Below are 70276 nucleotides of genomic sequence, written 5' to 3' on the forward strand. Positions count from 1 at the left end.
TCTTAATCAGGTTCCATGGTGCTGCAGGGTGTCAGCGGCTCTCGATGGTCTTAATCAGGTTCCATGGTGCTGCAGGGTGTCAGCGGCCCTAGATGGTCTTAATCAGGTTCCATGGTGCTGCAGGGTGTCAGCGGCCCTAGATAGTCTTAATCAGGTTCCATGGTGCTCCAGGGTTTCAGCGGCCCTAGATGGTCTTAATCAGGTTCCATGGTGCAGGGTGTCAGCGGCTCTCGATGGTCTTAATCAGGTTCCATGGTGTTGCAGGATTTTAGTGGCCCTAGATGGTCTTAATCAGGTTCCATGGTGCTGCAGGGTGTCAGTGGTCCTAGATGGTCCTTATCATGTTCCATGGTGCTGCAGGGTGTCAGCGGCTCTCGATGGTCTTAATCAGGTTCCATGGTGCTGCAGGGTGTCAGTGGCCCTAGGTGGTCTTAATCAGGTTCCATGGTGCTGCAGGGTGTCAGCGGCCCTAGATGGTCTTAATCAGGTTCCATGGTGCTGCAAGGTTTTAGCGGCTCTAGATGGTCTTAATCAGGTTCCATGGTGCTGCAGGGTGTCAGCGGCCTTTGATGGTCTTAATCAGGTTCCATGGTGCAGCAGGTTGTCAGCGGCCCTAGAGGGTCTTAATCAGGTTCCATGGTGCTTCAGGGTGTCAGCGGCCCTAGATGGTCTAGATGGTCTTAATCAGGTTCCACGGTGCTGCAGGGTGTCAGCGGCCCTAGATGGTCTTAATCAGGTTCCATGGTGCTGCAGGGTGTCAGTGGTCCTAGATGGTCCTTATCATGTTCCATGGTGCTGCAGGGTGTCAGCGGCTCTCGATGGTCTTAATCAGGTTCCATGGTGCTGCAGGGTGTCAGTGGCCCTAGGTGGTCTTAATCAGGTTCCATGGTGCTGCAGGGTGTCAGCGGCCCTAGATGGTCTTAATCAGGTTCCATGGTGCTGCAAGGTTTTAGCGGCTCTAGATGGTCTTAATCAGGTTCCATGGTGCTGCAGGGTGTCAGCGGCCTTTGATGGTCTTAATCAGGTTCCATGGTGCTGCAAGGTTTTAGCGGCTCTAGATGGTCTTAATCAGGTTCCATGGTGCTGCAGGGTGTCAGCGGCCTTTGATGGTCTTAATCAGGTTCCATGGTGCAGCAGGTTGTCAGCGGCCCTAGAGGGTCTTAATCAGGTTCCATGGTGCTTCAGGGTGTCAGCGGCCCTAGATGGTCTAGATGGTCTTAATCAGGTTCCACGGTGCTGCAGGGTGTCAGCGGCCCTAGATGGTCTTAATCAGGTTCCATGGTGCTGCAGGGTGTCAGTGGTCCTAGATGGTCCTTATCATGTTCCATGGTGCTGCAGGGTGTCAGCGGCTCTCGATGGTCTTAATCAGGTTCCATGGTGCTGCAGGGTGTCAGTGGCCCTAGGTGGTCTTAATCAGGTTCCATGGTGCTGCAGGGTGTCAGCGGCCCTAGATGGTCTTAATCAGGTTCCATGGTGCTGCAAGGTTTTAGCGGCTCTAGATGGTCTTAATCAGGTTCCATGGTGCTGCAGGGTGTCAGCGGCCTTTGATGGTCTTAATCAGGTTCCATGGTGCAGCAGGTTGTCAGCGGCCCTAGAGGGTCTTAATCAGGTTCCATGGTGCTTCAGGGTGTCAGCGGCCCTAGATGGTCTTAATCAGGTTCCACGGTGCTGCAGGGTGTCAGCGGCCTTTGATGGTCTTAATCAGGTTCCACGCTGTTGCAGGGTGTCAGCGGCCCTAGATGGTCTTAATCAGGTTCCACGGTGCTGCAGGGTGTCAGCGGCCTTTGATGGTCTTAATCAGGTTCCACGCTGTTGCAGGGTGTCAGCGGCCCTAGATGGTCTTAATCAGGTTCCATGGTGCTGCAGGGTGTCAGCGGCCCTAGATGGTCTTAATCAGGTTCCATGGTGCTGCAGGGTGTTAGCGGCCCTAGTTGGTCTTAATCAGGTTCCATGGTGTTGCAGGGTGTCAGCGGCTCTAGATGGTCTTAATCAGGTTCCATGGTGTTGCAGGGTGTCAGCGGCTCTAGATGGTCTTAATCAGGTTCCATGGTGCTGCAGGGTGTCAATGGCCCTAGATGGTCTTAATCAGGTTCCATGGTGCCGCAGGGTTTCAGCGGCCCTAGATGGTCTTAATCAGGTTCCACAGTGCTGCAGGGTGTCAGTGGCCCGAGATGGTCTTAATCGGGTTTCATGGTGCTGCAGGGTGTCAGCGGCCCTCGATGGTCTTAATCGGGTTCCATCGTGCTGCAGGGTGTCAGCGGCTCTCGATGGTCTTAATCAGGTTCCATGTTGCTGCAGGGTGTCAGCGGCCCTAGATGGTCTTAATCAGGTTCCACGGTGCTGCAGGGTGTCAGCAGACCTGGATGGTCTTAATCAGGTTCCATGGTGCTGCAGGGTGTCAGCGGCCCTAGATGGTCTTAATCAGGTTCCATGGTGCTGCAGGGTGTCAGTGGCCCTAGATGGTCTTAATCAGGTTCCATGGTGCTGCCGGGTGTCAGCGGCCCAATTGGTCTTAATCTGGTTCCATGGTGCTGCAGGGTGTCTGCAGCCCAAGATGGTCTTAATCAGGTTCCATGGTGCTGCAGGGTATCAGTGGCTCTCGATGGTCTTAATCAGGTTCCATGGTGTTGCAGGGTGTCAGCGGCCCTAGATGGTCTTAATCAGGTTCCATGGTGCTGCAGGGTGTCAGCGGCCCTATATGGTCTTAATCAGGTTCCATGGTACTGCAGGGTGTCAGCGGCCCTATATGGTCTTAATCAGGTTCCATGGTGCTGCAGGGTGTCAGCGGCACTGGATGGTCTTAATCACGTTCCATGGTGTTGCAGGGTGTCAGCGGCCTGAGATGGTCTTAATCAGGTTCCATGGTTCTGCAGGGTGTCAGTGGCCCTAGATGGTCTTAATCAGGTTCCATGGTTCTGCAGGGTGTCAGCGGCCCTAGATGGTCTTAATCACGTTCCATGGTGTTGCAGGGTGTCAGCGGCCTGAGATGGTCTTAATCAGGTTCCATGGTTCTGCAGGGTGTCAGTGGCCCTAGATGGTCTTAATCAGGTTCCATGGTTCTGCAGGGTGTCAGCGGCCCTAGATGGTCTTAATCAGGTTCCATGGTGCTGCAGGGTGTCAGCGGCCCTATATGGTCTTAATCAGGTTCCATGGTGCTGCAGGGTGTCAGCGGCCCTATATGGTCTTAATCAGGTTCCATGGTGCTGCAGGGTGTCAGCGGCACTGGATGGTCTTAATCACGTTCCATGGTGTTGCAGGGTGTCAGCGGCCTGAGATGGTCTTAATCAGGTTCCATGGTTCTGCAGGGTGTCAGTGGCCCTAGATGGTCTTAATCAGGTTCCATGGTGCTGCAGGGTGTCAGCGGCCCTAGATGGTCTTAATCAGGTTCCATGCTGTTGCAGAGTGTCAGTGGCCCTAGATGGTCTTAATCAGGTTCCATGGTGCTGCAGGGTATCAGTGGCTCTCGATGGTCTTAATCAGGTTCCATGGTGTTGCAGGGTGTCATCGGCCCTAGATGGTCTTAATCAGGTTCCATGGTGCTGCAGGGTGTCAGCGGCCCTATATGGTCTTAATCAGGTTCCATGGTGCTGCAGGGTGTCAGCGGCCCTATATGGTCTTAATCAGGTTCCATGGTGCTGCAGGGTGTCAGCGGCACTGGATGGTCTTAATCACGTTCCATGGTGTTGCAGGGTGTCAGCGGCCTGAGATGGTCTTAATCAGGTTCCATGGTTCTGCAGGGTGTCCGTGGCCCTAGATGGTCTTAATCAGGTTCCATGGTGCTGCAGGGTGTCAGCGGCCCTAGATGGTCTTAATCAGGTTCCATGGTGCTGCAGGGTGTCAGCGTCCCTAGATGGTCTTAATAAGGTTCCATGGTGCTGCAGGGTGTCAGTGGCCCCAGATGGTCTTAATAAGCTTCCATGGTGCTGCAGGGTGTCAGCGATCAGGTTCCATGATGCTGCAGGGTTTCAGCGGCCCTAGATGGTCTTGCTCAGGTTCCATGCTACTGCAGGGTTTTAGCGGTCCCAGATGGTCTTAAGCAGGTTCCATGGTGCTGCAGGGTGTCAGCGGCCCTAGATGGTCTTAATCAGGTTCCATGGTGCTGCAGGGTGTCAGCGGCCCTAGATGGTCTTAATCAGGTTCCATGGTGCTGCAGGGTTTCAGCGGCCCTAGATGGTCTTAATCAGGTTCCATGGTGCAGGGTGTCAGCGGCTCTCGATTTTCTTAATCAGGTTCCATGGTGTTGCAGGATTTTAGCGGCCCCTGATGGTCTTAATCAGGTTCCATGGTGCTGCAGGGTGTCAACGACCCTAGATGGTCTTAATCAGGTTCCATGGTGCTGCAGAGTGTCAGCGGTCCTAGATGGTCTTAATCAGGTTCCATGGTGCTGTAGGGTGTCAGCGGCCCTAGATGGTCTTAATCAGGTTCCATGGTGCTGCAGGGTGTCAGCGGCCCTAGATGGTCTTAATCAGGTTCCATGGTGCTGCAGGGTGTCAGCGTCCCTAGATGGTCTTAATAAGGTTCCATGGTGCTGCAGGGTGTCAGGGGCCCCAGATGGTCTTAATAAGGTTCTATGGTGCTGCAGGGTGTCAGCGATCAGGTTCCATGATGCTGCAGGGTTTCAGCGGCCCTAGATGGTCTTGATCAGGTTCCATGCTACTGCAGGGTTTTAGCGGTCTCAGATGGTCTTTAGCAGGTTCCATGGTGCTGCAGGGTGTCAGCGGCACTAGATGGTCTTAATCAGGTTCCATGGTGCTGCAGGGTGTCAGCGGCCCTAGATGGTCTTAATCAGGTTCCATGGTGCTGCAGGGTTTCAGCGGCCCTAGATGGTCTTAATCAGGTTCCATGGTGCTGCAGGGTGTCAGCGGCTCTCGATTTTCTTAATCAGGTTCCATGGTGTTGCAGGATTTTAGCGGCCCCTGATGGTCTTAATCAGGTTCCATGGTGCTGCAGGGTGTCAGCGACCCTAGATGGTCTTAATCAGGTTCCATGGTGCTGCAGAGTGTCAGCGGTCCTGGATGGTCTTAATCAGGTTCCATGGTGCTGTAGGGTGTCAGCGGCCCTAGATGGTCTTAATCAGGTTCCATGATGCTGCAAGGTGTCAGCGGCCCTAGATGGTCTTAATCAGGTTCCATGGTGCTGCAGGGTTTCAGCGGCCCTAGATGTTCTTAATCAGGTTCCATGGTGCTGCAGGGTGTCAGCGGCCCTAGATGGTCTTAATCAGGTTCCATGGTGCTTCAGGGTGTCAGCGGCCCTAGATGGTCTAGATGGTCTTAATCAGGTTCCACGGTGCTGCAGGGTGTCAGCGGCCCTAGATGGTCTTAATCAGGTTCCATGGTGCTGCAGGGTGTCAGTGGTCCTAGATGGTCCTTATCATGTTCCATGGTGCTGCAGGGTGTCAGCGGCTCTCGATGGTCTTAATCAGGTTCCATGGTGCTGCAGGGTGTCAGTGGCCCTAGGTGGTCTTAATCAGGTTCCATGGTGCTGCAGGGTGTCAGCGGCCCTAGATGGTCTTAATCAGGTTCCATGGTGCTGCAAGGTTTTAGCGGCTCTAGATGGTCTTAATCAGGTTCCATGGTGCTGCAGGGTGTCAGCGGCCTTTGATGGTCTTAATCAGGTTCCATGGTGCTGCAAGGTTTTAGCGGCTCTAGATGGTCTTAATCAGGTTCCATGGTGCTGCAGGGTGTCAGCGGCCTTTGATGGTCTTAATCAGGTTCCATGGTGCAGCAGGTTGTCAGCGGCCCTAGAGGGTCTTAATCAGGTTCCATGGTGCTTCAGGGTGTCAGCGGCCCTAGATGGTCTAGATGGTCTTAATCAGGTTCCACGGTGCTGCAGGGTGTCAGCGGCCCTAGATGGTCTTAATCAGGTTCCATGGTGCTGCAGGGTGTCAGTGGTCCTAGATGGTCCTTATCATGTTCCATGGTGCTGCAGGGTGTCAGCGGCTCTCGATGGTCTTAATCAGGTTCCATGGTGCTGCAGGGTGTCAGTGGCCCTAGGTGGTCTTAATCAGGTTCCATGGTGCTGCAGGGTGTCAGCGGCCCTAGATGGTCTTAATCAGGTTCCATGGTGCTGCAAGGTTTTAGCGGCTCTAGATGGTCTTAATCAGGTTCCATGGTGCTGCAGGGTGTCAGCGGCCTTTGATGGTCTTAATCAGGTTCCATGGTGCAGCAGGTTGTCAGCGGCCCTAGAGGGTCTTAATCAGGTTCCATGGTGCTTCAGGGTGTCAGCGGCCCTAGATGGTCTTAATCAGGTTCCACGGTGCTGCAGGGTGTCAGCGGCCTTTGATGGTCTTAATCAGGTTCCACGCTGTTGCAGGGTGTCAGCGGCCCTAGATGGTCTTAATCAGGTTCCACGGTGCTGCAGGGTGTCAGCGGCCTTTGATGGTCTTAATCAGGTTCCACGCTGTTGCAGGGTGTCAGCGGCCCTAGATGGTCTTAATCAGGTTCCATGGTGCTGCAGGGTGTCAGCGGCCCTAGATGGTCTTAATCAGGTTCCATGGTGCTGCAGGGTGTTAGCGGCCCTAGTTGGTCTTAATCAGGTTCCATGGTGTTGCAGGGTGTCAGCGGCTCTAGATGGTCTTAATCAGGTTCCATGGTGTTGCAGGGTGTCAGCGGCTCTAGATGGTCTTAATCAGGTTCCATGGTGCTGCAGGGTGTCAATGGCCCTAGATGGTCTTAATCAGGTTCCATGGTGCCGCAGGGTTTCAGCGGCCCTAGATGGTCTTAATCAGGTTCCACAGTGCTGCAGGGTGTCAGTGGCCCGAGATGGTCTTAATCGGGTTTCATGGTGCTGCAGGGTGTCAGCGGCCCTCGATGGTCTTAATCGGGTTCCATCGTGCTGCAGGGTGTCAGCGGCTCTCGATGGTCTTAATCAGGTTCCATGGTGCTGCAGGGTGTCAGCGGCCCTAGATGGTCTTAATCAGGTTCCACGGTGCTGCAGGGTGTCAGCGGCTCTCGATGGTCTTAATCAGGTTCCATGGTGCTGCAGGGTGTCAGCGGCCCTAGATGGTCTTAATCAGGTTCCATGGTGCTGCAGGGTGTCAGTGGCCCTAGATGGTCTTAATCAGGTTCCATGGTGCTGCCGGGTGTCAGCGGCCCTAGATGGTCTTAATCAGGTTCCATGGTGCTGCAGGGTGTCTGCAGCCCAAGATGGTCTTAATCAGGTTCCATGGTGCTGCAGGGTATCAGTGGCTCTCGATGGTCTTAATCAGGTTCCATGGTGTTGCAGGGTGTCAGCGGCCCTAGATGGTCTTAATCAGGTTCCATGGTGCTGCAGGGTGTCAGCGGCCCTATATGGTCTTAATCAGGTTCCATGGTGCTGCAGGGTGTCAGCGGCCCTATATGGTCTTAATCAGGTTCCATGGTGCTGCAGGGTGTCAGCGGCACTGGATGGTCTTAATCACGTTCCATGGTGTTGCAGGGTGTCAGCACCTGAGATGGTCTTAATCAGGTTCCATGGTTCTGCAGGGTGTCAGTGGCCCTAGATGGTCTTAATCAGGTTCCATGGTTCTGCAGGGTGTCAGCGGCCCTAGATGGTCTTAATCACGTTCCATGGTGTTGCAGGGTGTCAGCGGCCTGAGATGGTCTTAATCAGGTTCCATGGTTCTGCAGGGTGTCAGTGGCCCTAGATGGTCTTAATCAGGTTCCATGGTTCTGCAGGGTGTCAGCGGCCCTAGATGGTCTTAATCAGGTTCCATGGTGCTGCAGGGTGTCAGCGGCCTGAGATGGTCTTAATCAGGTTCCATGGTTCTGCAGGGTGTCAGTGGCCCTAGATGGTCTTAATCAGGTTCCATGGTGCTGCAGGGTGTCAGCGGCCCTAGATGGTCTTAATCAGGTTCCATGCTGTTGCAGAGTGTCAGTGGCCCTAGATGGTCTTAATCAGGTTCCATGGTGCTGCAGGGTATCAGTGGCTCTCGATGGTCTTAATCAGGTTCCATGGTGTTGCAGGGTGTCAGCGGCCCTAGATGGTCTTAATCAGGTTCCATGGTGCTGCAGGGTGTCAGCGGCCCTATATGGTCTTAATCAGGTTCCATGGTGCTGCAGGGTGTCAGCGGCCCTATATGGTCTTAATCAGGTTCCATGGTGCTGCAGGGTGTCAGCGGCACTGGATGGTCTTAATCACGTTCCATGGTGTTGCAGGGTGTCAGCGGCCTGAGATGGTCTTAATCAGGTTCCATGGTTCTGCAGGGTGTCCGTGGCCCTAGATGGTCTTAATCAGGTTCCATGGTGCTGCAGGGTGTCAGCGGCCCTAGATGGTCTTAATCAGGTTCCATGGTGCTGCAGGGTGTCAGCGTCCCTAGATGGTCTTAATAAGGTTCCATGGTGCTGCAGGGTGTCAGTGGCCCCAGATGGTCTTAATAAGCTTCCATGGTGCTGCAGGGTGTCAGCGATCAGGTTCCATGATGCTGCAGGGTTTCAGCGGCCCTAGATGGTCTTGATCAGGTTCCATGCTACTGCAGGGTTTTAGCGGTCCCAGATGGTCTTAAGCAGGTTCCATGGTGCTGCAGGGTGTCAGCGGCCCTAGATGGTCTTAATCAGGTTCCATGGTGCTGCAGGGTGTCAGCGGCCCTAGATGGTCTTAATCAGGTTCCATGGTGCTGCAGGGTTTCAGCGGCCCTAGATGGTCTTAATCAGGTTCCATGGTGCAGGGTGTCAGCGGCTCTCGATTTTCTTAATCAGGTTCCATGGTGTTGCAGGATTTTAGCGGCCCCTGATGGTCTTAATCAGGTTCCATGGTGCTGCAGGGTGTCAACGACCCTAGATGGTCTTAATCAGGTTCCATGGTGCTGCAGAGTGTCAGCGGTCCTAGATGGTCTTAATCAGGTTCCATGGTGCTGCAGGGTGTCAACGACCCTAGATGGTCTTAATCAGGTTCCATGATGCTGCAGGGTTTCAGCGGCCCTAGATGGTCTTGATCAGGTTCCATGCTACTGCAGGGTTTTAGCGGTCCCAGATGGTCTTTAGCAGGTTCCATGGTGCTGCAGGGTGTCAGCGGCACTAGATGGTCTTAATCAGGTTCCATGGTGCTGCAGGGTGTCAGCGGCCCTAGATGGCCTTAATCAGGTTCCATGGTGCTGCAGGGTTTCAGCGGCCCTAGATGGTCTTAATCAGGTTCCATGGTGCTGCAGGGTGTCAGCGGCTCTCGATTTTCTTAATCAGGTTCCATGGTGTTGCAGGATTTTAGCGGCCCCTGATGGTCTTAATCAGGTTCCATGGTGCTGCAGGGTGTCAGCGACCCTAGATGGTCTTAATCAGGTTCCATGGTGCTGCAGAGTGTCAGCGGTCCTGGATGGTCTTAATCAGGTTCCATGGTGCTGTAGGGTGTCAGCGGCCCTAGATGGTCTTAATCAGGTTCCATGATGCTGCAAGGTGTCAGCGGCCCTAGATGGTCTTAATCAGGTTCCATGGTGCTGCAGGGTTTCAGCGGCCCTAGATGTTCTTAATCAGGTTCCATGGTGCTGCAGGGTGTCAGCGGCCCTAGATGGTCTTAATCAGATTCCATGGTGCTGCAGGGTGTCAGCGGCCCTAGATAGTCTTAATCAGGTTCCATGGTGCTGCAGGGTGTCAGTGGCCCTAGGTGGTCCTAATCAGGTTCCATGGTGCTGCAGAGTGTCAACTGCCCAATATGGTCTTAATCAGGTTCCATAGTGCTGCAGGGTGTCAACGGCCCTAGATGGTCTTAATCAGGTTCCATGGTGCTGCAGGGTGTCAGTGGCCCTAGATGGTCTTAATCAGGTTCCATGGTGCTGCAAGGTTTTAGCGGCTGTAGATGGTCTTAATCAGGTTCCATGGTGCTGCAGGGTGTCAGCGAATCTCGATGGTCTTAATCAGGTTCCATGGTGTTGCAGGATTTTAGCAGCCCCAGGTGGTCTTAATCAGGTTGCATGGTGCTGCAGGGTGTCAGCAGCTCTAGATGGTCTTAATCAGGTTCCATGGTGTTGCATGGTGTCAGCGGCCCTATATGGTCTTTATCAGGTTCCATGGTGCTGCAGGGTGTCAGCGGCCCTAGATGGTCTTAATCAGGTTCCATGGTGCTGCAGGGTGTCAGCGGCCCTAGATGGTCTTAATCAGGTTCCATGGTACTGCAGGGTGTCAGCGGCCCTAGAGGTTCTTAATCAGCTTCCATGGTGCTGCAGGGTGTCAGCGGCCCTAGATGTTCTTAATCAGGTTCCATGCTGTTGCAGGGTTTCAGCGGCCCTAGATGGTCTTAATCAGGTTCCACGGTGCTGCAGGGTGTCGGTGGCCTGAGATGTCTTAATCAGGTTTCATGGTGCTGCAGGGTGTCAGCGGTCCTAGATGGTCTTAATCAGGTTCCATGGTGCTGCAGGGTGTCAGAGGCCCTAGATGGTCTTAATCAGGTTCCATGGTGCTGCAGGGTGTCAGCGGCCCTAGATAGTCTTAATCAGGTTCCATGGTGCTCCAGGGTTTCAGCGGCCCTAGATGGTCTTAATCAGGTTCCATGGTGCAGGGTGTCAGCGGCTCTCAATGGTCTTAATCAGGTTCCATGGTGTTGCAGGATTTTAGTGGCCCTAGATGGTCTTAATCAGTTTCAATGGTGCTGCAAGGTGTCAGCGGCCCTAGATGGTCTTAATCAGGTTCCATGGTGCTGCAGGGTGTCAGTGGTCCTAGATGGTCCTAATCATGTTCCATGGTGCTGCAGGGTGTCAGCGGCTCTCGATGGTCTTAATCAGGTTCCATGGTGCTGCAGGGTGTCAGTGGCCCTAGATGGTCTTAATCTGGTTCCATGGTGCTGCAGGGTGTCAGCGGCCCTATATGGTCTTAATCAGGTTCCATGGTGCTGCAAGGTTTTAGCGGCTCTAGATGGTCTTAATCAGGTTCCATGGTGCTGCAGGGTGTCAGCGGCCCTAGATGTCTTAATCAGGTTCCATGGTGCTGCAGGGTTTTAGAGGCCCTCGATGGTCTTAATCAGGTTCCATGGTGCTGCAGGGTGTCAGCGGTCCTAGAAGGTCTTAATTAGGTTCCATGGTGCTGCAGGGTGTCAGTGGCCCTAGATGTTCTTAATCAGGTTCCATGCTGTTGCAGGGTTTCAGCGGCCCTAGATGGTCTTAATCAGGTTCCACGGTGCTGCAGGGTGTCAGTGTCCCGAGATGGTCTTAATCAGGTTTCATGATGCTGCAGGGTATCAGCGGCCCTCGATGGTCTTATTCGGGTTCCATGGTGCTGCAGGGTGTCAGCGGCTCTTGGTGGTCTTAATCAGGTTCCATGGTGCTGCAGGGTGTCAGCCACCCTAGATGGTCTTAATCAGGTTCCATGGTGCTGCAGGGTGTCAGCAGCCCTAGATAGTCTTAATCAGGTTCCATGGTGCTGCAGGGTTTCAGCGGCCCTAGATGGTCTTAATCAGGTTCCATGGTGCTGCAGGGTGTCAGCGGCACTCGATGGTCTCAATCAGGTTCCATGGTGTTGCAGGATTTTAGCGGCCCCAGATGGTCTTAATCAGTTTCCATGGTGCTGCAGGGTGTCAGCGTCCCTAGATGGTCTTAATCAGGTTCCATGGTGCTGCAGAGTGTCAGCGGTCCTGCATGGTCTTAATCAGGTTCCATGGTGCTGCAGGGTGTCAGCGGCCCTAGATGGTCTTAATCAGGTTCCATGGTGCTGCAGGGTGTCAGCGGCTCTCGATTGTCTTAATCAGGTTCCATGGTGCTGCAGGGTGTCAGTGGCCCTAGATGGTCTTAATCAGGTTCTATGGTGCTGCAGGGTGTCAGCGGCCCTAGATGGTCTTAATCAGGTTCCATGGTGCTGCAAGGTTTTAGCGGCTCTAGATGGTCTTAATCAGGTTCCATGGTGCTGCAGGTGTCAGCGGCCCTAGATGGTCTTTATCAGGTTCCATGCTGTTGCAGGGTGTCAGCGGCCCTAGATGGTCTTAATCAGGTTCCACAGTGCTGCAGGGTGTCAGTGGCCCGAGATGGTCTTAATCAGGTTTCATGATGCTGCAGGGTGTCAGCGGCCCTCGATGGTCTTATTCGGGTTCCATCGTGCTGCAGGGTGTCAGCGGCTCTCGGTGGTCTTAATCAGGTTCCATGGTGCTGCAGGGTGTCAGCAGCCCTAGATGGTCTTAATCAGGTTCCATGGTGCTGAAGGGTTTCAGCGGCCCGGGATGGTCTTAATCAGGTTCCATGGTGCTGGAGGGTGTCAGCGGCTCTCGATGGTCTCAATCAGGTTCCATGGTGTTGCAGGATTTTAGCGGCCCCAGATGGTCTTAATCAGGTTCCATGGTGCTGCAGGGTGTCAGCTTCCCTAGATGGTCTTAATCAGGTTCCATGGTGCTTCAGAGTGTCAGCGGTCCTGCATGCTCTTAATCAGGTTCCATGGTGCTGCAGGGTGTCAGCGGCCCTAGATGGTCTTAATCAGGTTCCATGGTGCTGCAGGGTGTTAAGCGGCTCTCAATGGTCTTAATCAGGTTCCATGGTGCTGCAAGGTGTCAGTGGCCCTAGATGGTCTTAATCAGGTTCCATGGTGCTGCAAGGTTTTAGCGGCTCTAGATGGTCTTAATCAGGTTCCATGGTGCTGCAGGATGTCAGCGGCCCTAGATGGTCTTTATCAGGTTCCATGCTGTTGCAGGGTGTCAGCGGCCCTAGATGGTCTTAATCAGGTTCCATGGTGCTGCAGGGTGTCAGCGGCCCTAGAGGGTCTTAATCAGGTTCCATGGTGCTGCAGGTTGTCAGCGGCCCTAGTTGGTCTTAATCAGGTTCCATGGTGCAGCAGGGTGTCAGCGGCCCTAGATGGTCTTAATCAGGTTCCATGGTGTTGCAGGGTGTCAGCGGCCCTAGATGGTCTTAATCAGGTTCCATGGTGCTGCAGGGTGTCAGTGACCCTAGAGGGTCTTAATCAGGTTCCATGGTGCTTCAGGGTGTCAGCGGCCCTAGATGGTCTTAATCAGGTTCCACGGTGCTGCAGGGTGTCAGCGGCCTTTGATGGTCTTAATCAGGTTCCACGGTGTTGCAGGGTGTCAGCGGCCCTAGATGGTCTTAATCAGGTTCCATGGTGCTGCAGGGTGTCAGTGGCCCTAGATGGTCTTAATCAGGTTCCATGGTTCAGCAGGTTGTCAGCGGCCCTAGATGGTCTTAATCAGGTTCCATGGTGTTGCAGGGTGTCAGTGGCCCTAGATGGTCTTAATCAGGTTCCATGGTGCTGCAGGGTGTCAGCGGCCCTAGAGGGTCTTAATCAGGTTCCATGGTGCTGCAGGGTGTCAGCGGCCTTTGATGGTCTTAATCAGGTTCCACGCTGTTGCAGGGTGTCAGCGGCCCTAGATGGTCTTAATCAGGTTCCATGGTGCTGCAGGGTGTCAGCGGCTCTAGATGGTCTTAATCAGGTTCCATGGTGTTGCAGGGTGTCAGCGGCTTTAGATGGTCTTAATCAGGTTCCATGGTGCTGCAGGGTGTCAGCGGCCCTAGATGGTCTTAATCAGGTTCCATGGTGCAGCAGGTTGTCAGCGGCCCTAGATGGTCTTAATCAGGTTCCATGGTGTTGCAGGGTGTCAGCGGCCCTAGATGGTCTTAATCAGGTTCCATGGTGCAGCAGGTTGTCAGCGGCCCTAGATGGTCTTAATCAGGTTCCATGGTGTTGCAGGGTGTCAGCGGCCCTAGATGGTCTTAATCAGGTTCCATGGTGCTGCAGGGTGTCAGCGGCCCTAGAGGGTCTTAATCAGGTTCCATGGTGCTTCAGGGTGTCAGCGGCCCTAGATGGTCTTAATCAGGTTCCTTAGTGCTGCAGGGTGTCAGCGGCCTTTGATGGTCTTAATCAGGTTCCACGCTGTTGCAGGGTGTCAGCGGCCATAGATGGTCTTAATCAGGTTCCATGGTGCTGCAGGGTGTCAGCGGCCCTAGATGGTCTTAATCAGGTTCCATGGTGCTGCAGGGTGTCAGCGGCCCTAGATGGTCTTAATCAGGTTCCATGGTGCTGCAGGGTGTCAGCGGCCCTAGATGGTCTTAATCAGGTTCCATGGTGTTGCAGGGTGTCAGCGGCTCTAGATGGTCTTAATCAGGTTCCATGGTGTTGCAGGGTGTCAGCTGCTCTAGATGGTCTTAATCAGGTTCCATGGTGCTTCAGGGTGTCAATGGCCCTAGATTGTCTTAATCAGGTTCCATGGTGCCTCAGGGTTTCAGCGGCCCTAGATGGTCTTAATCAGGTTCCACAGTGCTGCAGGGTGTCAGTGGCCCGAGATGGTCTTATTCGGGTTTCATGGTGCTGCAGGGTGTCAGCGGCCCTCGATGGTCTTAATCGGGTTCGATCGTGCTGCAGGGTGTCAGCGGCTCTCGATGGTCTTAATCAGGTTCCATGGTGCTGCAGGGTGTCAGCGGCCCTAGATGGTCTTAATCAGGTTCCACGGTGCTGCAGGGTGTCAGCGGACCTGGATGGTCTTAATCAGGTTCCATGGTGCTGCAGGGTGTCAGCGGCCCTAGATGGTCTTAATCAGGTTCCATGGTGCTGCAGGGTGTCAGTGGCCCTAGATGATCTTAATCAGGTTCCATGGTGTTGCAGGGTGTCAGCGACCCAATTGGTCTTAATCTGGTTCCATGGTGCTGCAGGGTGTCTGCAGCCCAAGATGGTCTTAATCAGGTTCCATGGTGCTGCTGGGTGTCAGCGGCTCTCGATGGTCTTAATCAGGTTCCATGGTGCTGCAGGGTGTCAGCGGCCCTAGATGGTCTTAATCAGGTTCCATGGTGCTGCAGGGTGTCAGCGGCCCTATATGGTCTTAATCAGGTTCCATGGTGCTGCAGGGTGTCAGCGGCCCTGGATGGTCTTAATCAGGTTCCATGGTGTTGCAGGGTGTCAGCGGCCTGAGATGGTCTTAATCAGGTTCCATGGTTCTGCAGGGTGTCAGTGGCCCTAGATGGTCTTAATCAGGTTCCATGGTGCTGCAGGGTGTCAGCGGCCCTAGATGGTCTTAATCAGGTTCCATGGTGCTGCAGGGTGTCAGCGTCCCTAGATGGTCTTAATAAGGTTCCATGGTGCTGCAGGGTGTCAGTGGCCCCAGATGGTCTTAATAAGGTTCCATGGTGCTGCAGGGTGTCAGCGATCAGGTTCCATGATGCTGCAGGGTTTCAGCGGCCCTAGATGGTCTTGATCAGGTTCCATGCTACTGCAGGGTTTTAGCGGTCCCAGATGGTCTTATGCAGGTTCCATGGTGCTGCAGGGTGTCAGCAGCTCTCGATTTTCTTAATCAGGTTCCATGGTGTTGCAGGATTTTAGCGGCCCCTGATGGTCTTAATCAGGTTCCATGGTGCTGCAGGGTGTCAGCGGCTCTCGGTGGTCTTAATCAGGTTCCATGGTGCTGCAGGGTGTCAGCAGCCCTAGATGGTCTTAATCAGGTTCCATGGTGCTGCAGGGTTTCAGCGGCCCGGGATGGTCTTAATCAGGTTCCATGGTGCTGGAGGGTGTCAGCGGCTCTCGATGGTCTCAATCAGGTTCCATGGTGTTGCAGGATTTTAGCGGCCACAGATGGTCTTAATCAGGTTCCATGGTGCTGCAGGGTGTCAGCTTCCCTAGATGGTCTTAATCAGGTTCCTTGGTGCTTCAGAGTGTCAGCGGTCCTGCATGCTCTTAATCAGGTTCCATGGTGCTGCAGGGTGTCAGCGGCCCTAGATGGTCTTAATCAGGTTCCATGGTGCTGCAGGGTGTTAAGCGGCTCTCAATGGTCTTAATCAGGTTCCATGGTGCTGCAAGGTGTCAGTGGCCCTAGATGGTCTTAATCAGGTTCCATGGTGCTGCAAGGTTTTAGCGGCTCTAGATGGTCTTAATCAGGTTCCATGGTGCTGCAGGATGTCAGTGGCCCTAGATGGTCTTTATCAGGTTCCATGCTGTTGCAGGGTGTCAGCGGCCCTAGATGGTCTTAATCAGGTTCCATGGTGCTGCAGGGTGTCAGCGGCCCTAGAGGGTCTTAATCAGGTTCCATGGTGCTGCAGGTTGTCAGCGGCCCTAGTTGGTCTTAATCAGGTTCCATGGTGCAGCAGGGTGTCAGCGGCCCTAGATGGTCTTAATCAGGTTCCATGGTGTTGCAGGGTGTCAGCGGCCCTAGATGGTCTTAATCAGGTTCCATGGTGCTGCAGGGTGTCAGCGACCCTAGAGGGTCTTAATCAGGTTCCATGGTGCTTCAGGGTGTCAGCGGCCCTAGATGGTCTTAATCAGGTTCCACGGTGCTGCAGGGTGTCAGCGGCCTTTGATGGTCTTAATCAGGTTCCACGGTGTTGCAGGGTGTCAGCGGCCCTAGATGGTCTTAATCAGGTTCCATGGTGCTGCAGGGTGTCAGCGGCCCTAGATGGTCTTAATCAGGTTCCATGGTTCAGCAGGTTGTCAGCGGCCCTAGATGGTCTTAATCAGGTTCCATGGTGTTGCAGGGTGTCAGTGGCCCTGGATGGTCTTAATCAGGTTCCATGGTGTTGCAGGGTGTCAGCGGCCTGAGATGGTCTTAATCAGGTTCCATGGTTCTGCAGGGTGTCAGTGGCCCTAGATGGTCTTAATCAGGTTTCATGGTGCTGCAGGGTGTCAGCGGCCCTAGATGGTCTTAATCAGGTTCCATGGTGCTGCAGGGTGTCAGCGTCCCTAGATGGTCTTAATAAGGTTCCATGGTGCTCCAGGGTGTCAGTGGCCCCAGATGGTCTTAATAAGGTTCCATGGTGCTGCAGGGTGTCAGCGATCAGGTTCCATGATGCTGCAGGGTTTCAGCGGCCCTAGATGGTCTTGATCAGGTTCCATGCTACTGCAGGGTTTTAGCGGTCCCAGATGGTCTTATGCAGGTTCCATGGTGCTGCAGGGTGTCAGCAGCTCTCGATTTTCTTAATCAGGTTCCATGGTGTTGCAGGATTTTAGCGGCCCCTGATGGTCTTAATCAGGTTCCATGGTGCTGCAGGGTGTCAGCGACCCTAGATGGTCTTAATCAGGTTCCATGGTGCTGTAGGGTGTCAGCGGCCCTAGGTGGTCTTAATCAGGTTCCATGGTGCTGCAGGGTGTCAGCGGCCCTAGATGGTCTTAATCAGGTTCCATGGTGCTGCAGGGTGTCAGCGTCCCTAGATGGTCTTAATAAGGTTCCATGGTGCTGCAGGGTGTCAGTGGCCCCAGATGGTCTTAATAAGGTTCCATGGTGCTGCAGGGTGTCAGCGATCAGGTTCCATGATGCTGCAGGGTTTCAGCGGCCCTAGATGGTCTTGATCAGGTTCCATGCTACTGCAGGGTTTTAGCGGTCCCAGATGGTCTTAAGCAGGTTCCATGGTGCTGCAGGGTGTCAGCGGCCCTAGATGGTCTTAATCAGGTTCCATGGTGCTGCAGGGTGTCAGCGGCCCTAGATGGTCTTAATCAGGTTCCATGGTGCTGCAGGTTGTCAGCGGCCCTAGATGGTCTTAATCAGGTTCCATGGTGTTGCAGGGTGTCAGCGGCCCTAGATGGTCTTAATCAGGTTCCATGGTGCAGCAGGTTGTCAGCAGCCCTAGATGGTCTTAATCAGGTTCCATGGTGTTGCAGGGTGTCAGTGGCCCTAGATGGTCTTAATCAGGTTCCATGGTGCTGCAGGGTGTCAGGGGCCCTAGAGGGTCTTAATCAGGTTCCATGGTGCTTCAGGGTGTCAGCGGCCCTAGATGGTCTTAATCAGGTTCCACGGTGCTGCAGGGTGTCAGCGGCCTTTGATGGTCTTAATCAGGTTCCACGCTGTTGCAGGTTGTCAGCGGCCCTAGATGGTCTTAATCAGGTTCCATGGTGTTGCAGGGTGTCAGCGGCCCTAGATGGTCTTAATCAGGTTCCATGGTGCTGCAGGGTGTCAGCGGCCCTAGAGGGTCTTAATCAGGTTCCATGGTGCTTCAGGGTGTCAGCGGCCCTAGATGGTCTTAATCAGGTTCCATAGTGCTGCAGGGTGTCAGCGGCCTTTGATGGTCTTAATCAGGTTCCACGCTGTTGCAGGGTGTCAGCGGCCATAGATGGTCTTAATCAGGTTCCATGGTGCTGCAGGGTGTCAGCGGCCCTAGATGGTCTTAATCAGGTTCCATGGTGCTGCAGGGTGTCAGCGGCCCTAGATGGTCTTAATCAGGTTCCATGGTGCTGCAGGGTGTCAGCGGCCCTAGATGGTCTTAATCAGGTTCCATGGTGTTGCAGGGTGTCAGCGGCTCTAGATGGTCTTAATCAGGTTCCATGGTGTTGCAGGGTGTCAGCTGCTCTAGATGGTCTTAATCAGGTTCCATGGTGCTTCAGGGTGTCAATGGCCCTAGATTGTCTTAATCAGGTTCCATGGTGCCTCAGGGTTTCAGCGGCCCTAGATGGTCTTAATCAGGTTCCACAGTGCTGCAGGGTGTCAGTGGCCCGAGATGGTCTTATTCGGGTTTCATGGTGCTGCAGGGTGTCAGCGGCCCTCGATGGTCTTAATCGGGTTCGATCGTGCTGCAGGGTGTCAGCGGCTCTCGATGGTCTTAATCAGGTTCCATGGTGCTGCAGGGTGTCAGCGGCCCTAGATGGTCTTAATCAGGTTCCACGGTGCTGCAGGGTGTCAGCGGACCTGGATGGTCTTAATCAGGTTCCATGGTGCTGCAGGGTGTCAGCGGCCCTAGATGGTCTTAATCAGGTTCCATGGTGCTGCAGGGTGTCAGTGGCCCTAGATGATCTTAATCAGGTTCCATGGTGTTGCAGGGTGTCAGCGACCCAATTGGTCTTAATCTGGTTCCATGGTGCTGCAGGGTGTCTGCAGCCCAAGATGGTCTTAATCAGGTTCCATGGTGCTGCTGGGTGTCAGCGGCTCTCGATGGTCTTAATCAGGTTCCATGGTGCTGCAGGGTGTCAGCGGCCCTAGATGGTCTTAATCAGGTTCCATGGTGCTGCAGGGTGTCAGCGGCCCTATATGGTCTTAATCAGGTTCCATGGTGCTACAGGGTGTCAGCGGCCCTGGATGGTCTTAATCAGGTTCCATGGTGTTGCAGGGTGTCAGCGGCCTGAGATGGTCTTAATCAGGTTCCATGGTTCTGCAGGGTGTCAGTGGCCCTAGATGGTCTTAATCAGGTTCCATGGTGCTGCAGGGTGTCAGCGGCCCTAGATGGTCTTAATCAGGTTCCATGGTGCTGCAGGGTGTCAGCGTCCCTAGATGGTCTTAATAAGGTTCCATGGTGCTGCAGGGTGTCAGTGGCCCCAGATGGTCTTAATAAGGTTCCATGGTGCTGCAGGGTGTCAGCGATCAGGTTCCATGATGCTGCAGGGTTTCAGCGGCCCTAGATGGTCTTGATCAGGTTCCATGCTACTGCAGGGTTTTAGCGGTCCCAGATGGTCTTATGCAGGTTCCATGGTGCTGCAGGGTGTCAGCAGCTCTCGATTTTCTTAATTAGGTTCCATGGTGTTGCAGGATTTTAGCGGCCCCTGATGGTCTTAATCAGGTTCCATGGTGCTGCAGGGTGTCAGCGACCCTAGATGGTCTTAATCAGGTTCCATGGTGCTGTAGGGTGTCAGCGGCCCTAGGTGGTCTTAATCAGGTTCCATGGTGCTGCAGGGTGTCAGCGGCCCTAGATGGTCTTAATCAGGTTCCATGGTGCTGCAGGGTGTCAGCGTCCCTAGATGGTCTTAATAAGGTTCCATGGTGCTGCAGGGTGTCAGTGGCCCCAGATGGTCTTAATAAGGTTCCATGGTGCTGCAGGGTGTCAGCGATCAGGTTCCATGATGCTGCAGGGTTTCAGCGGCCCTAGATGGTCTTGATCAGGTTCCATGCTACTGCAGGGTTTTAGCGGTCCCAGATGGTCTTAAGCAGGTTCCATGGTGCTGCAGGGTGTCAGCGGCCCTAGATGGTCTTAATCAGGTTCCATGGTGTTGCAGGGTGTCAGCTGCTCTAGATGGTCTTAATCAGGTTCCATGGTGCTTCAGGGTGTCAATGGCCCTAGATTGTCTTAATCAGGTTCCATGGTGCCTCAGGGTTTCAGCGGCCCTAGATGGTCTTAATCAGGTTCCACAGTGCTGCAGGGTGTCAGTGGCCCGAGATGGTCTTATTCGGGTTTCATGGTGCTGCAGGGTGTCAGCGGCCCTCGATGGTCTTAATCGGGTTCGATCGTGCTGCAGGGTGTCAGCGGCTCTCGATGGTCTTAATCAGGTTCCATGGTGCTGCAGGGTGTCAGCGGCCCTAGATGGTCTTAATCAGGTTCCACGGTGCTGCAGGGTGTCAGCGGACCTGGATGGTCTTAATCAGGTTCCATGGTGCTGCAGGGTGTCAGCGGCCCTAGATGGTCTTAATCAGGTTCCATGGTGCTGCAGGGTGTCAGTGGCCCTAGATGATCTTAATCAGGTTCCATGGTGTTGCAGGGTGTCAGCGACCCAATTGGTCTTAATCTGGTTCCATGGTGCTGCAGGGTGTCTGCAGCCCAAGATGGTCTTAATCAGGTTCCATGGTGCTGCTGGGTGTCAGCGGCTCTCGATGGTCTTAATCAGGTTCCATGGTGCTGCAGGGTGTCAGCGGCCCTAGATGGTCTTAATCATGTTCCATGGTGCTGCAGGGTGTCAGCGGCCCTATATGGTCTTAATCAGGTTCCATGGTGCTACAGGGTGTCAGCGGCCCTGGATGGTCTTAATCAGGTTCCATGGTGTTGCAGGGTGTCAGCGGCCTGAGATGGTCTTAATCAGGTTCCATGGTTCTGCAGGGTGTCAGTGGCCCTAGATGGTCTTAATCAGGTTCCATGGTGCTGCAGGGTGTCAGCGGCCCTAGATGGTCTTAATCAGGTTCCATGGTGCTGCAGGGTGTCAGCGTCCCTAGATGGTCTTAATAAGGTTCCATGGTGCTGCAGGGTGTCAGTGGCCCCAGATGGTCTTAATAAGGTTCCATGGTGCTGCAGGGTGTCAGCGATCAGGTTCCATGATGCTGCAGGGTTTCAGCGGCCCTAGATGGTCTTGATCAGGTTCCATGCTACTGCAGGGTTTTAGCGGTCCCAGATGGTCTTATGCAGGTTCCATGGTGCTGCAGGGTGTCAGCAGCTCTCGATTTTCTTAATTAGGTTCCATGGTGTTGCAGGATTTTAGCGGCCCCTGATGGTCTTAATCAGGTTCCATGGTGCTGCAGGGTGTCAGCGACCCTAGATGGTCTTAATCAGGTTCCATGGTGCTGTAGGGTGTCAGCGGCCCTAGGTGGTCTTAATCAGGTTCCATGGTGCTGCAGGGTGTCAGCGGCCCTAGATGGTCTTAATCAGGTTCCATGGTGCTGCAGGGTGTCAGCGTCCCTAGATGGTCTTAATAAGGTTCCATGGTGCTGCAGGGTGTCAGTGGCCCCAGATGGTCTTAATAAGGTTCCATGGTGCTGCAGGGTGTCAGCGATCAGGTTCCATGATGCTGCAGGGTTTCAGCGGCCCTAGATGGTCTTGATCAGGTTCCATGCTACTGCAGGGTTTTAGCGGTCCCAGATGGTCTTAAGCAGGTTCCATGGTGCTGCAGGGTGTCAGCGGCCCTAGATGGTCTTAATCAGGTTCCATGGTGCTGCAGGGTGTCAGCGGCCCTAGATGGTCTTAATCAGGTTCCATGGTGCTGCAGGTTGTCAGCGGCCCTAGATGGTCTTAATCAGGTTCCATGGTGTTGCAGGGTGTCAGCGGCCCTAGATGGTCTTAATCAGGTTCCATGGTGCAGCAGGTTGTCAGCGGCCCTAGATGGTCTTAATCAGGTTCCATGGTGTTGCAGGGTGTCAGTGGCCCTAGATGGTCTTAATCAGGTTCCATGGTGCTGCAGGGTGTCAGGGGCCCTAGAGGGTCTTAATCAGGTTCCATGGTGCTTCAGGGTGTCAGCAGCCCTAGATGGTCTTAATCAGGTTCCACGGTGCTGCAGGGTGTCAGCGGCCTTTGATGGTCTTAATCAGGTTCCACGCTGTTGCAGGGTGTCAGCGGCCCTAGATGGTCTTAATCAGGTTCCACGGTGCTGCAGGGTGTCAGCGGCATTAGATGGTCTTAATCAGGTTCCATGGTGCTGCAGGGTGTCAGCGGCCCGAGATGGTCTTAATCAGGTTCTATGGTGCTGCAGGGTGTCAGCGGCCCTAGATCGTCTTATTCGGGTTCCATCGTGCTGCAGGGTGTCAGCGGCTCTCGGTGGTCTTAATCAGGTTCCATGGTGCTGCAGGGTGTCAGCAGCCCTAGATGGTCTTAATCAGGTTCCATGGTGCTACAGGGTGTCAGCGGCCCTGGATGGTCTTAATCAGGTTCCATGGTGTTGCAGGGTGTCAGCGGCCTGAGATGGTCTTAATCAGGTTCCATGGTTCTGCAGGGTGTCAGTGGCCCTAGATGGTCTTAATCAGGTTCCATGGTGCTGCAGGGTGTCAGCGGCCCTAGATGGTCTTAATCAGGTTCCATGGTGCTGCAGGGTGTCAGCGTCCCTAGATGGTCTTAATAAGGTTCCATGGTGCTGCAGGGTGTCAGTGGCCCCAGATGGTCTTAATAAGGTTCCATGGTGCTGCAGGGTGTCAGCGATCAGGTTCCATGATGCTGCAGGGTTTCAGCGGCCCTAGATGGTCTTGATCAGGTTCCATGCTACTACAGGGTTTTAGCGGTCCCAGATGGTCTTATGCAGGTTCCATGGTGCTGCAGGGTGTCAGCAGCTCTCGATTTTCTTAATCAGGTTCCATGGTGTTGCAGGATTTTAGCGGCCCCTGATGGTCTTAATCAGGTTCCATGGTGCTGCAGGGTGTCAGCGACCCTAGATGGTCTTAATCAGGTTCCATGGTGCTGTAGGGTGTCAGCGGCCCTAGGTGGTCTTAATCAGGTTCCATGGTGCTGCAGGGTGTCAGCGGCCCTAGATGGTCTTAATCAGGTTCCATGGTGCTGCAGGGTGTCAGCGTCCCTAGATGGTCTTAATCAGGTTCCACGGTGCTGCAGGGTGTCAGCGGCCTTTGATGGTCTTAATCAGGTTCCACGCTGTTGCAGGGTGTCAGCGGCCCTAGATGGTCTTAATCAGGTTCCACGGTGCTGCAGGGTGTCAGCGGCATTAGATGGTCTTAATCAGGTTCCATGGTGCTGCAGGGTGTCAGCGGCCCGAGATGGTCTTAATCAGGTTCTATGGTGCTGCAGGGTGTCAGCGGCCCTAGATGGTCTTATTCGGGTTCCATCGTGCTGCAGGGTGTCAGCGGCTCTCGGTGGTCTTAATCAGGTTCCATGGTGCTGCAGGGTGTCAGCAGCCCTAGATGGTCTTAATCAGGTTCCATGGTGCTGCAGGGTGTCAGCGGCCCTGGATGGTCTTAATCAGGTTCCATGGTGTTGCAGGGTGTCAGCGGCCTGAGATGGTCTTAATCAGGTTCCATGGTTCTGCAGGGTGTCAGTGGCCCTAGATGGTCTTAATCAGGTTCCATGGTGCTGCAGGGTGTCAGCGGCCCTAGATGGTCTTAATCAGGTTCCATGGTGCTGCAGGGTGTCAGCGTCCCTAGATGGTCTTAATAAGGTTCCATGGTGCTGCAGGGTGTCAGTGGCCCCAGATGGTCTTAATAAGGTTCCATGGTGCTACAGGGTGTCAGCGATCAGGTTCCATGATGCTGCAGGGTTTCAGCGGCCCTAGATGGTCTTGATCAGGTTCCATGCTACTGCAGGGTTTTAGCGGTCCCAGATGGTCTTATGCAGGTTCCATGGTGCTGCAGGGTGTCAGCAGCTCTCGATTTTCTTAATCAGGTTCCATGGTGTTGCAGGATTTTAGCGGCCCCTGATGGTCTTAATCAGGTTCCATGGTGCTGCAGGGTGTCAGCGACCCTAGATGGTCTTAATCAGGTTCCATGGTGCTGTAGGGTGTCAGCGGCCCTAGGTGGTCTTAATCAGGTTCCATGGTGCTGCAGGGTGTCAGCGGCCCTAGATGGTCTTAATCAGGTTCCATGGTGCTGCAGGGTGTCAGCGTCCCTAGATGGTCTTAATAAGGTTCCATGGTGCTGCAGGGTGTCAGTGGCCCCAGATGGTCTTAATAAGGTTCCATGGTGCTGCAGGGTGTCAGCGATCAGGTTCCATGATGCTGCAGGGTTTCAGCGGCCCTAGATGGTCTTGATCAGGTTCCATGCTACTGCAGGGTTTTAGCGGTCCCAGATGGTCTTAAGCAGGTTCCATGGTGCTGCAGGGTGTCAGCGGCCCTAGATGGTCTTAATCAGGTTCCATGGTGCTGCAGGGTGTCAGCGGCCCTAGATGGTCTTAATCAGGTTCCATGGTGCTGCAGGTTGTCAGCGGCCCTAGATGGTCTTAATCAGGTTCCATGGTGTTGCAGGGTGTCAGCGGCCCTAGATGGTCTTAATCAGGTTCCATGGTGCAGCAGGTTGTCAGCGGCCCTAGATGGTCTTAATCAGGTTCCATGGTGTTGCAGGGTGTCAGTGGCCCTAGATGGTCTTAATCAGGTTCCATGGTGCTGCAGGGTGTCAGGGGCCCTAGAGGGTCTTAATCAGGTTCCATGGTGCTTCAGGGTGTCAGCGGCCCTAGATGGTCTTAATCAGGTTCCACGGTGCTGCAGGGTGTCAGCGGCCTTTGATGGTCTTAATCAGGTTCCACGCTGTTGCAGGGTGTCAGCGGCCCTAGATGGTCTTAATCAGGTTCCACGGTGCTGCAGGGTGTCAGCGGCATTAGATGGTCTTAATCAGGTTCCATGGTGCTGCAGGGTGTCAGCGGCCCGAGATGGTCTTAATCAGGTTCTATGGTGCTGCAGGGTGTCAGCGGCCCTAGATGGTCTTATTCGGGTTCCATCGTGCTGCAGGGTGTCAGCGGCTCTCGGTGGTCTTAATCAGGTTCCATGGTGCTGCAGGGTGTCAGCAGCCCTAGATGGTCTTAATCAGGTTCCATGGTGCTGCAGGGTTTCAGCGGCCCGGGATGGTCTTAATCAGGTTCCATGGTGCTGGAGGGTGTCAGCGGCTCTCGATGGTCTCAATCAGGTTCCATGGTGTTGCAGGATTTTAGCGGCCCCAGATGGTCTTAATCAGGTTCCATGGTGCTGCAGGGTGTCAGCTTCCCTAGATGGTCTTATTCGGGTTCCATCGTGCTGCAGGGTGTCAGCGGCTCTCGGTGGTCTTAATCAGGTTCCATGGTGCTGCAGGGTGTCAGCGGCTCTAGATGGTCTTAATCAGGTTCCATGGTGCTGCAGGGTGTCAATGGCCCTAGATGGTCTTAATCAGGTTCCATGGTGCCGCAGGGTTTCAGCGGCCCTAGATGGTCTTAATCAGGTTCCACGGTGCTGCAGGGTGTCAGTGGCCCGAGATGGTCTTAATCGGGTTTCATGGTGCTGCAGGGTGTCAGCGGCCCTCGATGGTCTTAATCGGGTTCCATCGTGCTGCAGGGTGTCAGCGGCTCTCAATGGTCTTAATCAGGTACCATGGTGCTGCAGGGTGTCAGCGGACCTGGATGGTCTTAATCAGGTTCCATGGTGCTGCAGGGTGTCAGCGGCCCTAGATGATCTTAATCAGGTTCCATGGTGCTGCAGGGTGTCAGTGGCCCTAGATGGTCTTAATCAGGTTCCATGGTGCTGCCGGGTGTCAGCGGCCCACTTGGTCTTAATCTGGTTCCATGGTGCTGCAGGGTGTCTGCAGCCAAAGATGGTCTTAATCAGGTTCCATGGTGCTGCAGGGTGTCAGCGGCTCTCGATGGTCTTAATCAGGTTCCATGGTGCTGCAGGGTGTCAGCGGCCCTAGATGGTCTTAATCAGGTTCCATGGTGCTTCAGGGTGTCAGCGTGCCTGTATGGTCTTAATCAGGTTCCATGGTGCTGCAGGGTGTCAGCGGCCCTGGATGGTCTTAATCAGGTTCCATGGTTCTGCAGGGTGCCAGTGGCCCTAGATGGTCTTAATCAGGTTCCATGGTGCTGCAGGGTGTCAGCGGCCCTAGATGGTCTTAATCAGGTTCCATGGTGCTGCAGGGTGTCAGCGTCCCTAGATGGTCTTAATAAGGTTCCATGGTGCTACAGGGTGTCAGTGGCCCCAGATGGTCTTAATAAGGTTCCATGGTGCTGCAGGGTGTCAGCGATCAGGTTCCATGATGCTGCAGGGTTTCAGCGGCCCTAGATGGTCTTGATCAGGTTCCATGCTACTGCAGGGTTTTAGCGGTCCCAGATGGTCTTATGCAGGTTCCATGGTGCTGCAGGGTGTCAGCAGCTCTCGATTTTCTTAATCAGGTTCCATGGTGTTGCAGGATTTTAGCGGCCCCTGATGGTCTTAATCAGGTTCCATGGTGCTGCAGGGTGTCAGCGACCCTAGATGGTCTTAATCAGGTTCCATGGTGCTGTAGGGTGTCAGAGGCCCTAGGTGGTCTTAATCAGGTTCCATGGTGCTGCAGGGTGTCAGCGGCCCTAGATGGTCTTAATCAGGTTCCATGGTGCTGCAGGGTGTCAGCGTCCCTAGATGGTCTTAATAAGGTTCCATGGTGCTGCAGGGTGTCAGTGGCCCCAGATGGTCTTAATAAGGTTCCATGGTGCAGGGTGTCAGCGGCTCTCGATGGTCTTAATCAGGTTCCATGGTGTTGCAGGTTGTCAGCGGCCCTAGATGGTCTTAATCAGGTTCCATGGTGTTGCAGGTTGTCAGCGGCCCTAGATGGTCTTAATCAGGTTCCATGGTGTTGCAGGGTATCAGTGGCCCTAGATGGTCTTAATCAGGTTCCATGGTGCTGCAGGGTGTCAGGGGCCCTAGAGGGTCTTAATCAGGTTCCATGGTGCTTCAGGGTGTCAGCGGCCCTAGATGGTCTTAATCAGGTTCCACGGTGCTGCAGGGTGTCAGCGGCCTTTGATGGTCTTAATCAGGTTCCACGCTGTTGCAGGGTGTCAGCGGCCCTAGATGGTCTTAATCAGGTTCCACGGTGCTGCAGGGTGTCAGCGGCATTAGATGGTCTTAATCAGGTTCCATGGTGCTGCAGGGTGTCAGCGGCCCGAGATGGTCTTAATCAGGTTCTATGGTGCTGCAGGGTGTCAGCGGCCCTAGATGGTCTTATTCGGGTTCCATCGTGCTGCAGGGTGTCAGCGGCTCTCGGTGGTCTTAATCAGGTTCCATGGTGCTGCAGGGTGTCAGCAGCCCTAGATGGTCTTAATCAGGTTCCATGGTGCTGCAGGGTTTCAGCGGCCCGGGATGGTCTTAATCAGGTTCCATGGTGCTGGAGGGTGTCAGCGGCTCTCGATGGTCTCAATCAGGTTCCATGGTGTTGCAGGATTTTAGCGGCCCCAGATGGTCTTAATCAGGTTCCATGGTGCTGCAGGGTGTCAGCTTCCCTAGATGGTCTTAATCAGGTTCCATGGTGCTTCAGAGTGTCAGCGGTCCTGCATGCTCTTAATCAGGTTCCATGGTGCTGCAGGGTGTCAGCGGCCCTAGATGGTCTTAATCAGGTTCCATGGTGCTGCAGGGTGTTAAGCGGCTCTCAATGGTCTTAATCAGGTTCCATGGTGCTGCAAGGTGTCAGTGGCCCTAGATGGTCTTAATCAGGTTCCATGGTGCTGCAAGGTTTTAGCGGCTCTAGATGGTCTTAATCAGGTTCCATGGTGCTGCAGGATGTCAGCGGCCCTAGATGGTCTTTATCAGGTTCCATGCTGTTGCAGGGTGTCAGCGGCCCTAGATGGTCTTAATCAGGTTCCATGGTGCTGCAGGGTGTCAGCGGCCCTAGAGGGTCTTAATCAGGTTCCATGGTGCTGCAGGTTGTCAGCGGCCCTAGTTGGTCTTAATCAGGTTCCATGGTGCAGCAGGGTGTCAGCGGCCCTAGATGGTCTTAATCAGGTTCCATGGTGTTGCAGGGTGTCAGCGGCCCTAGATGGTCTTAATCAGGTTCCATGGTGCTGCAGGGTGTCAGCGACCCTAGAGGGTCTTAATCAGGTTCCATGGTGCTTCAGGGTGTCAGCGGCCCTAGATGGTCTTAATCAGGTTCCACGGTGCTGCAGGGTGTCAGCGGCCTTTGATGGTCTTAATCAGGTTCCACGGTGTTGCAGGGTGTCAGCGGCCCTAGATGGTCTTAATCAGGTTCCATGGTGCTGCAGGGTGTCAGCGGCCCTAGATGGTCTTAATCAGGTTCCATGGTTCAGCAGGTTGTCAGCGGCCCTAGATGGTCTTAATCAGGTTCCATGGTGTTGCAGGGTGTCAGTGGCCCTGGATGGTCTTAATCAGGTTCCATGGTGTTGCAGGGTGTCAGCGGCCTGAGATGGTCTTAATCAGGTTCCATGGTGCTGCAGGGTGTCAGCGTCCCTAGATGGTCTTAATAAGGTTCCATGGTGCTGCAGGGTGTCAGTGGCCCCAGATGGTCTTAATAAGGTTCCATGGTGCTGCAGGGTGTCAGCGATCAGGTTCCATGATGCTGCAGGGTTTCAGCGGCCCTAGATGGTCTTGATCAGGTTCCATGCTACTGCAGGGTTTTAGCGGTCCCAGATGGTCTTATGCAGGTTCCATGGTGCTGCAGGGTGTCAGCAGCTCTCGATTTTCTTAATCAGGTTCCATGGTGTTGCAGGATTTTAGCGGCCCCTGATGGTCTTAATCAGGTTCCATGGTGCTGCAGGGTGTCAGCGACCCTAGATGGTCTTAATCAGGTTCCATGGTGCTGTAGGGTGTCAGCGGCCCTAGGTGGTCTTAATCAGGTTCCATGGTGCTGCAGGGTGTCAGCGGCCCTAGATGGTCTTAATCAGGTTCCATGGTGCTGCAGGGTGTCAGCGTCCCTAGATGGTCTTAATAAGGTTCCATGGTGCTGCAGGGTGTCAGTGGCCCCAGATGGTCTTAATAAGGTTCCATGGTGCTGCAGGGTGTCAGCGATCAGGTTCCATGATGCTGCAGGGTTTCAGCGGCCCTAGATGGTCTTGATCAGGTTCCATGCTACTGCAGGGTTTTAGCGGTCCCAGATGGTCTTAAGCAGGTTCCATGGTGCTGCAGGGTGTCAGCGGCCCTAGATGGTCTTAATCAGGTTCCATGGTGCTGCAGGGTGTCAGCGGCCCTAGATGGTCTTAATCAGGTTCCATGGTGCTGCAGGTTGTCAGCGGCCCTAGATGGTCTTAATCAGGTTCCATGGTGTTGCAGGGTGTCAGCGGCCCTAGATGGTCTTAATCAGGTTCCATGGTGCAGCAGGTTGTCAGCGGCCCTAGATGGTCTTAATCAGGTTCCATGGTGTTGCAGGGTGTCAGTGGCCCTAGATGGTCTTAATCAGGTTCCATGGTGCTGCAGGGTGTCAGGGGCCCTAGAGGGTCTTAATCAGGTTCCATGGTGCTTCAGGGTGTCAGCGGCCCTAGATGGTCTTAATCAGGTTCCACGGTGCTGCAGGGTGTCAGCGGCCTTTGATGGTCTTAATCAGGTTCCACGCTGTTGCAGGTTGTCAGCGGCCCTAGATGGTCTTAATCAGGTTCCATGGTGTTGCAGGGTGTCAGCGGCCCTAGATGGTCTTAATCAGGTTCCATGGTGCTGCAGGGTGTCAGCGGCCCTAGAGGGTCTTAATCAGGTTCCATGGTGCTTCAGGGTGTCAGCGGCCCTAGATGGTCTTAATCAGGTTCCATAGTGCTGCAGGGTGTCAGCGGCCTTTGATGGTCTTAATCAGGTTCCACGCTGTTGCAGGGTGTCAGCGGCCATAGATGGTCTTAATCAGGTTCCATGGTGCTGCAGGGTGTCAGCGGCCCTAGATGGTCTTAATCAGGTTCCATGGTGCTGCAGGGTGTCAGCGGCCCTAGATGGTCTTAATCAGGTTCCATGGTGCTGCAGGGTGTCAGCGGCCCTAGATGGTCTTAATCAGGTTCCATGGTGTTGCAGGGTGTCAGCGGCTCTAGATGGTCTTAATCAGGTTCCATGGTGTTGCAGGGTGTCAGCTGCTCTAGATGGTCTTAATCAGGTTCCATGGTGCTTCAGGGTGTCAATGGCCCTAGATTGTCTTAATCAGGTTCCATGGTGCCTCAGGGTTTCAGCGGCCCTAGATGGTCTTAATCAGGTTCCACAGTGCTGCAGGGTGTCAGTGGCCCGAGATGGTCTTATTCGGGTTTCATGGTGCTGCAGGGTGTCAGCGGCCCTCGATGGTCTTAATCGGGTTCGATCGTGCTGCAGGGTGTCAGCGGCTCTCGATGGTCTTAATCAGGTTCCATGGTGCTGCAGGGTGTCAGCGGCCCTAGATGGTCTTAATCAGGTTCCACGGTGCTGCAGGGTGTCAGCGGACCTGGATGGTCTTAATCAGGTTCCATGGTGCTGCAGGGTGTCAGCGGCCCTAGATGGTCTTAATCAGGTTCCATGGTGCTGCAGGGTGTCAGTGGCCCTAGATGATCTTAATCAGGTTCCATGGTGTTGCAGGGTGTCAGCGACCCAATTGGTCTTAATCTGGTTCCATGGTGCTGCAGGGTGTCTGCAGCCCAAGATGGTCTTAATCAGGTTCCATGGTGCTGCTGGGTGTCAGCGGCTCTCGATGGTCTTAATCAGGTTCCATGGTGCTGCAGGGTGTCAGCGGCCCTAGATGGTCTTAATCAGGTTCCATGGTGCTGCAGGGTGTCAGCGGCCCTATATGGTCTTAATCAGGTTCCATGGTGCTGCAGGGTGTCAGCGGCCCTGGATGGTCTTAATCAGGTTCCATGGTGTTGCAGGGTGTCAGCGGCCTGAGATGGTCTTAATCAGGTTCCATGGTTCTGCAGGGTGTCAGTGGCCCTAGATGGTCTTAATCAGGTTCCATGGTGCTGCAGGGTGTCAGCGGCCCTAGATGGTCTTAATCAGGTTCCATGGTGCTGCAGGGTGTCAGCGTCCCTAGATGGTCTTAATAAGGTTCCATGGTGCTGCAGGGTGTCAGTGGCCCCAGATGGTCTTAATAAGGTTCCATGGTGCTGCAGGGTGTCAGCGATCAGGTTCCATGATGCTGCAGGGTTTCAGTGGCCCTAGATGGTCTTGATCAGGTTCCATGCTACTGCAGGGTTTTAGCGGTCCCAGATGGTCTTATGCAGGTTCCATGGTGCTGCAGGGTGTCAGCAGCTCTCGATTTTCTTAATCAGGTTCCATGGTGTTGCAGGATTTTAGCGGCCCCTGATGGTCTTAATCAGGTTCCATGGTGCTGCAGGGTGTCAGCGACCCTAGATGGTCTTAATCAGGTTCCATGGTGCTGTAGGGTGTCAGCGGCCCTAGGTGGTCTTAATCAGGTTCCATGGTGCTGCAGGGTGTCAGCGGCCCTAGATGGTCTTAATCAGGTTCCATGGTGCTGCAGGGTGTCAGCGTCCCTAGATGGTCTTAATAAGGTTCCATGGTGCTGCAGGGTGTCAGTGGCCCCAGATGGTCTTAATAAGGTTCCATGGTGCTGCAGGGTGTCAGCGATCAGGTTCCATGATGCTGCAGGGTTTCAGCGGCCCTAGATGGTCTTGATCAGGTTCCATGCTACTGCAGGGTTTTAGCGGTCCCAGATGGTCTTAAGCAGGTTCCATGGTGCTGCAGGGTGTCAGCGGCCCTAGATGGTCTTAATCAGGTTCCATGGTGCTGCAGGGTGTCAGCGGCCCTAGATGGTCTTAATCAGGTTCCATGGTGCTGCAGGTTGTCAGCGGCCCTAGATGGTCTTAATCAGGTTCCATGGTGTTGCAGGGTGTCAGCGGCCCTAGATGGTCTTAATCAGGTTCCATGGTGCAGCAGGTTGTCAGCGGCCCTAGATGGTCTTAATCAGGTTCCATGGTGTTGCAGGGTGTCAGTGGCCCTAGATGGTCTTAATCAGGTTCCATGGTGCTGCAGGGTGTCAGCGGCCCTAGAGGGTCTTAATCAGGTTCCATGGTGCTTCAGGGTGTCAGCGGCCCTAGATGGTCTTAATCAGGTTCCACGGTGCTGCAGGGTGTCAGCGGCCTTTGATGGTCTTAATCAGGTTCCACGCTGTTGCAGGGTGTCAGCGGCCCTAGATGGTCTTAATCAGGTTCCACGGTGCTGCAGGGTGTCAGCGGCATTAGATGGTCTTAATCAGGTTCCATGGTGCTGCAGGGTGTCAGCGGCCCGAGATGGTCTTAATCAGGTTCTATGGTGCTGCAGGGTGTCAGCGGCCCTAGATGGTCTTATTCGGGTTCCATCGTGCTGCAGGGTGTCAGCGGCTCTCGGTGGTCTTAATCAGGTTCCATGGTGCTGCAGGGTGTCAGCAGCCCTAGATGGTCTTAATCAGGTTCCATGGTGCTGCAGGGTTTCAGCGGCCCGGGATGGTCTTAATCAGGTTCCATGGTGCTGGAGGGTGTCAGCGGCTCTCGATGGTCTCAATCAGGTTCCATGGTGTTGCAGGATTTTAGCGGCCCCAGATGGTCTTAATCAGGTTCCATGGTGCTGCAGGGTGACAGCTTCCCTAGATGGTCTTATTCGGGTTCCATCGTGCTGCAGGGTGTCAGCGGCTCTCGGTGGTCTTAATCAGGTTCCATGGTGCTGCAGGGTGTCAGCGGCTCTAGATGGTCTTAATCAGGTTCCATGGTGCGGCAGGGTGTCAATGGCCCTAGATGGTCTTAATCAGGTTCCATGGTGCCGCAGGGTTTCAGCGGCCCTAGATGGTCTTAATCAGGTTCCACGGTGCTGCAGGGTGTCAGTGGCCCGAGATGGTCTTAATCGGGTTTCATGGTGCTGCAGGGTGTCAGCGGCCCTCGATGGTCTTAATCGGGTTCCATCGTGCTGCAGGGTGTCAGCGGCTCTCAATGGTCTTAATCAGGTTCCATGGTGCTGCAGGGTGTCAGCGGACCTGGATGGTCTTAATCAGGTTCCATGGTGCTGCAGGGTGTCAGCGGCCCTAGAAGATCTTAATCAGGTTCCATGGTGCTGCAGGGTGTCAGTGGCCCTAGATGGTCTTAATCAGGTTCCATGGTGCTGCCGGGTGTCAGCGGCCCACTTGGTCTTAATCTGGTTCCATGGTGCTGCAGGGTGTCTGCAGCCAAAGATGGTCTTAATCAGGTTCCATGGTGCTGCAGGGTGTCAGCGGCTCTCGATGGTCTTAATCAGGTTCCATGGTGCTGCAGGGTGTCAGCGGCCCTAGATGGTCTTAATCAGGTTCCATGGTGCTTCAGGGTGTCAGCGTCCCTGTATGGTCTTAATCAGGTTCCATGGTGCTGCAGGGTGTCAGCGGCCCTGGATGGTCTTAATCAGGTTCCATGGTTCTGCAGGGTGCCAGTGGCCCTAGATGGTCTTAATCAGGTTCCATGGTGCTGCAGGGTGTCAGCGGCCCTAGATGGTCTTAATCAGGTTCCATGGTGCTGCAGGGTGTCAGCGTCCCTAGATGGTCTTAATAAGGTTCCATGGTGCTACAGGGTGTCAGTGGCCCCAGATGGTCTTAATAAGGTTCCATGGTGCTGCAGGGTGTCAGCGATCAGGTTCCATGATGCTGCAGGGTTTCAGCGGCCCTAGATGGTCTTGATCAGGTTCCATGCTACTGCAGGGTTTTAGCGGTCCCAGATGGTCTTAAGCAGGTTCCATGGTGCTGCAGGGTGTCAGCGGCCCTAGATGGTCTTAATCAGGTTCCATGGTGCTGCAGGGTGTCAGCGGCCCTAGATGGTCTTAATCAGGTTCCATGGTGTTGCAGGGTGTCAGTGGCCCTAGATGGTCTTAATAAGGTTCCATGGTGCTGCAGGGTGTCAGCGGCCCTAGAGGGTCTTAATCAGTTTCCATGGTGCTGCAGGGTGTCAGCGGCCTTTGATGGTCTTAATCAGGTTCCACGCTGTTGCAGGGTGTCAGCGGCCCTAGATGGTCTTAATCAGGTTCCACGGTGCTGCAGGGTGTCAGCGGCCCTAGATCGTCTTAATCAGGTTCCACGGTGCTGCAGGGTGTCAGCGGCCCTAGATGGTCTTAATCAGGTTCCACGGTGCTGCAGGGTGTCAGCGGCCCTAGATGGTCTTAATCAGGTTCCATGGTGCTGCAGGGTGTCAGCGGCCCTAGATGGTCTTAATCAGGTTCCATGGTGCTGCAGGGTGTCAGCGGCTCTAGATGGTCTTAATCAGGTTCCATGGTGTTGCAGGGTGTCAGCGGCTCTAGATGGTCTTAATCAGGTTCCATGGTGCTGCAGGGTGTCAGCAGCCCTAGATGGTCTTAATCAGGTTCCATGGTGCAGCAGGTTGTCAGCGGCCCTAGATGGTCTTAATCAGGTTCCATGGTGTTGCAGGGTGTCAGCGGCCCTAGATGGTCTTAATCAGGTTCCATGGTGCAGCAGGTTGTCAGCGGCCCTAGATGGTCTTAATCAGGTTCCATGGTGTTGCAGGGTGTCAGTGGCCCTAGATGGTCTTAATCAGGTTCCATGGTGCTGCAGGGTGTCAGCGGCCCTAGAGGGTCTTAATCAGGTTCCATGGTGCTTCAGGGTGTCAGCGGCCCTAGATGGTCTTAATCAGGTTCCATAGTGCTGCAGGGTGTCAGCGGCCTTTGATGGTCTTAATCAGGTTCCACGCTGTTGCAGGGTGTCAGCGGCCATAGATGGTCTTAATCAGGTTCCATGGTGCTGCAGGGTGTCAGCGGCCCTAGATGGTCTTAATCAGGTTCCATGGTGCTGCAGGGTGTCAGCGGCCCTAGATGGTCTTAATCAGGTTCCATGGTGCTGCAGGGTGTCAGCGGCCCTAGATGGTCTTAATCAGGTTCCATGGTGTTGCAGGGTGTCAGCGGCTCTAGATGGTCGTAATCAGGTTCCATGGTGTTGCAGGGTGTCAGCGGCTCTAGATGGTCTTAATCAGGTTCCATGGTGCTTCAGGGTGTCAATGGCCCTAGATGGTCTTAATCAGGTTCCATGGTGCTGCAGGGTGTCAGAGGCCCTAGATGGTCTTAATCAGGTTCCATGGTGCTGCAGGGTGTCAGCGGCCCTAGATGGTCTTAATCAGGTTCCATGGTGCAGGGTGTCAGCGGCTCTCGATGGTCTTAATCAGGTTCCATGGTGTTGCAGGATTTTAGTGGCCCTAGATGGTCTTAGTCAGTTTCCATGGTGCTGCAAGGTGTCAGCGGCCCTAGATGGTCTTAATCAGGTTCCATGGTGCTGCAGGGTGTCAGTGGTCCTAGATGGTCCTAATCATGTTCCATGGTGCTGCAGGGTGTCAGCGGCTCTCGATGGTCTTAATCAGGTTCCATGGTGCTGCAGGGTGTCAGTGGCCCTAGATGGTCTTAATCTGGTTCCATGGTGCTGCAGGGTGTCAGCGGCCATAGATGTCTTAATCAGGTTCCATGGTGCTGCAGGGTGTCAGCGGCCCAAGATGGTCCTTATCAGGTTCCATGCTGTTGCAGGGTGTCAGCGGCCCAAGATGGTCCTTATCAGGTTCCATGCTGTTGCAGGGTGTCAGCCGCCCTAGATGGTCTTAATCAGGTTCCATGGTGATGCAGGGTGTCAGCGGCCCTAGAGGGTCTTAATCAGGTTCCATGGTGCTGCAGGGTGTCAGCGGTCCTAGATGGTCTTAATCAGGTTCCATGGTGCAACAGGGTGTCAGTGGCCGTAGATGGTCTTAATCAGGTTCCAGGGTGTTGCAGGGTGTCAGCGGTCCTGGATGGTCTTAATCAGGTTCCATGGTGCTGCAGGGTGTCAGCGGCCCTAGAGGGTCTTAATCAGGTTCCATGGTGTTGCAGGGTGTCAGCGGCCCTAGATGGTCTTAATCAGGTTCCATGGTGCTGCAGGGTTTCAGCGGCCCCAGATGGTCTTAATCAGGTTCCATGGTGCTGCAGGGTGACAGTGGCCCTACATGGTCTTAATCAGGTTCCATGGTGCTGCAGGGTTTTAGAGGCCCTCGATGGTCTTAATCAGGTTCCATGGTGCTGCAGGGTGTCAGCGGTCCTAGAAGGTCTTAATCAGGTTCCATGGTGCTGCAGGGTGTCAGTGGCCCTAGATGTTCTTAATCAGGTTCCATGCTGTTGCAGGGTTTCAGCGGCCCTAGATGGTCTTAATCAGGTTCCACGGTGCTGCAGGGTGTCAGTGTCCCGAGATGGTCTTAATCAGGTTTCATGATGCTGCAGGGTATCAGCGGCCCTCGATGGTCTTATTCGGGTTCCATGGTGCTGCAGGGTGTCAGCGGCTCTTGGTGGTCTTAATCAGGTTCCATGGTGCTGCAGGGTGTCAGCGGCCCTAGATGGTCTTAATCAGGTTCCATGGTGCTGCAGGGTGTCAGCGGCCCTAGATAGTCTTAATCAGGTTCCATGGTGCTGCAGAGTTTCAGCGGCCCTAGATGGTCTTAATCAGGTTCCATGGTGCTGCAGGGTGTCAGCGGCACTCGATGGTCTCAATCAGGTTCCATGGTGTTGCAGGATTTTAGCGGCCCCAGATGGTCTTAATCAGGTTCCATGGTGCTGCAGGGTGTCAGCGTCCCTAGATGGTCTTAATCAGGTTCCATGGTGCTGCAGAGTGTCAGCGGTCCTGCATGGTCTTAATCAGGTTCCATGGTGCTGCAGGGTGTCAGCGGCCCTAGATGGTCTTAATCAGGTTCCATGGTGCTGCAGGGTGTCAGCGGCTCTCGATTGTCTTAATCAGGTTCCATGGTGCTGCAGGGTGTCAGTGGCCCTAGATGGTCTTAATCAGGTTCCATGGTGCTGCAGGGTGTCAGCGGCCCTAGATGGTCTTAATCAGGTTCCATGGTGCTGCAAGGTTTTAGCGGCTCTAGATGGTCTTAATCAGGTTCCATGGTGCTGCAGGGTGTCAGTGGCCCTAGATGGTCTTTATCAGGTTCCATGCTGTTGCAGGGTGTCAGCGGCCCTAGATGGTCTTAATCAGGTTCCACAGTGCTGCAGGGTGTCAGGGGCCCGAGATGGTCTTAATCAGGTTCCATCGTGCTGCAGGGTGTCAGCGGCTCTCGGTGGTCTTAATCAGGTTCCATGGTGCTGCAGGGTGTCAGCAGCCCTAGATGGTCTTAATCAGGTTCCATGGTGCTGCAGGGTTTCAGCGGCCCGGGATGGTCTTAATCAGGTTCCATGGTGCTGCAGGGTGTCAGCGGCTCTCGATGGTCTCAATCAGGTTCCATGGTGTTGCAGGATTTAAGCGGCCCCAGATGGTCTTAATCAGGTTCCATGGTGCTGCAGGGTGTCAGCGTCCCTAGATGGTCTTAATCAGGTTCCATGGTGCTTCAGAGTGTCAGCGGTCCTGCATGCTCTTAATCAGGTTCCATGGTGCTGCAGGGTGTTAAGCGGCTCTCAATGGTCTTAATCAGGTTCCATGGTGCTGCAAGGTGTCAGTGGCCCTAGATGGTCTTAATCAGGTTCCATGGTGCTGCAGGGTGTCAGCGGTCCTAGATGGTCTTAATCAGGTTCCATGGTGCTGCAAGGTTTTAGCGGCTCTAGATGGTCATAATCAGGTTCCATGGTGCTGCAGGGTGTCAGCGGCCCTAGATGGTCTTTATCAGGTTCCATGCTGTTGCAGGGTGTCAGCGGCCCTAGATGGTCATAATCAGGTTCCATGGTGCTGCAGGGTGTCAGCGGCCCTAGAGGGTCTTAATCAGGTTCCATGGTGCTGCAGGTTGTCAGCGGCCCTAGTTGGTCTTAATCAGGTTCCATGGTGCAGCAGGGTGTCAGCGGCCCTAGATGGTCTTAATCAGGTTCCATGGTGTTGCAGGGTGTCAGCGGCCCTAGATGGTCTTAATCAGGTTCCATGGTGCTGCAGGGTGTCAGCGGCCCTAGAGGGTCTTAATCAGGTTCCATGGTGCTTCAGGGTGTCAGCGGCCCTAGATGGTCTTAATCAGGTTCCACGGTGCTGCAGGGTGTCAGTGGCCTTTGATGGTCTTAATCAGGTTCCACGGTGTTGCAGGGTGTCAGCGGCCCTAGATGGTCTTAATCAGGTTCCATGGTGCTGCAGGGTGTCAGCGGCCCTAGATGGTCTTAATCAGGTTCCATGGTTCAGCAGGTTGTCAGCGGCCCTAGATGGTCTTAATCAGGTTACATGGTGTTGCAGGGTGTCAGTGGCCCTAGATGGTCTTAATCAGGTTCCATGGTGCTGCAGGGTGTCAGCGGCCCTAGAGGGTCTTAATCAGGTTCCATGGTGCTGCAGGGTGTCAGTGGCCTTTGATGGTCTTAATCAGGTTCCACGCTGTTGCAGGGTGTCAGCGGCCCTAGATGGTCTTAATCAGGTTCCATGGTGCTGCAGGGTGTCAGCGGCTCTAGATGGTCTTAATCAGGTTCCATGGTGTTGCAGGGTGTCAGCGGCTCTAGATGGTCTTAATCAGGTTCCATGGTGCTGCAGGGTGTCAGCGGCCCTAGATGGTCTTAATTAGGTTCCATGGTGCAGCAGGTTGTCAGCGGCCCTAGATGGTCTTAATCAGGTTCCATGGTGTTGCAGGGTGTCAGCGGCCCTAGATGGTCTTAATCAGGTTCCATGGTGCAGCAGGTTGTCAGCGGCCCTAGATGGTCTTAATCAGGTTCCATGGTGTTGCAGGGTGTCAGCGGCCCTAGATGGTCTTAATCAGGTTCCATGGTGCTGCAGGGTGTCAGCGGCCCTAGAGGGTCTTAATCAGGTTCCATGGTGCTTCAGGGTGTCAGCGGCCCTAGATGGTCTTAATCAGGTTCCATAGTGCTGCAGGGTGTCAGCGGCCTTTGATGGTCTTAATCAGGTTCCACGCTGTTGCAGGGTGTCAGCGGCCATAGATGGTCTTAATCAGGTTCCATGGTGCTGCAGGGTGTCAGCGGCCCTAGATGGTCTTAATCAGGTTCCATGGTGCTGCAGGGTGTCAGCGGCCCTAGATGGTCTTAATCAGGTTCCATGGTGCTGCAGGGTGTCAGCGGTCCTAGATGGTCTTAATCAGGTTCCATGGTGCAGCAGGGTGTCAGTGGCCCTAGATGGTCTTAATCAGGTTCCAGGGTGTTGCAGGGTGTCAGCGGCCCTGGATGGTCTTAATCAGGTTCCATGGTGCTGCAGGGTGTCAGCGGCCCTAGAGGGTCTTAAACAGGTTCCATGGTGTTGCAGGGTGTCAGCGGCCCTGGATGGTCTTAATCGGGTTCCATGGTGCTGCAGGGTGTCAGCGGCCCTAGATGGTCTTAATCAGGTTCCATGGTGCAGCAGGTTGTCAGCGGCCCTAGATGGTCTTAATCGGGTTCCATGGTGTTGCAGGGTGTCAGCGGCCCTAGATGGTCTTAATCAGGTTACATGGTGCAGCAGGTTGTCAGCGGCCCTAGATGGTCTTAATCGGGTTCCATGGTGTTGCAGGGTGTCAGCGGCCCTAGATGGTCTTAATCAGGTTCCATGGTGCAGCAGGTTGTCAGCGGCCCAAGATGGTCTTAATCGGGTTCCATGGTGTTGCAGGGTGTCAGCGGCCCTAGATGGTCTTAATGAGGTTCCATGGTGCAGCAGGTTGTCAGCGGCCCTAGATGGTCTTAATCGGGTTCCATGGTGTTGCAGGGTGTCAGCGGCCCTAGATGGTCTTAATCAGGTTCCAGGGTGTTGCAGGGTGTCAGCGGCCCTAGATGGTCTTAATCAGGTTCCATGGTGCAGCAGGTTGTCAGCGGCCCTAGAGGGTCTTAATCAGGTTCCATGGTGCTTCAGGGTGTCAGCGGCCCTAGATGGTCTTAATCAGGTTCCACGGTGCTGCAGGGTGTCAGCGGCCTTTGATGGTCTTAATCAGGTTCCACGCTGTTGCAGGGTGTCAGCGGCCCTAGATGGTCTTAATCAGGTTCCATGGTGCTGCAGGGTTTTAGCGGCTCTAGATGGTCTTAATCAGGTTCCATGGTGCTGCAGGGTGTCAGCGGCCCTAGATGGTCTTAATCAGGTTCCATGGTGCTGCAGGGTGTCAGCGGCCCTAGGTGGTCCTAATCAGGTTCCATGGTGCTGCAGAGTGTCAACTGCCCAATATGGTCTTAATCAGGTTCCATAGTGCTGCAGGGTGTCAGCGGCCCTAGATGGTCTTAATCAGGTTCCATGGTGCTGCAAGGTTTTAGCGGCTGTAGATGGTCTTAATCAGGTTCCATGGTGCTGCAGGGTGTCAGCGGCTCTCGATGGTCTTAATCAGGTTCCATGGTGTTGCAGGATTTTAGCAGCCCCAGGTGGTCTTAATCAGGTTGCATGGTGCTGCAGGGTGTCAGCGGCCCTAGAGGGTCTTAATCAGCTTCCATGGTGCTGCAAGGTGTCAGCGGCCCTAGATGTTTCTAATCAGGTTCCATGTTGTTGCAGGGTTTCAGCGGCCCTAGATGGTCTTAATCAGGTTCCACGGTGCTGCAGGGTGTCAGTGGCCTGAGATGTCTTAATCAGGTTTCATGGTGCTGCAGGGTGTCAGCGGTCCTAGATGGTCTTAATCAGGTTCCATGGTGCTGCAGGGTGTCAGCGGCTCTCGATGGTCTTAATCAGGTTCCATGGTGCTGCAGGGTGTCAGCGGCCCTAGATGGTCTTAATCAGGTTCCATGGTGCTGCAGGGTGTCAGCGGCCCTAGATAGTCTTAATCAGGTTCCATGGTGCTCCAGGGTTTCAGCGGCCCTAGATGGTCTTAATCAGGTTCCATGGTGCAGGGTGTCAGCGGCTCTCGATGGTCTTAATCAGGTTCCATGGTGTTGCAGGATTTTAGTGGCCCTAGATGGTCTTAATCAGTTTCCATGGTGCTGCAAGGTGTCAGCGGCCCTAGATGGTCTTAATCAGGTTCCATGGTGCTGCAGGGTGTCAGTGGTCCTAGATGGTCCTTATCATGTTCCATGGTGCTGCAGGGTGTCAGCGGCTCTCGATGGTCTTAATCAGGTTCCATGGTGCTGCAGGGTGTCAGTGGCCCTAGGTGGTCTTAATCAGGTTCCATGGTGCTGCAGGGTGTCAGCGGCCCTAGATGGTCTTAATCAGGTTCCATGGTGCTGCAAGGTTTTAGCGGCTCTAGATGGTCTTAATCAGGTTCCATGGTGCTGCAGGGTGTCAGCGGCCTTTGATGTCTTAATCAGGTTCCATGGTGCAGCAGGTTGTCAGCGGCCCTAGAGGGTCTTAATCAGGTTCCATGGTGCTTCAGGGTGTCAGCGGCCCTAGATGGTCTTAATCAGGTTCCACGTTGCTGCAGGGTGTCAGCGGCCTTTGATGGTCTTAATCAGGTTCCACGCTGTTGCAGGGTGTCAGCGGCCCTAGATGGTCTTAATCAGGTTCCACGGTGCTGCAGGGTGTCAGCGGCCTTTGATGGTCTTAATCAGGTTCCACTCTGTTGCAGGGTGTCAGCGGCCCTAGATGGTCTTAATCAGGTTCCATGGTGCTGCAGGGTGTCAGCGGCCCTAGATGGTCTTAATCAGGTTCCATGGTGCTGCAGGGTGTTAGCGGCCCTAGATGGTCTTAATCAGGTTCCATGGTGTTGCAGGGTGTCAGCGGCTCTAGATGGTCTTAATCAGGTTCCATGGTGTTGCAGGGTGTCAGCGGCTCTAGATGGTCTTAATCAGGTTCCATGGTGCTGCAGGGTGTCAATGGCCCTAGATGGTCTTAATCAGGTTCCATGGTGCCGCAGGGTTTCAGCGGCCCTAGATGGTCTTAATCAGGTTCCACAGTGCTGCAGGGTGTCAGTGGCCCGAGATGGTCTTAATCGGTTTTCATGGTGCTGCAGGGTGTCAGCAGCCCTCGATGGTCTTAATCGGGTTCCATCGTGCTGCAGGGTGTCAGCGGCTCTCGATGGTCTTAATCAAGTTCCATGGTGCTGCAGGGTGTCAGCGGCCCTAGATGGTCTTAATCAGGTTCCACGGTGCTGCAGGGTGTCAGCGGACCTGGATGGTCTTAATCAGGTTCCATGGTGCTGCAGGGTGTCAGCGGCCCTAGATGGTCTTATTCAGGTTCCATGGTGCTGCAGGGTGTCAGTGGCCCTAGATGGTCTTAATCAGGTTCCATGGTGCTGCCGGGTGTCAGCGGCCCAATTGGTCTTAATCTGGTTCCATGGTGCTGCAGGGTGTCTGCAGCCCAAGATGGTCTTAATCAGGTTCCATGGTGCTGCAGGGTATCAGTGGCTCTCGATGGTCTTAATCAGGTTCCATGGTGTTGCAGGGTGTCAGCGGCCCTAGATGGTCTTAATCAGGTTCCATGGTGCTGCAGGGTGTCAGCGGCCCTATATGGTCTTAATCAGGTCCATGGTGCTGCAGGGTGTCAGCAGCCCTATATGGTCTTAATCAGGTTCCATGGTGCTGCAGGGTGTCAGCGGCCCTGGATGGTCTTAATCACGTTCCATGGTGTTGCAGGGTGTCAGCGGCCTGAGACGGTCTTAATCAGGTTCCATGGTTCTGCAGGTTGTCAGTGGCCCTAGATGGTCTTAATCAGGTTCCATGGTGCTGCAGGGTGTCAGCGGCCCTAGATGGTCTTAATCAGGTTCCATGGTGCTGCAGGGTGTCAGCGTCCCTAGATGGTCTTAATAAGGTTCCATGGTGCTGCAGGGTGTCAGTGGCCCCAGATGGTCTTAATAAGGTTCCATGGTGCTGCAGGGTGTCAGCGATCAGGTTCCATGATGCTGCAGGGTTTCAGCGGCCCTAGATGGTCTTGATCAGGTTCCATGCTACTGCAGGGTTTTAGCGGTCCCAGATGGTCTTAAGCAGGTTCCATGGTGCTGCAGGGTGTCAGCGGCCCTAGATGGTCTTAATCAGGTTCCATGGTGCTGCAGGGTGTCAGCGGCCCTAGATGGTCTTAATCAGGTTCCATGGTGCTGCAGGGTTTCAGCGGCCCTAGATGGTCTTAATCAGGTTCCATGGTGCTGCAGGGTGTCAGCGGCTCTCGATTTTCTTAATCAGGTTCCATGGTATTGCAGGATTTTAGCGGCCCCTGATGGTCTTAATCAGGTTCCATGGTGCTGCAGGGTGTCAACGACCCTAGATGGTCTTAATCAGGTTCCATGGTGCTGCAGAGTGTCAGCGGTCCTAGATTGGTCTTAATCAGGTTCCATGGTGCTGTAGGGTGTCAGCGGCCCTAGATGGTCTTAATCAGGTTCCATGGTGCTGCAGGGTGTCAGCGGCCCTAGATGGTCTTAATCAGGTTCCATGGTGCTGCAGGGTGTCAGCGTCCCTAGATGGTCTTAATAAGGTTCCATGGTGCTGCAGGGTGTCAGGGGCCCCAGATGGTCTTAATAAGGTTCCATGGTGCTGCAGGGTGTCAGCCATCAGGTTCCATGATGCTGCAGGGTTTCAGCGGCCCTAGATGGTCTTGATCAGGTTCCATGCTACTGCAGGGTTTTAGCGGTCCCAGATGGTCTTAAGCAGGTTCCATGGTGCTGCAGGGTGTCAGCGGCACTAGATGGTCTTAATCAGGTTCCATGGTGCTGCAGGGTGTCAGCGGCCCTAGATGGTCTTAATCAGGTTCCATGGTGCTGCAGGGTTTCAGCGGCCCTAGATGGTCTTAATCAGGTTCCATGGTGCTGCAGGGTGTCAGCGGCTCTCGATTTTCTTAATCAGGTTCCATGGTGTTGCAGGATTTTAGCGGCCCCTGATGGTCTTAATCAGGTTCCATGGTGCTGCAGGGTGTCAGCGACCCTAGATGGTCTTAATCAGGTTCCATGGTGCTGCAGAGTGTCAGCGGTCCTGGATGGTCTTAATCAGGTTCCATGGTGCTGTAGGGTGTCAGCGGCCCTAGATGGTCTTAATCAGGTTCCATGGTGCTGCAAGGTGTCAGCGGCCCTAGATGGTCTTAATCAGGTTCCATGGTGCTGCAGGGTTTCAGCGGCCCTAGATGTTCTTAATCAGGTTCCATGGTGCTGCAGGGTGTCAGCGGCCCTAGATGGTCTTAATCAGGTTCCATGGTGCTGCAAGGTTTTAGCGGCTCTAGATGGTCTTAATCAGGTTCCATGGTGCTGCAGGGTGTCAGCGGCCTTTGATGGTCTTAATCAGGTTCCATGGTGCAGCAGGTTGTCAGCGGCCCTAGAGGGTCTTAATCAGGTTCCATGGTGCTTCAGGGTGTCAGCGGCCCTAGATGGTCTTAATCAGGTTCCACGTTGCTGCAGGGTGTCAGCGGCCTTTGATGGTCTTAATCAGGTTCCACGCTGTTGCAGGGTGTCAGCGGCCCTAGATGGTCTTAATCAGGTTCCACGGTGCTGCAGGGTGTCAGCGGCCTTTGATGGTCTTAATCAGGTTCCACGCTGTTGCAGGGTGTCAGCGGCCCTAGATGGTCTTAATCAGGTTCCATGGTGCTGCAGGGTGTCAGCGGCCCTAGATGGTCTTAATCAGGTTCCATGGTGCTGCAGGGTGTTAGCGGCCCTAGATGGTCTTAATCAGGTTCCATGGTGTTGCAGGGTGTCAGCGGCTCTAGATGGTCTTAATCAGGTTCCATGGTGTTGCAGGGTGTCAGCGGCTCTAGATGGTCTTAATCAGGTTCCATGGTGCTGCAGGGTGTCAATGGCCCTAGATGGTCTTAATCAGGTTCCATGGTGCCGCAGGGTTTCAGCGGCCCTAGATGGTCTTAATCAGGTTCCACAGTGCTGCAGGGTGTCAGTGGCCCGAGATGGTCTTAATCGGTTTTCATGGTGCTGCAGGGTGTCAGCAGCCCTCGATGGTCTTAATCGGGTTCCATCGTGCTGCAGGGTGTCAGCGGCTCTCGATGGTCTTAATCAAGTTCCATGGTGCTGCAGGGTGTCAGCGGCCCTAGATGGTCTTAATCAGGTTCCACGGTGCTGCAGGGTGTCAGCGGACCTGGATGGTCTTAATCAGGTTCCATGGTGCTGCAGGGTGTCAGCGGCCCTAGATGGTCTTATTCAGGTTCCATGGTGATGCAGGGTGTCAGTGGCTCTCGATGGTCTTAATCAAGTTCCATGGTGCTGCAGGGTGTCAGCGGCCCTAGATGGTCTTAATCAGGTTCCACGGTGCTGCAGGGTGTCAGCGGACCTGGATGGTCTTAATCAGGTTCCATGGTGCTGCAGGGTGTCAGCGGCCCTAGATGGTCTTATTCAGGTTCCATGGTGATGCAGGGTGTCAGTGGCCCTAGATGGTCTTAATCAGGTTCCATGGTGCTGCCGGGTGTCAGCGGCCCAATTGGTCTTAATCTGGTTCCATGGTGCTGCAGGGTGTCTGCAGCCCAAGATGGTCTTAATCAGGTTCCATGGTGCTGCAGGGTATCAGTGGCTCTCGATGGTCTTAATCAGGTTCCATGGTGTTGCAGGGTGTCAGCGGCCCTAGATGGTCTTAATCAGGTTCCATGGTGCTGCAGGGTGTCAGCGGCCCTATATGGTCTTAATCAGGTCCATGGTGCTGCAGGGTGTCAGCAGCCCTATATGGTCTTAATCAGGTTCCATGGTGCTGCAGGGTGTCAGCGGCCCTGGATGGTCTTAATCACGTTCCATGGTGTTGCAGGGTGTCAGCGGCCTGAGACGGTCTTAATCAGGTTCCATGGTTCTGCAGGTTGTCAGTGGCCCTAGATGGTCTTAATCAGGTTCCATGGTGCTGCAGGGTGTCAGCGGCCCTAGATGGTCTTAATCAGGTTCCATGGTGCTGCAGGGTGTCAGCGTCCCTAGATGGTCTTAATAAGGTTCCATGGTGCTGCAGGGTGTCAGTGGCCCCAGATGGTCTTAATAAGGTTCCATGGTGCTGCAGGGTGTCAGCGATCAGGTTCCATGATGCTGCAGGGTTTCAGCGGCCCTAGATGGTCTTGATCAGGTTCCATGCTACTGCAGGGTTTTAGCGGTCCCAGATGGTCTTAAGCAGGTTCCATGGTGCTGCAGGGTGTCAGCGGCCCTAGATGGTCTTAATCAGGTTCCATGGTGCTGCAGGGTGTCAGCGGCCCTAGATGGTCTTAATCAGGTTCCATGGTGCTGCAGGGTTTCAGCGGCCCTAGATGGTCTTAATCAGGTTCCATGGTGCTGCAGGGTGTCAGCGGCTCTCGATTTTCTTAATCAGGTTCCATGGTATTGCAGGATTTTAGCGGCCCCTGATGGTCTTAATCAGGTTCCATGGTGCTGCAGGGTGTCAACGACCCTAGATGGTCTTAATCAGGTTCCATGGTGCTGCAGAGTGTCAGCGGTCCTAGATTGGTCTTAATCAGGTTCCATGGTGCTGTAGGGTGTCAGCGGCCCTAGATGGTCTTAATCAGGTTCCATGGTGCTGCAGGGTGTCAGCGGCCCTAGATGGTCTTAATCAGGTTCCATGGTGCTGCAGGGTGTCAGCGTCCCTAGATGGTCTTAATAAGGTTCCATGGTGCTGCAGGGTGTCAGGGGCCCCAGATGGTCTTAATAAGGTTCCATGGTGCTGCAGGGTGTCAGCCATCAGGTTCCATGATGCTGCAGGGTTTCAGCGGCCCTAGATGGTCTTGATCAGGTTCCATGCTACTGCAGGGTTTTAGCGGTCCCAGATGGTCTTAAGCAGGTTCCATGGTGCTGCAGGGTGTCAGCGGCACTAGATGGTCTTAATCAGGTTCCATGGTGCTGCAGGGTGTCAGCGGCCCTAGATGGTCTTAATCAGGTTCCATGGTGCTGCAGGGTTTCAGCGGCCCTAGATGGTCTTAATCAGGTTCCATGGTGCTGCAGGGTGTCAGCGGCTCTCGATTTTCTTAATCAGGTTCCATGGTGTTGCAGGATTTTAGCGGCCCCTGATGGTCTTAATCAGGTTCCATGGTGCTGCAGGGTGTCAGCGACCCTAGATGGTCTTAATCAGGTTCCATGGTGCTGCAGAGTGTCAGCGGTCCTGGATGGTCTTAATCAGGTTCCATGGTGCTGTAGGGTGTCAGCGGCCCTAGATGGTCTTAATCAGGTTCCATGGTGCTGCAAGGTGTCAGCGGCCCTAGATGGTCTTAATCAGGTTCCATGGTGCTGCAGGGTTTCAGCGGCCCTAGATGTTCTTAATCAGGTTCCATGGTGCTGCAGGGTGTCAGCGGCCCTAGATGATCTTAATCAGATTCCATGGTGCTGCAGGGTGTCAGCGGCCCTAGATAGTCTTAATCAGGTTCCATGGTGCTGCAGGGTGTCAGTGGCACTAGGTGGTCCTAATCAGGTTCCATGGTGCTGCAGAGTGTCAACTGCCCAATATGGTCTTAATCAGGTTCCATAGTGCTGCAGGGTGTCAACGGCCCTAGATGGTCTTAATCAGGTTCCATGGTGCTGCAGGGTGTCAGTGGCCCTAGATGGTCTTAATCAGGTTCCATGGTGCTGCAAGGTTTTAGCGGCTGTAGATGGTCTTAATCAGGTTCCATGGTGCTGCAGGGTGTCAGCGGCTCTCGATGGTCTTAATCAGGTTCCATGGTGTTGCAGGATTTTAGCAGCCCCAGGTGGTCTTAATCAGGTTGCATGGTGCTGCAGGGTGTCAGCGGCTCTAGATGGTCTTAATCAGGTTCCATGGTGTTGCAGGGTGTCAGCGGCCCTATATGGTCTTTATCAGGTTCCATGGTGCTGCAGGGTGTCAGCGGCCCTAGATGGTCTTAATCAGGTTCCATGGTGCTGCAGGGTGTCAGCGGCCCTAGATGGTCTTAATCAGGTTCCATGGTGCTGCAGGGTGTCAGCGGCCCTAGAGGGTCTTAATCAGCTTCCATGGTGCTGCAGGGTGTCAGCGGCCCTAGATGTTCTTAATCAGGTTCCATGGTGCTGCAGGGTTTCAGCGGCTCTCGAATGTCTTAATCAGGTTCCATGGTGCTGCAGGGTGTCAGAGGCCCTAGATGGTCTTAATCAGGTTCCATGGTGCTGCAGGGTGTCAGCGGCCCTAGATAGTCTTAATCAGGTTCCATGGTGCTCCAGGGTTTCAGCGGCCCTAGATGGTCTTAATCAGGTTCCATGGTGCAGGGTGTCAGCGGCTCTCGATGGTCTTAATCAGGTTCCATGGTGTTACAGGATTTTAGTGGCCCTAGATGGTCTTAATCAGTTTCCATGGTGCTGCAAGGTGTCAGCGGCCCTAGATGGTCTTAATCAGGTTCCATGGTGCTGCAGGGTGTCAGTGGTCCTAGATGGTCCTAATCATGTTCCATGGTGCTGCAGGGTGTCAGCGGCTCTCGATGGTCTTAATCAGGTTCCATGGTGCTGCAGGGTGTCAGTGGCCCTAGATGGTCTTAATCTGGTTCCATGGTGCTGCAGGGTGTCAGCAGCCCTATATGGTCTTAATCAGGTTCCATGGTGCTGCAAGGTTTTAGCGGCTCTCGATGGTCTTAATCAGGTTCCATGGTGCTGCAGGGTGTCAGTGGCCCTAGATGGTCTTAATCTGGTTCCATGGTGCTGCAGGGTGTCAGCAGCCCTATATGGTCTTAATCAGGTTCCATGGTGCTGCAAGGTTTTAGCGGCTCTAGATGGTCTTAATCAGGTTCCATGGTGCTGCAGGGTGTCAGCGGCCCAAGATGGTCCTTATCAGGTTCCATGCTGTTGCAGGGTGTCAGCGGCCCTAGATGGTCTTAATCAGGTTCCATGGTGCTGCAGGGTGTCAGCGGCCCTAGAGGGTCTTAATCAGGTTCCATGGTGCTGCAGGGTGTCAGCGGTCCTAGATGGTCTTAATCAGGTTCCATGGTGCAACAGGGTGTCAGTGGCCGTAGATGGTCTTAATCAGGTTCCAGGGTGTTGCAGGGTGTCAGCGGCCCTGGATGGTCTTAATCAGGTTCCATGGTGCTGCAGGGTGTCAGCGGCCCTAGAGGGTCTTAATCAGGTTCCATGGTGTTGCAGGGTGTCAGCGGCCCTAGATGGTCTTAATCAGGTTCCATGGTGCTGCAGGGTTTCAGCGGCCCCAGATGGTCTTAATCAGGTTCCATGGTGCTGCAGGGTGTCAGTGGCCCTACATGGTCTTAATCAGGTTCCATGGTGCTGCAGGGTTTTAGAGGCCCTCGATGGTCTTAATCAGGTTCCATGGTGCTGCAGGGTGTCAGCGGTCCTAGAAGGTCTTAATCAGGTTCCATGGTGCTGCAGGGTGTCAGTGGCCCTAGATGTTCTTAATCAGGTTCCATGCTGTTGCAGGGTTTCAGCGGCCCTAGATGGTCTTAATCAGGTTCCACGGTGCTGCAGGGTGTCAGTGTCCCGAGATGGTCTTAATCAGGTTTCATGATGCTGCAGGGTATCAGCGGGCCCTCGATGGTCTTATTCGGGTTCCATGGTGCTGCAGGGTGTCAGCGGCTCTTGGTGGTCTTAATCAGGTTCCATGGTGCTGCAGGGTGTCAGCGGAACTAGATGATCTTAATCAGGTTCCATGGTGCTGCAGGTTGTCAGCGGCCCTAGATAGTCTTAATCAGGTTCCATGGTGCTGCAGGGTTTCAGCGGCCCTAGATGGTCTTAATCAGGTTCCATGGTGCTGCAGGGTGTCAGCGGCACTCGATGGTCTCAATCAGGTTCCATGGTGTTGCAGGATTTTAGCGGCCCCAGATGGTCTTAATCAGGTTCCATGGTGCTGCAGGGTGTCAGCGTCCCTAGATGGTCTTAATCAGGTTCCATGGTGCTGCAGAGTGTCAGCGGTCCTGCATGGTCTTAATCAGGTTCCATGGTGCTGCAGGGTGTCAGCGGCCCTAGATGGTCTTAATCAGGTTCCATGGTGCTGCAGGGTGTCAGTGGCCCTAGATGGTCTTAATCAGGTTCCATGGTGCTGCAGGGTGTCAGCGGCCCTAGATGGTCTTAATCAGGTTCCATGGTGCTGCAAGGTTTTAGCGGCTCTAGATGGTCTTAATCAGGTTCCATGGTGCTGCAGGGTGTCAGCGGCCCTAGATGGTCTTTATCAGGTTCCATGCTGTTGCAGGGTGTCAGCGGCCCTAGATGGTCTTAATCAGGTTCCACAGTGCTGCAGGGTGTCAGTGGCCCGAGATGGTCTTAATCAGGTTTCATGATGCTGCAGGGTGTCAGCGACCCTCGATGGTCTTATTCGGGTTCCATCGTGCTGCAGGGTGTCAGCGGCTCTCGGTGGTCTTAATCAGGTTCCATGGTGCTGCAGGGTGTCAGCAGCCCTAGATGGTCTTAATCAGGTTCCATGGTGCTGCAGGGTTTCAGCGGCCCGGGATGGTCTTAATCAGGTTCCATGGTGCTGGAGGGTGTCAGCGGCTCTCGATGGTCTCAATCAGGTTCCATGGTGTTGCAGGATTTTGGCGGCCCCAGATGGTCTTAATCAGGTTCCATGGTGTTGCAGGGTGTCAGTGGCCCTAGATGGTCTTAATCAGGTTCCATGGTGCTGCAGGGTGTCAGCGGCCCTAGATGGTCTTAATCAGGTTCCATGGTTCAGCAGGTTGTCAGCGGCCCTAGATGGTCTTAATCAGGTTCCATGGTGTTGCAGGGTGTCAGTGGCCCTAGATGGTCTTAATCAGGTTCCATGGTGCTGCAGGGTGTCAGCGGCCCTAGAGGGTCTTAATCAGGTTCCATGGTGCTGCAGGGTGTCAGCGGCCTTTGATGGTCTTAATCAGGTTCCACGCTGTTGCAGGGTGTCAGCGGCCCTAGATGGTCTTAATCAGGTTCCATGGTGCTGCAGGGTGTCAGCGGCTCTAGATGGTCTTAATCAGGTTCCATGGTGTTGCAGGGTGTCAGCCGGCTCTAGATGGTCTTAATCAGGTTCCATGGTGCTGCAGGGTGTCAGCGGCCCTAGATGGTCTTAATCAGGTTCCATGGTGCAGCAGGATGTCAGCCGCCCTAGATGGTCTTAATCAGGTTCCATGGTGTTGCAGGGTGTCAGCGGCCCTAGATGGTCTTAATCAGGTTCCATGGTGCAGCAGGTTGTCAGCCGCCCTAGATGGTCTTAATCAGGTTCCATGGTGCAGCAGGTTGTCAGCGGCCCTAGATGGTCTTAATCAGGTTCCATGGTGTTGCAGGGTGTCAGCGGCCCTAGATGGTCTTAATCAGGTTCCATGGTGCTGCAGGGTGTCAGCGGCCCGAGATGGTCTTATTCGGGTTTCATGGTGCTGCAGGGTGTCAGCGGCCCTCGATGGTCTTAATCGGGTTCGATCGTGCTGCAGGGTGTCAGCGGCTCTCGATGGTCTTAATCAGGTTCCATGGTGCTGCAGGGTGTCAGCGGCCCTAGATGGTCTTAATCAGGTTCCACGGTGCTGCAGGGTGTCAGCGGACCTGGATGGTCTTAATCAGGTTCCATGGTGCTGCAGGGTGTCAGCGGCCCTAGATGGTCTTAATCAGGTTCCATGGTGCAGCAGGTTGTCAGCGGCCCTAGATGGTCTTAATCAGGTTCCATGGTGTTGCAGGGTGTCAGCGGCCCTAGATGGTCTTAATCAGGTTCCATGGTGCAGCAGGTTGTCAGCGGCCCTAGATGGTCTTAATCAGGTTCCATGGTGTTGCAGGGTGTCAGCGGCCCTAGATGGTCTTAATCAGGTTCCATGGTGCTGCAGGGTGTCAGCGGCCCTAGAGGGTCTTAATCAGGTTCCATGGTGCTTCAGGGTGTCAGCGGCCCTAGATGGTCTTAATCAGGTTCCATGGTGCTGCAGGGTGTCAGCGTGTGGAAATCGATATAATATTGTGACCCCAATCGCATTGTTTAAATGTATGTTGGCCTACGCCAAGCTGTCTAAAGAATACTCTGTACATAGGTTCCGCGGCAAGGTCTTGACCTTAATGTATTGTATAAGCCGCCATCTTGGATCTAGCCGCCATTTTAGGTACTCTTGCAGTGTGGAAGTCACCCTGAATCACAAAATGGAGGCCGAATGACATTTCGAGTAAGACCTCGGCCATGGTGACCTCCGCACACATGAATAAATAATATGTCCGCAGGCTACTTGTTAGGGTCATGAACTAAGACCCTGTCCTCTCTTTAACCTATGTGTAAATATGTAACCGTATCAGCGGAACTGATCTAATATATGTAGATTGTGTGTTTGACCTGGCTACGAACCCTAGCCACGGTTCCAAGAATGGTTAACTTGCAAGAGGACTGGCCAATGCAGGACAAAATGTATAAAAACCCAAGCATCCCGATGATCGGTCTCTCCCACTTTCAGTGCGAACCTAACGTTGAAGGTTTGTGTGTTAGTCAGAGAGCCGAATAGCTATTCGCATGTCAATTGACTTTGGTAACTTTTTAACTTTGAAATAAAGCGCTTTGTATGTCCTTTGTAACCTGTGTTGGTGTGTTTCCTTTTGGGCTTCCCGGCCTCATATCAATTTCTCTGTTTCCACAGTTGGCGCCCGAATAGGGACCCTCAAGATTGATGCCGGATCATTGAAGGTTGACGCAGACTATCGAATCGGGATCGGACGGTGTGATTCTGCGGGCCCGACCGATCGAGACGCGATACCTCGGCAGCGCTGCACGATCCGATCCTTGGGCGATAGTCGTGCGGTCTGACACGGCATCTTGACGAGGGTCCAATTCCGAGGCGGGCAGATTTGCCGAAACCACCGAACGCAGGTAAAATTCGTTAGTTGAAGTCCTTTGTAAACCGTACGGTCCTCCTTAGGTTTGGTCAGGTGTAGTCGTGACCCGGCTCTTAATTTAACCCTGACAATTTGAATTTGGCGTATTGTATCTGCAGACACAATGATTGGACCAGGTAAAACCAATTCTTTGAGAAATGCCTGGGAAATTGTCGAGCTGCTTTAGGGCTCTGTTCCGCAGTGATCGACAATCTTTGGAATTTAGCCGTCCGGCACCACAGGAGGGGTCGCCGGCGTGTACTATGTACTGTAAGTATGGCATTGGTAGTATTGTATTTAATGACATTTGGCACAGACAGACCAGAAATGCCTCCGAATTTCAGTGGCCAATCAATGGTAGTTTCGAGATCCCCCGTATTAAATACTTAGAGTCAATCTTGCTTAAGAAAAAGGCTAGGCCAGCAGCCTTTGATGTGTTACAAAATTGGAAAAAGGAAGCATTACAGCAGCTTAAAAGTAGGGATAAACATGCACGACGTCATAAAACGAATGCCGAAAAGGTATTGTTATATGACAAGGAAAAGCGATTAGAAGAAACCCAGAAAATGGACAGAGCTTTCTCGCTCGGAGTCCAGAAAATTTACCCCTCTAAAGATTTCCATGTTTCCGAGGAGTTTATTGAGAAAATATTGAACGAACGGAGGCCTGATTCTTCAGCGCCACCTCCGTATGCTCCCGTTGTGGGCACTTTGCCCGTTCCTGCTATTGCTCCTGTCGCTATTCCTACTGCGCAGCCTACTGCCCCTAGTTCTTTGGTTGTCGCTCCTCTGTCTATTCCGTCTATTACATTACCTCTTTCCCCTGCACCCTTGTTAGGTTCACCTACACTTTCGATTCCAGGGAGTCCTGTGTTCACTAAATCAGATCCCGGTGCAGGGTCGAGAATAGTGACTCGTAGTACTGTTCCTGCGGGCAGGAAACAGGAACTATTTGCTTGGGCTAAACATTGCATGGAAAAAGGTGATCAAACTGATGTACTTTCAACATTATCCAATTTGCACGATTTTCCCGAGAAAAACGTTTTTATTGTAGGGCTGGGGATTCACTTAGGTGTAATGTGGGGTAGATTGCAGACTTCGGATCTCCCACAAGGGGTGAGAGATCTGAACGCTTTGGCACTCTCGAGGGATACAGAGCAGAAGGTATATGGACATGTTGATAGGTTGTTTGAGTTTAGAAGGGATTTTGAAAGGTTACAAAATGAGGATGATGAAGACGATAGGATATATGTGCAGAAACGGTTCCTTTCGTGCCGAAGATCAGCACCTGAGGAAGTACGGATTTGTACCAGAGATGCGATTCGGTGGATCTCGGATTCATCGATACCGCCAGATGAGGTATATGACACATATAGTCAATACACGGTAGAGATGCAAAGAAAGGTAATCCAAGTGATGGTACAGCACTTACAGGAGGAATGTATAAGGAAGAAGGTTGGTTGCCCCACAGAGTTATTAGGTATTAGTAAAAGAGCTTTTTCGCCCGACACTCCTACAGCTGCTTTAGCGCTCGATTTGGCCTTATTACTTAGTAAGCGGTCGGAGGTCCCTATATCTCAGTTGCCTATGAGAGAGGTCCCTCCGACCCTTGTCCCAAAAGTTGAAATCCCCGCCAACGCGGCGGCTGGTACTGCCGCGGTGGATATCCCTGCACATTACGTATCACAGTTTGTTCACATCCCGTTCCCTCGACAGGAAGTGAACACGATTAGACAATCAGTCCCTGATATTAGGAAGAACCCGACAGGGTTTTATAAAGAAATAGAATCCGTTTTGCAGTCTTCTGTGTTCACCTTAAGTGACATGGATTTATTGTTTCCAGTGCTCTTGCCAGTTGATGTATGGAAACAGGTACGGACAGTAGATGATGTGCCGGGGTTAGGGGATACATGGGTAAATCTGACTAGAATAGATGGGGAACGACCAGCTGGTGAGAAACTACCCCAGGTAATACTCACCTTACCTGATAGAATAGTTGCTAAATTAAAAACTATAATTCCAGAAAAAAGGATTATTTGGGACAAGCTTACGTCCTGCGTCCAAGGGAAAACTGAAGGTACTACTGAATTCTTTAATAGATTCGAACAGGTGTTCTCCGACTTCAGTGGACAGGATTTGGGTACAGAGTCGGGGAAGAGGTTGTTCGTGGACAAATTTGTGCGTGGATTGTTGCCCGACATCCAGTCACAAATTATGTCCTCAGAGAGCGCTTGGCAGGCAAAAATCTCAGTCAGAGGTTTTGCATATGGCTCAGTATTACGAGAATCGGGTTAATAATGAAAAAGAGAAAATCGAAAAAAAGAAGGGGTGACCTAAAGACTAAGGTATTGTTGCATATGACACAAACTAGAGGTCAGTACATTCCAAGAGGAAATACTCCTCCAAATTCTATAAATATTAATCAGTGTGCTTATTGCCGCCAGGAAGGTCACTGGCGAGCACAGTGCCCTGCCCTCCGTCAGAGGTCAGGAGGCACATTCGGAGGTATGGGTAGGCGACCACGGGGCCGCCCTGGAGCAGGGTGCCCTGATAGGGGTCAACTTCTACAAGATCCCCAGCAACCTTTTTCACGGGAAAATCAGTCTCCGAGTATGGACTCGAGAAATATATTTGATCACCCTTCTGCTGCCTATCTTTCTGAAGAACTTCCCTTTGATGAAGTTCTGCCTTATTAGGATTGCCCGAAGCAGCGTTTGGAACCTTTACCTATTCCCGTTATTCAGAAGGGCCCCTACGTTGAATTATTGGTGGGGAATAGGAAACATCAGTTCTTGATCGACACTGGAGTACAAAAGTGCTCCATCGACCATTCTCGGGTTCCAAACATCCCACTGTCAGGGCAAACAAACGTTTCTATAGGGTTCTCTGGTATACCAACTGTTTGTCCGGTTTCTGCGCTGGTATCCGTTTCTTTGGGTCCTTTTACAGACCAGTGCCCTTTTTTTCTTACTTCAAACTGTGGAGAAAATTTGCTAGGGTTGAATTTGCTAAAGAAACTGAATGCAGTGATTCATTGTTCCCCTGACGGAATAAGATTAACAGTTTCACCACAGCAACCCTTTAACTCCCAATACTTGACCCGACCTCTACCTCCCGAATTTGACATTTTCCCAGAATGTTTGTGGGCAATAGACGACAATGATGTCGGGATATTGCACATCGACCCTGTTAAGATAGTATTGAAACATGGGGTTAAGCTACCGCGCATTCCGCAATATAACATTTCAATTGAAGGTGAGCGCGCTCTGAAATGCATTGTCTCCGATTTTGTACATCGTGGAGTGATCGAAGAGATTACAGGTAGCTTATGTAATAGTCCGATCTTGCCGGTATATAAGAAAGGCGACAATGCAATTCCGTACCGGTTTATAATAGATCTTCGTGCTATTAACCGGGTAGTAGCCCCACAATTTCCAATCGTGCCTGATGTAACAACGATTTTAACAATGATCCCTGCTACGGCTACACACTTTAGTGTAGTAGATTTGAAAAACGCCTTCTTTAGTATTCCGATACATGAGGAGAGCAGGTATTTGTTCGCGTTCACCTTGGGGGGACGCTCGTTTACATTCACAAGGGCACCTCAAGGGTATACTGAAAGTCCTAGTATCTATAGTAGAGCCTTAAAAGAGCAGCTCGACACCCTTGAATTGCCACCTACTTGCACGCTGCTTCAATATGTAGACAATTTGCTCCTGGCTGCAGACTCTGAGAAAGCTTGTAAAGAAGGCACTATATTGTTGCTTGTTCATTTAGCTGAAAATGATCACAAAGCTTCACTTAAGAAATTTCAATATTTTTGCCAGGAGGTTGCCTATTTAGGCTACCTCCTGTCAAAGGAGGGGAGAAGATTGACACCTGAACGAATAAAACACATTTCTGGCATGTCTGTCCCAAAAACACAGAAGGAAGTCAGAGCCCTGATAGGGATGGCGTCCTACTGTAGACTGTGGATCCCGAACTTTGCCCTAGTGGTAAAACCGATGTTGGCTTTGACGAAGAAGGGCATTTCTCTGCCACTGCCATGGGAATCGGAACATCAACGATCATTTGAGCTTCTCAAAGCCGCGCTGTGTTCAGCACCGGTTCTGGGTACACCAAATTACGATAAGGCCTTTGTGTTGTTTGTGCATGAATGTAATGGATGTGCTTTGTCTGTGTTAACGCAGGAACATGGAGGGAAGAATAGGCCGTGCGGCTATTATTCCTCCGCCCTCGATCCTGTTGCATGCGCTTTGCCGCGATGTCTGCACGCTGTTGCTGCTGCTGCTGCGTCTGTAAAACAGAGTGAGGGGATGGTCCTAGGCCACGATTTAATTTTGATGGTACCTCACTCTGTTGATATCCTATTGAATAGAACTCAAACGCAACACCTTACCTCTGCCCGGTTGACCAGGTACGAATTAGTTCTATTTGCTCCTCATATCCAAATTAAAAGGTGTTGTGTTCTCAATCCGGCTGAACTTTTGCCTCTCCCGCAAACTACTGCTTGCGGCGATGACGGATCACATGACTGCCTGTATGCCACCGAACAAGAAACAAAGGGCAGAATAGACCTCTCAGATACTCCTTTGGAGAATGCGGAAGGGGAGCTGTTTTGTGATGGCTCCTGCTTCAAACTTCCGAATGGCACATCTACAGCTGCTTATGCAGTTACTACTTTGAACAAGATTGTAGAAACTAAAAGGATTCCGCATAACTCCGCGCAGGCCGCAGAGATTATAGCGTTGACCCGTGCTTGTGAGCTCTCCCAAGGGCATAGAGTTAACATTTATACGGATAGTCAGTACGCCTTTGGGGTGGCTCACAACTTCGGAAAACTGTGGTTGGAAAGAGGGTTTCTGACCTTACACGGGACCAAGATTCAGCATGGTCCCTTAATAGTACAACTACTTTCAGCGCTCTCACTCCCTGAACAATTAGCGATCATGAAATGTGCAGCACATCGCAAGGTCATAGACGATGTGGGCAGAGGAAATGCTTTTGCAGATTCGATAGCTAGACAAACAGCCACAGACCTTAGCACAGACATGTATACCTCGAGGGAAGTGAGAGATGGTTGTATAATAGATGAAGGCATTGGGTCTGTGCGAGATATTCAGACTGATGCCTCTGTTGAAGAATCTAGGAAATGGGCTGAAGGCATGGGGAAATTGGATGACGAAGGGTGTTGGGTGGACGCATCTGACGGGAAATGGTTGCTTCCTGATTCTTATGTATTAGCAATGGTCACGATGGCACACGGTCCAACACATGTGTGTGCCCAGCAAATTGCGAAGATATTACAGCAGGTCTGGGTGCATGATCAAATTTTGGAAACTGCAAAGAGATATGTTCAGAATTGTATGATTTGCCTGCAACACAATGTGGGTAAAGGGACAGTGACTCCAAGGGGAAGTTTCGGGCCCCCCTCTGTCCCCTTTGAAACCATTCACCTTGATTTTATTGAAATGGAGCGATGTAATAACTTGAAATATGTTCTTGTTATCATTTGTGCTTTTAGCAAATGGGTCGAGGCTTTCCCCATCAAAGATGCTACCGCCATGACTACCGCAAAGATCTTGGTGAAAGACTATTTTCCTCGATTTGGGCTCCCGAGGATAATCTGGTCGGACAATGGCCCCCACTTCATTGCAGCCGTAATGTTGCAAATATGTGTTGCCTTAGGGATTGAGAAACGTTTTCATTCAGCTAGGCACCCTCAAATTGCGGGGTTGGTAGAAAGACACAACGGTATTTTGAAAAACAAACTTGCAAAAACATGTGCCGACACTAAATTAAAATGGCCATATGCTTTACCTATTGTGTTGTTAGCTATGCGCACCACACCCCAGACTAGAACTGGGCTCTCTCCATTCGAGGTAGTAATGGGAAGGCCTGCTAATATTTGGGGTCTTCCTAAACCTAAAGCCCTGAGGGATGTGGAGAATGTATTGCTCATAGATTATTGTAATCAATTGACTAAAAACCTGTATTTCATTTACCACCAGGTGGTAGCTGCTTAGTGTATGACATCATAGCACTAGGATAAATCCCCCCATGGTGCCAGTAGTCTTCTTCAGAGCCGCTACCTCTGCTAGCTGCTTAGTGTATGACATCATAGCACTAGGATAAATCCCCCCCATGGTGTTAATAGTCTTCTTCAGAGCGGTTACCTCTGCTAGCAGATTAGTGTTATGATGTCATAGCACTAGGATAAATCCCCCCAAGGTGTTAATAGTCTTCTTCGGAGCTGCTACCTCTGCTAGCTGCTTAGTGTTATGACGTCATAGCAGTAGGATAAATCCCCCCCCCCATGGTGTTAATAGTCTTCTTCGGAGCTGCTACCTCTGCTAGGAGCTTAGTGTTATGATGTCATAGCACTAGGATAAATCCCCCCATGGCGTTAATAGTCTTCTTCAGAGCCGTTACCTCTGCTAGCTGCTTAGTGTTATGACGTTATATCACTAGGATAAATCCCCCCATGGTGTTAATAGGCTTCTTCAGAGCTGTTACCTCTGCTAGCTGCTTAGTGTATGACATCATAGCACTAGGATAAATCCACCCCATGGTGTTAATAGGCTTCTTCAGAGCCGTTACCTCTGCTAACTGCTTAGTGTTATGACGTTATAGCACTAGGATAAATCCCCCCATGGTGTTAATAGGCTTCTTCAGAGCTGTTACCTCTGCTAGCTGCTTAGTGTATGACATCATAGCACTAGGATAAATCCCCCCCATGGTGTTAATAGTCTTCTTCAGAGCTATTACCTCTGCTAGCTGCTTAGTGTATGACATCATAGCACTAGGATAAATCCCCCCATGGCGTTAATAGTCTTCTTCAGAGCCTTTACCTCTGCTAGCTGCTTAGTGTTATGACGTTATAGCACTAGGATAAATCCCCCCATGGCGTTAATAGTCTTCTTCAGAGCCTTTACCTCTGCTAGCTGCTTAGTGTTATGACGTCATAGCAGTAGGATAAATCCCCCCCATGGTGTTAATAGTCTTCTTCAGAGCAGTTACCTCTGCTAGCAGCTTAGTGTTATGACGTTATAGCACTAGGATAAATTCCCCCATGCCGTTAATAGTCTTCTTCAGAGCCTTTACCTCTGCTAGCTGCTTAGTGTTATGAGGCCATAGCAGTAGGATAAATCCCCCCATGGCGTTAATAGTCTTCTTCAGAGCCTTTACCTCTGCTAGCTGCTTAGTGTTATGACGTCATAGCACTAGGATAAATCCCCCCATGGCGTTAATAGTCTTCTTCTGAGCTGCTACCTCTGCTGGCTGCTTAGTGTATGACATCATAGCACTAGGATAAATCCCCCCAAGGTGTTAATAGTCTTCTTCGGAGCTGCTACCTCTGCTAGCAGCTTAGTGTTATGATGTCATAGCACTAGGATAAATCCCTCCAAGGTGTTAATAGTCTTCTTCGGAGCTGCTACTTCTGCTAGCAGCTTAGTGTTATGATGTCATAGCACTAGGGTAAATACCCCCATGGTGTTAATAGGCTTCTTCAGAGCCGTTACCTCTGCTAACTGCTTAGTGTTATGACGTTATAGCACTAGGATAAATCCCCCCATGGTGTTAATAGGCTTCTTCAGAGCTGTTACCTCTGCTAGCTGCTTAGTGTATGACATCATAGCACTAGGATAAATCCCCCCCATGGTGTTAATAGTCTTCTTCAGAGCTATTACCTCTGCTAGCTGCTTAGTGTATGACATCATAGCACTAGGATAAATCCCCCCATGGCGTTAATAGTCTTCTTCAGAGCCTTTACCTCTGCTAGCTGCTTAGTGTTATGACGTTATAGCACTAGGATAAATCCCCCCATGGCGTTAATAGTCTTCTTCAGAGCCTTTACCTCTGCTAGCTGCTTAGTGGTATGACGTCATAGCAGTAGGATAAATCCCCCCCATGGTGTTAATAGTCTTCTTCAGAGCAGTTACCTCTGCTAGCAGCTTAGTGTTATGACGTTATAGCACTAGGATAAATTCCCCCATGCCGTTAATAGTCTTCTTCAGAGCCTTTACCTCTGCTAGCTGCTTAGTGTTATGAGGCCATAGCAGTAGGATAAATCCCCCCATGGCGTTAATAGTCTTCTTCAGAGCCTTTACCTCTGCTAGCTGCTTAGTGTTATGACGTCATAGCACTAGGATAAATCCCCCCATGGCGTTAAAATTCTTCTTCTGAGCTGCTACCTCTGCTGGCTGCTTAGTGTATGACATCATAGCACTAGGATAAATCCCCCCAAGGTGTTAATAGTCTTCTTCGGAGCTGCTACCTCTGCTAGCAGCTTAGTGTTATGATGTCATAGCACTAGGATAAATCCCTCCAAGGTGTTAATAGTCTTCTTCGGAGCTGCTACTTCTGCTAGCAGCTTAGTGTTATGATGTCATAGCACTAGGGTAAATACCCCCATGGTGTTAATAGGCTTCTTCAGAGCTGTTACCTCTGCTAGCTGCTTAGTGTATGACATCATAGCACTAGGATAAATCCCCCCCATGGTGTTAATAGTCTTCTTCAGAGCTATTACCTCTGCTAGCTGCTTAGTGTATGACATCATAGCACTAGTATAAATCCCCCCATGGCGTTAATAGTCTTCTTCAGAGCTTTTACCTCTGCTAGCTGCTTAGTGTTATGACGTTATAGCACTAGGATAAATCCCCCCATGGCGTTAATAGTCTTCTTCAGAGCCTTTACCTCTGCTAGCTGCTTAGTGTTATGACGTCATAGCAGTAAGATAAATCCCCCCCATGGTGTTAATAGTCTTCTTCAGAGCAGTTACCTCTGCTAGCAGCTTAGTGTTATGATGTCATAGCACTAGGATAAATCCCCCCATGGCGTTAATAGTCTTCTTCAGAGCCGTTACCTCTGCTAGCTGCTTAGTGTTATGACGTCATAGCACTAGGATAAATCCCCCCATGGCGTTAATAGGCTTCTTCAGAGCTGTTACCTCTGCTAGCTGCTTAGTGTTATGACGTCATAGCACTAGGATAAATCTCCCCATGGTGTTAATAGGCTACTTCAGAGCTGTTACCTCTGCTACCTGCTTAGTGTATGACATCATAGCACTAGGATAAATCCCCCCATGGTGTTAATAGTCTTCTTCAGAGCTGTTACCTCTGCAAGCTGCTTAGTGTTATGACGTCATAGCACTAGTATAAATCATGCCATGGTTTTAAGAGGTTTCTTCAGAGCCGTTACCTCTGCTAGCTGCTTAGTCTCATGACATCATAGCACTAGGATAAATCCCCACATGGTGTTAATAGGCTTCTTCAGAGCTGTTACCTCTGCCAGCTGCTTAGTGTTATGACGTCATAGCAGTAGGATAAATCCCCCCATGGCGTTAATAGTCTTCTTCTGAGCTGCTACCTCTGCTAGCTGCTTAGTGTATGACATCATAGCACTAGGATAAATCCCCCCATGGTGCCAGTAGTCTTCTTCAGAGCCGCTACCTCTGCTAGCTGCTTAGTGTATGACATCATAGCACTAGGATAAATCCCCCCCATGTTGTTAATAGTCTTCTTCAGAGCGGTTACCTCTGCTAGCAGCTTAGTGTTATGATGTCATAGCACTAGGATAAATCCCTCCAAGGTGTTAATAGTCTTCTTCGGAGCTGCTACTTCTGCTAGCAGCTTAGTGTGATGATGTCATAGCACTAGGGTAAATCCCCCCATGGCGTTAATAGTCTTCTTCAGAGCCGTTACCTCTGCTAGCTGCTTAGTGTTATGATGTCATAGCACTAGGATAAATCCCCCCATGGTGTTAATAGGCTTCTTCAGAGCTGTTACCTCTGCTAGCTGCTTAGTGTTATGACGTCATAGCACTAGTATAAATCACTCCATGGTTTTAAGAGTTTTCTTCAGAGCCGTTACCTCTGCTAGCTGCTTAGTGTTATGACATCATAGCACTAGGATAAATCCCCCCAAGGGGTAAATAGGCTTCTTCAGAGCTGTTACCTCTTCTAGCTGCTTAGTGTTATGACGTCATAGCACTAGGATAAATCCCCCCATGGTGTTAATAGGCTTCTTCATAGCTGTTACCTCTGCCAGCCCGCTTAGTGTTATGACGTCATAGCAGTAGGATAAATCCCCCCATGGCGTTAATAGTCTTCTTCAGAGCTGCTATCTCTGCTAGCTGCTTAGTGTATGACATCATAGCACTAGGATAAATCCACCCAAGGGGTAAATAGGCTTCTTCAGAGCTGTTACCTCTGCTAGCTGCTTAGTGTTATGATGTCATAGCACTAGGATAAATCCCCCCATGGCGTTAATAGTCTTCTTCAGAGCTGTTACCTCTGCTAGCTGCTTAGTGTTATGACGTCATAGCAGTAGGATAAATCCCCCCATGGCGTTAATAGTCTTCTTCAGAGCTGCTACCTCTGCTAGCTGCTTAGTGTATGACATCATAGCACTAGGATAAATCCCTCATGGCGTTAATAGTCTTCTTCAGAGCCGTTACCTCTGCTAGCTGCTTAGGGTTATGACGTCAAAGCACTAGGATAAACCCTCCCATTGTGTTAATAGTCTTCTTCGGAGCTACTACCTCTGCTGGCAGCTTAGTGTTATGATGTCATAGCACTAGGATACATCCCCCCAAGGTGTTAATAGTCTTCTTCGGAGCTGCTACCTCTGCTAGCAGCTTAGTGTTATGATGTCATAGCACTAGGATAAAACCCCCCATGGTGTTAATAGGCTTCTTCAGAGCTGTTACCGCTGCTAGCTGCTTAGTGTTATGATGTCATAGCACTAGGATAAATCCCTCATGGTGTTAATAGTCTTCTTCAGAGCTGTTACCTCTGCCAGCTGCTTAGTGTTATAACGTCGTAGCACTACGATAAATCCCCCCAAGGTGTTAATAGGCTTCTTCAGAGCTGTTACCTCTGCTAGCTGCTTAGTGTTATGACGTCATAGCACTAGGATAAATCCCCCCATGGTGCCAGTAGTCTTCTTCAGAGCCGCTACCTCTGCTAGCTGCTTAGTGTATGACATCATAGCACTAGGATAAATCCCCCCCATGGTGTTAATAGTCTTCTTCAGAGCGGTTACCTCTGCTAGCAGCTTAGTGTTATGATGTCATAGCACTAGGATAAATCCCCCCAAGGTGTTAATAGTCTTCTTCGGAGCTGCTACCTCTGCTAGCAGCTTAGTGTTATGATGTCATAGCACTAGGATAAAACCCCCCATGGTGTTAATAGGCTTCTTCAGAGCTGTTACCGCTGCTAGCTGCTTAGTGTTATGATGTCATAGCACTAGGATAAATCCCTCATGGTGTTAATAGTCTTCTTCAGAGCTGTTACCTCTGCCAGCTGCTTAGTGTTATAACGTCGTAGCACTACGATAAATCCCCCCAAGGTGTTAATAGGCTTCTTCAGAGCTGTTACCTCTGCTAGCTGCTTAGTGTTATGACGTCATAGCACTAGGATAAATCCCCCCATGGTGCCAGTAGTCTTCTTCAGAGCCGCTACCTCTGCTAGCTGCTTAGTGTATGACATCATAGCACTAGGATAAATCCCCCCCATGGTGTTAATAGTCTTCTTCAGAGCGGTTACCTCTGCTAGCAGCTTAGTGTTATGATGTCATAGCACTAGGATAAATCCCCCCAAGGTGTTAATAGTCTTCTTCGGAGCTGCTACCTCTGCTAGCTGCTTAGTGTTATGACTTCATAGCAGTAGGATAAATCCCCCCCATGGTGTTAATAGTCTTCTTCGGAGCTGCTACCTCTGCTAGCAGCTTAGTGTTATGATGTCATAGCACTAGGATAAATCCCCCCCATGGCGTTAATAGTCTTCTTCAGAGCCGTTACCTCTTCTAGCTGCTTAGTGTTATGACGTCATAGCACTAGGATAAATCCCCCCATGGTGTTAATAGGCTTCTTCAGAGCTGTTACCTCTGCTAGCTGCTTAGTGTATGACATCATAGCACTAGGATAAATCCCCCCCATGGTGTTAATAGTCTTCTTCAGAGCTGTTACCTCTGCTAGCTGCTTAGTGTTATGACGTCATAGCACTAGTATAAATCACGCCATGGTTTTTAAGAGGTTTCTTCAGAGCCGTTACCTCTGCTAGCTGCTTAGTGTTATGAAGTCATAGCACTAGGATAAATCCCCCCATGGTGTTAATAGGCTTCTTCAGAGCTGTTACCGCTGCTAGCAGCTTAGTGTTATAACGTCGTAGCACTAGGATAAATCCCCCATGGCATTAATAGTCTTCTTCAGAGCTGTTACCTCTGCTAGCTGCTTAGTGTTATGACGTCATAGCACTAGGATAAATCCCCCCATGGTGTTAAGAGGCTTCTTCAGAGCTGTTACCTCTGCTAGCTGCTTAGTGTTATGACGTCATAGCACTAGGATATATCCCCCCATGGTGTTAATAGGCTTCTTCAGAGCTGTTACCTCTGCTAGCTGCTTAGTGTTATGACATCATAGCACTAGGATAAATCCCCCCATGGTGTTAATAGGCTTCATCAGAGCTGTTACCTCTGCTAGCTGCTTAGTGTTATGACATCATAGCAGTAGGATAAATCCCCCCCATGGTGTTAATAGTCTTCTTCAGAGCAGTTACCTCTGCTAGCAGCTTAGTGTTATGATGTCATAGCACTAGGATAAATCCCCCCATGGCGTTAATAGTCTTCTTCAGAGCCGTTACCTCTGCTAGCTGCTTAGTGTTATGACGTCATAGCACTAGGATAAATCCCCCATGGTGTTAATAGGCTTCTTCAGAGCTGTTACCTCTGCTAGCTGCTTAGTGTATGACATCATAGCACTAGGATAAATCCCCCAATGGTGTTAATAGTCTTCTTCAGAGCTGTTACCTCTGCTAGCTGCTTAGTGTTATGACGTCATAGCACTAGTGTAAATCATGCCATGGTTTTAAGAGGTTTCTTCAGAGCCGTTACCTCTGCTAGCTGCTTAGTGTTATGACTTCATAGCACTAGGATAAATCCCCCCATGGTTTTAATAGGCTTCTTCAGAGCTGTTACCTCTGCCAGCTGCTTAGTGTTATGACGTCATAGCAGTAGTATAAATCCCCCCATGGCGTCAATAGTCTTCTTCTGAGCTGCTACCTCTGCTAGCTGCTTAGTGTATGACATCATAGCACTAGGATAAATCCCCCCCATGGTGTTAATAGTCTTCTTCGGAGCTGCTACCTCTGCTAGCAGCTTAGTGTTATGATGTCATAGCACTAGGATAAATCCCCCCAAGGTGTTAATAGTCTTCTTCGGAGCTGCTACTTCTGCTAGCAGCTTAGTGTTATGATGTCATAGCACTAGGATAAATCCCCCCATGGCGTTAATAGTCTTCTTCAGAGCCGTTACCTCTGCTAGCTGCTTAGTGTTATGACGTCATAGCACTAGGATAAATCCCCCCATGGTGTAAATAGGCTTCTTCAGAGCTGTTACCTCTGCTAGCTGCTTAGTGTTATGATGTCATAGCAGTAGGATAAATCCCCCCAAGGTGTTAATAGTCTTCTTCGGAGCTGCTACCTCTGCTAGCTGCTTAGTGTTATGATGTCATAGCACTAGGATGAATCCCCCCAGGTTTATAGACATAATTTCGAAATCAAAAATTTCGAAAGTCAAAAAGTCGAAAAAAAAATGTCGAAAAAAATAATGTCGAATTTATTTTTTATGACGTTTTTTTTTCGAAATGGGGGGGTTCCCCCCCAACCCCCGTTTTTTTTTTTTTTGTTTTTACCTTTTTTTTAACTATAAACTAGAGCCCAAACAAAAATATCGAAAAAAAAAATAATTCGACATTTTTTTTTTCGACATTTTTGATTCGACTTTTTTGACATTCGAAATTTTTTTTTCGATATTATGACTGGACACCATCCCCCCATGGTGTCCATAGTCTTTTTCAGAGGCGTGACCTCTGTCAGCTGCTTAGGCCCATGCCGCAGCTCGCGTCTTCCGTCGCAACATGCGCTATTACAGAAAAGGCAAGGGTCTAGGGTGGCAACAACACTTGCACAATTTAAAGAAGTGTTTGTAGGGTATGAGGAGGCAGGGTGTCGTGGCAACGTCACACTGCGTTAATTGACAGCTTCTCACCCCCATCTCTTGGCTCCGGGGGGTGCTGCACACACCACCACAGTTTGCTGAGCCCGCCAATTAAAGCAAAGCATACAGCTGTTTGACGAATGTATGATTCCTTGTTAGTGTGCAGCCAAACTCGCTGAGCATTCTGGGCCAAATGGTGGAAATATGGGTAGGGTGAAGGCGGTCTTGGAGGAGCACGTAATCTCCCGCCGAGTACGAGCCACCGTCAGCATTGGGACCAACACAAGGGTGGCTGCAGAACACAAACTTTACCTAGGAACATTGTATAGTAGAAGGAAGCTATTTCTGAAATTCATATTTCTGTGTCTGATATTAAGATTCAGCATGCACCTGCAGTCAGAGGCGTAGCCCGGATTGCCCAACAAGTGGGGTTAAAGCTAATGTAGGTGGGCCCGCCGCGGTGACATTAGCTGTGTGGGCATTTACAGATTTTGGGTGGGCCTTGCCCACACAGGCCCTACCCCGCCTCTGCCTCTGCTGTGTCTGCAGAACACTGCCACCATATTGTATTGACTCTTATGGATGTATTCGTGAACAATGGCGCATATTTATTTTTAAAAAGAGAAACTAATTCGGGAGAGCCAACAAAAGCTGGCGTTTAGCCTCCACATAGTAGAGCTGTAAACAAGAAATGCAGTTAATTAAGGGTAATTAAGAGTTTTTCATGTGCCTCTAATCCACAGTCAACCTAAGCGTAACCAGAAGCACTGTGGCAAAGACCAGTTTCGCTGAGAATGCGCAAACTATCATTTGGGACTGCCACATAGTGCCTCCAAAACCTTTAAAACTAGTGGGCACTATGTTACGCTTGAAACTTGATATCTTAAATCTGGCGATTACAGTCTTTGGAAGATGGTGCTGTGGTTGAAGAAAAGGTTGCAGAGGCTGAGAAGCAGGCTTCCCACACTCCTACAATTCAGAAAAGTACTCGCTCTTCAAGGAGTCTCTCCCCCTCAGCACCCAGGCCATCACAATATCAGCAGTACTGTGAGCTATATGATAACTCGTATTCACTTCCCTTTTCTGATCAGGCTTTGTCTAGATATCTGCCAAGTATGTGTAAAAGGTACAGGATTATTATAATATTGTACACATGACAATTGATATCATGTATTATAGGAATGTAAATGTACACCATGCACACGGAAGTATACAAGATACTTATTCAGAGGTCATGAAGATTATGAGCACTACAGCAGCTAATATGGAGAACCAAGATCTTTGACATTGCGCCTGCCGCCGTTCACTGGTGACTAATAATTCGTAACATGTTGTGCAGCAAATCCGCACAGTCATGGGATGAGGGGTCATGGAACGAGGACACATATCACTGGAGTTAGGAAGCCACACCAATAATCACCGATTGAATGTAATTAGCAAGTGTGGGATGTTTTTACCCATGCATCCAAGCCCTACCATAAAACTGTGCAGTACTGGCATGGAAAACATCATGATGGCCAGAACTCCCCAGAGAGTGCACAGGGAAAACATGAAGAATAGGCTGCCACCCATTTTTGCCTATGTTGTGAGCACAGGAGGGCACCGCCTAAAACCACCATTGGGCTACACAAACAGTAGCCTGAAACCATTGGGAATGGCAATGCTGATTGCCAAAAGCAACCCAGAACTTTGGGGAATTCATTTTCTTAATGTCAAAAATGGACGCAGTACCGGTGCTCACCACTATCAGAAAGCCGGCGTTTTAAAACCACCAGACTTTTGTGTAAAACTGAACAAATGAACCGAAACCAGGCCAAGGAAAGACTTGCTAAGAGGTGGATACAGTGTAAAACTATATTCTGAAATGACTTGAAGGAAGTAATTATTTAATGTATATATAAAAAATAGCTGCATGTAAGTTGGATTTGAATGTAGAAAACTGGGAACTAAAGTGACATTTAGCTGAATTCTGCCTGACAACTACCCCCGACAGGAGTTGAACTGGCTCAACAACTCTACCCAGGCCTGGCTGCATCCTGCTGGCCCCACCAAAAGGAGATGACACCTCTCTGATTGAATTAAGGGAGGGGTACCTGCAGACTGCAGGAGGTTGAACAAAGCCCTGTCCTGGGCTCAGGCAAATGTTATATTGGGGGGGTCGTAAAATGGCTTCCTCTTGGGAGAAACTGGGAGGGGCAGTGCCTCTGCTAGCAAGCTGAGCTTGGGGGAAGTGGATAAACCAGTTATTCCACCATGTGATGTGGGAAGCCACACCCCTTTTTGTACCAGGGCATAATTTTAAAAAGATAGATAACTCATAGTGCGGACTGGTCAAAATTATATAAATAATATCATTATTCTTGGGATTTTTCCATGCACGTTTTAAGAGGTGTTAGGACCCTGTAGGATGTTCTTGGGGATAGTAGCGGAAAAAAGGTTGATACACCAAATGTATGCATGTTAAAAATCTGACACTTTATCATCTGAAACCCATATCCCTGGTGCACATTTGTGTAAAATCTGGAAAGGTTTAGAGGTCGTTATCTGGATGAAAAGGGGAGAATTCTGTCATCAGTGGACACGACATCGTACAAAGACAGGGATCGGATTGGTTTGGTGCTACAGAAAATATGTTAACTGGACCTATAATATGAGAAAAATGGTACATAGATAAATATGTATTTGGATCAGAAATAGATTGTGTGCAATTTGACAAGGGGAGGTTCCTCTGACCATAAAACCGACAGCATCACTCTGACACTCCATTTCTTCCCCCAATCATGGGAGAGGGGAGAATTGGGCCAATGACAAATAGAGAGGGGCAGGCTCAGTTATGCCACGCACACACCCATTTTCAAAACACATAAAAAGGGGCACTGAAACCCAGGTAGGGAATTCACTTTCCACTTTCTTGCGGGACGCTTTGCCGGGAGACTCCAGACTTCAAATCCATCAACCTCCAGAGACCAGAGATCCAGAGAGAGCAGAGATCCAGAGAGACCAGAACTGTGCAGTGCTGTGAGCAGAACCAGTGCTTGACAGACCCAGAGAGCAGAGCTGACCCAGATAGCCGGGACTTCAGAACCACCCTCCGGAAGTCCCGTCCAACCTGACCAGACCTTGACGGCTTATTTCAAAAATATAGTGTGAGTACTCACTGTGCCAAAACCAATCTCTTAGTTTAAAATAATTGAATCTGAACTATTTTAGCCTATTAGAACTGCCTCCTAGAATTATGTCATTCTGTCATCTTTAAAACTGAGAACTGTCATCTGTCATTCTGAGCTTTAAAATTTCAAATCCGAAAAACTACTTTCACAAAATCGTCCGTATCTCCAGAACCGTTTGTGCTAGGAACGAGTCTTTCATCTTAAAGCTGAGATTCTAGGCTTTCCAACGAACCTAGAACCAACCTCCTACTCCTTATAGTACCTCCGTAATTACGCTCGACGCGCGCGAGTAAATTTGCCGCGGTTTGACATTTTGTACAATTTCAGCCATGTGTAAAAATCAGCAGCTTCTTGATTTCCTTTGCTAAAATTCGTTTTAACCTGCTAGTTACTCATAGGGTATTGCTAAAGTGATCCTGAACTTATATAAACTAGATATCACCCACCCTGAACCTCTAGAGGGAATTAAAAGCATTTTTAGCACATTTCTCACTTCATTGTCATCACATTCAAAGCATTTTGGGCCTGTGTTTCAAACTTCTACCTGTTTCCTCTAAGCTTGCTGGGCGGGAACTGAATTTCGTATTGTATTTGATTGCATTCCTGAGAACTGTGTGCTCCTCTTTCCATTTCTTACATTGCATAGGGGGGGGGTGAATTGTCAAGGAAAAGTGATTACATTGGCTTTTGTTGAAGCCATATCAAGTTATTTTCTGTACTGCATTTCATTCATCATTGCGTTTCCTTGAACCATATAAAGCATTCTTTCCCACCTTATTCTTCTGTTCCTATTCATAAGTTACCTCTTGCTGATTACTGCTCATATTCACAAGTGTAATATCCATTATCAATTTATTTATAGAGTGTGATATATATATATATATTGTTTACATTTTCAAATAAACCTTTTAATTTGCAAAACAAACCTACTTCTTGGCTCAGTGGGGTCAGGGGGATTCTAAGAGGGGGGTGTTATACAAGGGTTGTCATCCAGAGTACTGAACTGGACATACAAATACATCAATAAGGGTTTTCCTCAGCATCCCAGACTAGGCATTGACTTAGCTGTAGTGTTGATTGAATATCGCTTACACAAGTAAGACTCGAATTAATAAGAATAGGGTAACAAGTTAATTTAACAAAGATGTATTTACTAGTGCA

The sequence above is a fragment of the Ambystoma mexicanum genome, chromosome 5q (assembly GCF_040938575.1).
Source record: "Ambystoma mexicanum isolate Mex_15411 chromosome 5q, UKY_AmexF1_1, whole genome shotgun sequence".
In the NCBI taxonomy this organism is placed as follows: Eukaryota; Metazoa; Chordata; class Amphibia; order Caudata; family Ambystomatidae; genus Ambystoma; species Ambystoma mexicanum.